Source organism: Cotesia typhae, unplaced genomic scaffold (genome assembly GCF_013202065.1).
Source record: "Cotesia typhae breed Kobodo isofemale line unplaced genomic scaffold, CoteBio_Ctyphae contig_4, whole genome shotgun sequence".
NCBI lineage: Eukaryota > Metazoa > Arthropoda > Insecta > Hymenoptera > Braconidae > Cotesia > Cotesia typhae.
Window position 1 is genome coordinate 1,664,745 of NW_027423748.1, and position 72,089 is coordinate 1,736,833.

General features: G+C 30.7%; 7 protein-coding genes and 1 long non-coding RNA gene across 8 annotated transcripts; 2 read left to right on the forward strand and 6 right to left on the reverse strand.

The window, feature by feature from the left end:
• Window positions 1–2,535: 2,535 nt before the first annotated feature.
• On the reverse strand, window positions 2,536–4,817 carry LOC141527587 (uncharacterized). The gene is made up of 5 exons (XM_074243156.1): window positions 4,248–4,817; window positions 3,935–4,132; window positions 3,169–3,517; window positions 2,937–3,044; window positions 2,536–2,831 (listed from the first exon to the last, which is right to left on the reverse strand). Exons 1-5 carry the CDS (start codon window positions 4,458–4,460, stop codon window positions 2,536–2,538), a joined length of 1,164 nt encoding a protein of 387 aa, XP_074099257.1. The 5' UTR covers window positions 4,461–4,817.
• Window positions 4,818–4,887: 70 nt separating this feature from the next.
• LOC141527337 (uncharacterized) lies at window positions 4,888–9,346 on the reverse strand. Its single transcript, XM_074242759.1, has 3 exons — window positions 7,643–9,346; window positions 7,412–7,508; window positions 4,888–7,076 (listed from the first exon to the last, which is right to left on the reverse strand). Exons 1-3 carry the CDS (start codon window positions 7,750–7,752, stop codon window positions 6,624–6,626), a joined length of 660 nt encoding a protein of 219 aa, XP_074098860.1. The 5' UTR covers window positions 7,753–9,346; the 3' UTR covers window positions 4,888–6,623.
• Window positions 9,347–10,045: 699 nt separating this feature from the next.
• Window positions 10,046–11,489, reverse strand: LOC141527336 (uncharacterized). Its single transcript, XM_074242758.1, has 4 exons — window positions 11,319–11,489; window positions 10,808–11,148; window positions 10,400–10,628; window positions 10,046–10,222 (listed from the first exon to the last, which is right to left on the reverse strand). Exons 1-4 carry the CDS (start codon window positions 11,365–11,367, stop codon window positions 10,065–10,067), a joined length of 777 nt encoding a protein of 258 aa, XP_074098859.1. The 5' UTR covers window positions 11,368–11,489; the 3' UTR covers window positions 10,046–10,064.
• Window positions 11,490–11,499: 10 nt separating this feature from the next.
• LOC141527338 (uncharacterized) lies at window positions 11,500–23,855 on the reverse strand. Its single transcript, XR_012479180.1, has 3 exons — window positions 23,723–23,855; window positions 12,165–12,387; window positions 11,500–11,721 (listed from the first exon to the last, which is right to left on the reverse strand). It is a non-coding gene; the product is annotated as an uncharacterized LOC141527338 (long non-coding RNA).
• On the forward strand, window positions 12,381–14,957 carry LOC141527321 (uncharacterized). The gene is made up of 2 exons (XM_074242742.1): window positions 12,381–13,453; window positions 13,593–14,957. Exons 1-2 carry the CDS (start codon window positions 13,361–13,363, stop codon window positions 14,955–14,957), a joined length of 1,458 nt encoding a protein of 485 aa, XP_074098843.1. The 5' UTR covers window positions 12,381–13,360.
• Window positions 23,856–44,835: 20,980 nt separating the features above from the next.
• Window positions 44,836–45,849, reverse strand: LOC141527588 (histone-lysine N-methyltransferase SETMAR-like). Its single transcript, XM_074243157.1, has 2 exons — window positions 45,723–45,849; window positions 44,836–45,680 (listed from the first exon to the last, which is right to left on the reverse strand). Exons 1-2 carry the CDS (start codon window positions 45,847–45,849, stop codon window positions 44,836–44,838), a joined length of 972 nt encoding a protein of 323 aa, XP_074099258.1.
• Window positions 45,850–50,602: 4,753 nt separating this feature from the next.
• LOC141527589 (uncharacterized) lies at window positions 50,603–59,213 on the reverse strand. The gene is made up of 7 exons (XM_074243158.1): window positions 58,954–59,213; window positions 58,775–58,883; window positions 58,265–58,499; window positions 51,871–52,247; window positions 51,631–51,733; window positions 51,019–51,147; window positions 50,603–50,826 (listed from the first exon to the last, which is right to left on the reverse strand). The coding sequence occupies exons 1-7, from the start codon at window positions 59,211–59,213 to the stop codon at window positions 50,603–50,605; spliced, it is 1,437 nt and encodes a 478-aa protein (XP_074099259.1).
• A 3,301-nt stretch (window positions 59,214–62,514) lies between these two features.
• On the forward strand, window positions 62,515–65,748 carry LOC141527590 (uncharacterized). The gene is made up of 3 exons (XM_074243159.1): window positions 62,515–62,572; window positions 63,605–63,785; window positions 64,125–65,748. Exons 1-3 carry the CDS (start codon window positions 62,515–62,517, stop codon window positions 65,746–65,748), a joined length of 1,863 nt encoding a protein of 620 aa, XP_074099260.1.
• The last annotated feature ends 6,341 nt before the right edge of the window (window positions 65,749–72,089 follow it).

A 72,089-nucleotide genomic window follows, 5' to 3' on the forward strand; every position in this document is an offset into this window, starting at 1 on the left:
TTTTTAACTATAAGGAAACATTTCCTAGGAGGAAAAAAACTTTTTTCAGTGCACAATTACGGACGAGCAACATTTTGAAATTGTTAATACTTTTTAATATTATAATTATTTCAATAACATTATTAATTTTTTTATACCCAGCGATCCCAATGAATACTTGGGATTGCAAGTTTCGATTTCTATAAAAAACCTTAGTCTTCATAATTATATTCTAGCACATCTAGTGCGCTAAAGAAAAATTTTATATACAGTAATTCATTAAAAATAATGACAAGTATGATTATTAACAAAAATAATAATCTAATTGAAAAATCTTGAACTTATTCTGGCACGGATTGCCCGGAAACGATTATAAATATTAGGTACTTTCCAGTTTCGTTACTTTCAAATGACTTCGGTCTTCAGAATTATATCCTGGGATTTCTATTGCACGAGAATAAAAAAATTCAACATACTTTAATGCCCCGTCAATAATGACGAGTATAATTATTAACACACAGAAGACCCTAAATTAAAAATTTAAAAATGATCTTGGCACGGATTGCCCGGCAATAATTATAAATATTAGGTACTTTCAAGTTTCATTATTTTCAAAGGACTTCGGTCTTGAGAATTGTATCCTGGGACATATAGTGGTGTTTTAAAACTATAAAAAAGAATTAGGATATTAAGTACTCTGCTTGCAATTTACAGAAGAGTGAGAGTGGTACATAGATCTTGGTAAACCCACTTTCATTGAAATTGCCACAAAATATTTTATCCAATAGATACCCGATGTTCTCAATTACTTTGTTTTCCTAAAAATTAATTAATTTTTTAATAAAAAAGATCATTTTCCGATCGATTATTCAATTAAAATTTAAGTGTTGTCAATTATCAACGTGGCCCAACTCTACATAGATGAACTATAATTATGAATTAAAAAATATTCTAGAATCAGTATCCGGCCAATTACAATAAAAATATAAAGGAGTTGTAAGTAATTTACGGGACATATCTTGGCTACAATGGCCCGGTATTGTTCATAAATAATAATTTTTGGCAGTACTCAGTTAGGTATGTCATAAAAATGAAACCTTGTTAATCATTTACGAAAAACCCCTTGGCACGGATGACCCGGTATTAGTAATATAAATAATATTTAATCAGCACCAGATCAATTATATTATAAAATTAAAGGGCTTGAAACATTCAATAGTACCTATCTCGGCACAAATGATTTCATGTTAATGTTTAAATACATTTTTAAATATGTAGGCTATGTTGGGGTAGCGTCTATCCTGGTTTGATGTATTTAGTTCTGAGAGTAACAGTATCCTTTAGAGGAAATGACAATCGGCCCGAGCTTGGCCACGGCTTCAACAAGTAAATAATTTTTATGAACTTCATCTCCTTGATTTAAGTAGAAAAAATTCAAATTTCCGATCCACGGTCAACTGTTAAGGGGATAATTTTAAATTATAGATTGTTTATAATTTACGGAAGGCACCTTGGCGATAATGGTCCTTAATTATTAAAAAATATATATATATATATATATATATATATATATATATATATATATATATATATATATATATATATATATATATATATATATCATCAGTACAAGGCCAATTATTTTAGAACAATAAATGATTTTTGAAAATTTATACAAAAATTTTTGGCACGGATGGCCCGGAGTGATCCATTAAATGCAGGATTGTTATGGGTTTCTGGCAAAATTATAAATTTAAAATTAGATTTTGCTAAAATTTTACGTCGCTTATCATGGCTCGTCTAAGCAGGAATAATTTATTAATGATTATATTTGATCAGTATCGCCCGGTAGTTCTGAAAAAATAAAGGGATAATAGAGTGGCGGCACTATTTGAATCTGGCAAACTCATCTTCACATAGACAATTTCACTTAATTTGTTTAATGATTATATTTAATTTAGTTAATAATAAAAATCTTAAAAAAAAATATGGTCCACAATAAGCAAGCCTTACCTTGGTATGTTTAGTTAATAATCATTTCTAAAAATGATATATTATCAGTTAGAGGTCTCAATTATTTTATAAGAATTAATAATTGTTGAAATTTCATCGAAAATGTCTCGGCACAGATGGCCTGGAATTAATTTTTAAATATTAAAAGTCATTGAACATTTATGGAAAATCCCTTGCCACAAATGACCTGGTAGTACAATGAAAAGAAATGGATAATAAATACCCTGCTCAGACTGTCAGAAAGAGTAAGGGTAAAACTCGTCTCTGACAAGCACACCTAGTCCGTAGATTAAACTATTTTTGATTTTTCTCAGGTAATATCAAATCTATTTAAACAATTTTATAATCATTAAAAAAATTGTCAATAATATAAAAGTTAGTCATTATCAGTACAATATTAGCTATAATATAAAAAATTATGATTTGTGAAAATTTGTAGAAAACATCATGGCACGGATGGCCCGGAATAAATTAATAAATACTACATAAAATGAAGGGTTGGTGAAATTTTGAAAAATCCACTTCGGCACGGATGACCCGGCATTATTCACTAAAAATGTAATATTTATAATATTTCGGAGCTGCTAATTCTGGAGAATCTTTTATAACTTCTTCGGAATTCGCAGGTGCTTTTGGTGCATCATACACAGTAAATAATATCGCGGGATCCGTTGAGGTGACAAGCTTACGCCTAATGTTCTTTACGTGTTGCATGATTGCCGACGTATTCTCAGGATCATTAATTGCTGCATACATTTCATAATTTTCAAATTGGTACTTTTCTTCATACGTCTCTTTTACATTTTGGATTAATATCTCGACAATCCTATTCTCGTTATCTTGTAATTTTTTATATGGCTGATTTTTTTAAATGCTCAATTAAATTCAATTTTTCATTGTCTTCTCCAAATTGGTTCTTTATATCTTGCCAGAATTGAACGTACTCCTCGTTATTTTGTTTTGATTTTTTGTTTGTGGTGGCTGTATATAATTTCCGGATAGTAAAGAATGTAAGTCGATGCGTTCCTCTCGTAGGATCAGTATAAGAGTACCTACAAAACATAAATATTTAATCTCAGCTACGGAACAGTTTACATTTAGATAGTGCGTTAGTGACAAGGTTACTTTCATTTTAACAATAAAAATTGAATCTAAATGACAATTTTTTAAATTTACCTAGAAATTTGTTGCAGTCTGGATGTTTCTCTACTAATCGGTTCAGTTGACTGTGGTACGATTCAATAATATTAGTTGTACGGTCCTCAAGTCTGTCAAAATTTGAAATTTGCACTGCCCCTTCTTTCTGTAACCATTGATCTTCAAAATACTTAAAGTAGTCGTCCAAAAAATCAGCAAAACTTTCTGTAGCTTCTTTTTTAATTGCTTCATATGTTTTTGTAATGCAATTTGCAGGAAGCAAAGATAAATATTTTAATAAATTTATTATATACAAAGTTTCGGGATTTGACAACGTACTTGAGGTTGTCTTCATTACTTTTTTGTCCAGTGCATTTTTTACTAGAGCCTGTAAGAGATATTTTTTCATATTAAGATCTTGTACAATCAGAATGAAGAAAGGCGGTATGGCATTAGAAGTAGAAATAGATTTCTTAAAGCTTAATTTTCTGAGTTTTTGTCCAGTCAATTTTCAACTATCGTTGAAGGGTAAAATGAATTGTTCAATATTTTTTTGTTTTATATGAAAAACCAGCGAAGTAGCTTTTTTTACGTTTTTTATAACTATTAACCTTTATCAAATTGCTAAAAACTTTTAGAAAGCATGAGTTTTATAGATCAAATTGAACGCTATGTATACGGTATTCGTGGGACGGATGGCACGGCCTCATCATTTTTCGGTAAATGAGATACTTTTTTAGCTTTTTTCAACAATTTCATTAGATTTTATTTTTATGTATGTTCCAAATAATAAACTTGTACTTACTTGACTGTAGTGGAAATAACAAGTTCTACTTATAATCGCAGGATAAACAATTTTCAACGCATTCCTCATGGCAATCTCATGGTCCGTTATACTTTCCCGTGGTTGGAAAGTTGGGAATTTACGAAGGAAAAATTGGAATGCTTTTAAGTAGCACTCCTGCATTTTGTTCGTCATCAACACCCAAAAAACAGGAAAAGCCTTGAAAAAAAATTATTGAGTTATTTAAAGCTGTCGTCTTTAATAATTACTTTAGCTGTGGTTACCGTGCGGTAACGATTATCATAGCAACGATTATGATGGTTATTGGTAACACCTTTGTACATCCATTCGATGTTATCTTAGCCAAAATACTTAAAAACTGCATGTTGTTATTATTTCGCACGTTTGGCACGGCATCGAACGTTCCGTCAACAAAAATGAGACCATCGAATGGGCAGAGTTGTTCTACAAATTCTTCGTCGAAGAAGTATAAGTTTGTCGCGGTGATCATTTCTTTTTTGTAGTTTCGAAAAACAAAACTGTCCATTCCCGTATTCAGGCTGTATTCCTGTTGATTGTGGTCATATTTTATGCATTTATTGTTGTTGTTCGCTGTAAGAAACTTCCCCAATCCTTCCAAGGTATGAACGTTCACGCCAATGTTAAGCCGTTGAGGGTTCTCTCGGTTTAGAATGCGTTGAATTCTGCGACGGATTGTTGGATTATATGCCACTATTGAACTAGCATTGCCAATTCTTGGTTATGGATCAAGGTTAAAACGTTAGTTGATATTGTAAAATCGCATTTCTAAGCTGGATGATTCAATCTTACAAATCGGTTTGTCAATGATTTTTACCAGCAACTGTTCTCATTCAACTCTAAGAAATAGCGCCAAAAGTTAATAATTTGTTACTATTCTTTCGCCTGATTGGTTGAGTATTTTTTTAACTGAAATTTTTATGAAACAAGTAGACTAGTTGTTTACTTCCAATAATCTTTGTAAGCAATTAATGTAGAAGAACTATACTTTTTCTTTAATAAAATAGAAACTAATTGCTCAAATGACAAAATGATAAACGTAGAAATATTGAAATTTAATATCTTCCTAGACTGAAAGAAAATTCCTTTAAGAATCACCGTTACATTCACGGTAATCATGGGACGGATGGCACGGCGTCATTATTTGTCGGTAATTGAGAATTTTTACGATTTCTTTCCTCTATTATTCCACTAATACATCAACTTTTATGCCATAAATGAGTAAACATTTTTCCTGAGCGATTTCTTAGTATTGCATGAGAACAGTTAAGCATAAAAAATTAAGCATAAAAAATGTTTTTACAAGTACCATGCAGCAAAATGTAGAAAGCAGAAATGTGCATCAGTACACTTTATTAATAAGCCACTTATCATTGTTTTTGACATCCTTCATGTTATCTCAAATTTTTAGCATTTATTAGAAGTATAGGTACTACATGCAAAAAGATTAATAAGCGTAAATTGGCGTAAAGCTTATGATTTTATTGTTACATTTTATGTAAATATCATATAATTTGCATTTTAAAAAGCGAAGCATCATAAACTATGACATTTTAAGACTACTTTAATTTAGCGGCGCGGTGTAAATTTCGCGGCTTTAGTCCTGGAACACAACTCAGTTCCTTGACGACTGAAAAGAACTCATCAACAACTTCTAAATTCGGATTTGGATCATGGTTGTGTATTTCATCGTTAGCTAGTGAAAATTTTATTTTCTCAAAATATCCGTGACCTAGACATTTGGGCTTTACACAAGATAGATGGCTGAAACAATTAAAATATTTAATAAAATTTCATAGAATAAAAATTTTCCAATTCTACACAAAGATAAATTTTCTAGCTTCAACATAAACAATAAGAAGTTTAAAGACATTGCCTTCTTTTTCTTCCCTTAAATGTTTCGGAAACATATTTAACATAATAGTGAAAATGTTTAAATAATTATCTCAGTTGTACATACATTTTAGTTCCACCCATTGTTCTTTTCGTAACACGGTAAGCGTAACCACCGAAATGCCACTTCACGCGTTTGCTTTTTTCTTTTTTCAAGTCCGTACTTTTATCATTATTGGCATTCATTTTTAATTTTTTGTCAATAAAAAAGCACAAAAATTGATAATTTTTAGGACCAAGACTCTCATTTACATTCAAACAACAATTACTACGTTTAACCTCTAATTTAAGCAATTGAAAACCGCGAATTTTCTATCTCTAATCATTGATTACTAACGACATTAACGTAGTATTTCTCTACCGAAAAACCGAAAATACGTAGCTTTTCAAATGTAACAATCGATTCTTAGTAATCGATTGCTTGAAGAGGGCAGTCGATTCTCAAGAAAGATAGGGATGAACTTTAAGAAATAATAGATCAATTGTTGACCATACAGTGTACATTATGTCGAGAAATAATATACATATTTAGTAAAATTTTTAATTAGGCGGATTATTAAAAATAATAGATAATAAAAAAAAAATTATGTTACTCGCCCGGCACGGATCAAACGGTATTACATCAAGAAATAATCAAAGTACTCGTTTTTATTATATTTTTTTATTTATAAAGTATAAAAATAATGTAATAGAAAAGTAACAAAATAATAATTTATGTTTATTATTAAATAATAGTAATATAAAAGAAAGAAAACATAAAGATCGATAACTAAGGTGTCTACAGCCTCTTTGAAGAGTTACTTTTCGCATTGAGCATCACTATCAACAAATCTAATGCAGATCGGCTGAAGTACTTTCTTCTTTTCATTAAGTCGAAGTTCACAATTTCAAGGATATTGACCCTATTAATGTTGGATAAATGATGCAATAAAATAACTTGCTTATTGTTTAGAATTGCATCAATATCCAATTTAGAACGCAAGCCATCCAGGAATACTAAAAATTTGATAAAATCAGCATCGTTTGGATCAACGATCCGTCTCAGGATTACGACTGCTGGTTTTATTTCTAACTTGCTGCGAGCTTCTTGGCCACTTTCGGTTGATTGCTTTTTAACTGGCAGTACGTTATTACAGCTACGTTTCTTCCTATTTTCCATCAAATTATTCAGCTCGATGGCTTTCTCCAAAAGGAGTTGCCGCCCTTTCACAGGTCCACATCTGCCTACAATCTATAAGAAAGAAATATCAAAATTATTATAAAGGAACACTGATATAGATCTTGAAAAATCTCAACAATAAAGATTTTCAAACATTTTCTTTTGCAATAATTTTTAAATCAGTGTATCAATAGATTCCACATTTTTATCAGCTTTTAATGTCAATAAACAACATTAATTGCCACAAACTGCATCAAAACCAGTGCAGCATTTCAAGAGATATCACTCAAAAATTATAAAAAGCAATTTTCTCATAACTTCGGAATTTTAAGTTGAATTATTTTGCAAGTAGGGAAGAAGTTATTCGTTTTATCAGCAGCATCTTGATATCGAATATAATTACTTACACATGGTGGATGGTTGTGGTTTAAATCGCATTCATCCACCTGCAAGGTTCGCTTGTGCGGTGAAGTGCTAACATATAATCTCGCCTGACAGGTATCTCTGTAAATAATAAATAATTTTATAAGTACCGAAATAATCTATGGGTGCGAATCAAGAATAAAGTTAATTTATTTTTATAAAAAATGATAAAACAGGTTAACAACAAAACCTAAAAAAAAAAATTATGTACTTACTTTAAATCGGCATCGTTCTTTTCTCGTGTTGAGCACTTGAGTTTAATTCTATCGTAGATCAATTTGGGATTAAATTTAACATAACGTCGGTTCTTGTATACTTTAAACATTGATTCACTGAAACTGCACAAGAAGTAAAATCTAGAGGAAGAATGCGATTGATAATTTATTTAAGCAATTCCTGGTGCAATTAACTCAGTAATTTTTTTACAATAGAGAAATTACATACTTCATAATTTTATTTTTTTTTAAGGTTAGTGTAAGTTATTCAGAAATTATTTTTGATTATTTTGCATTGATAAAAATAGAACAATTGTTACCGGTAGTGATGTCAATAAAAATAATACAAAAGTATGTCGTAATGTTAATTATAAATTATAAGTAATCAATAATAAGTTCAATTAATTGGAACGAAAACTAATTTCTCAATCGAAAAATTTTTTTCATTACATCGAAACAAGGAAAATCTCCATCAGATTTTCTACTCACAAGAATTTTTCTCCAATATACTTAGCCGAAAATTCCTAATAATGTTTATTATTAAATAAAAAAATTACGGGCCATCCGCGCCAAGATGGTTTTCTCGGTAATTTGTAAGGACACTTCAGTTTATGAAGTTATCAGCTGGGTACTGATCATATTTAATTTTTCATAAATAATGTCAACTCATGTGTGCCAAAGTGAGTCACATTAATTTTAATTTAATACTTATACGAATACCTATAATCCTTTTTTGAAAAATAATACTGGGTAATCTGTGGCAAGGTAGTTCCAGCGAATTATGAGCTATAATGATTTTTAGTAGTAAATATAAAATGTGTGTTCAAAAGTCCTCAGTAATAATAAAAAGGAAAATAAATAAAAATTATTTATCATGATAACAAAGTCAAAATGTTAAGAACAGTATAAAATTGTGATAATTTATAAATAAATGTTGATCTGCAAATTATTGCAAATTCCAAAAACTGCATTGATTTATTTTATTCCGGCAGTGCTTTAGAGGAGTTGTACTACTTGCATTTATAGTAAAACTGAGGCTTACCAGTAATAATTTTGAATGATTTACATTCGGTGGCCGATTAGTATTCTACCAATAGTAAAGAAAATGGATAATTAAAACAGATCATTGGAATTTCACAATTATAAAAATATTGATTCCATAAAAATTTTTTATAAATGTTCCATAAATGTTCAATGACTTTTAATATTTAAAAATTAATTCCAGGCCATCCGTGCCGAGACATTTTCGATAAAATTTCAACAATTATTAATTTTTATAAAATAATTGAAGCCTCGCACTGATAATATATCATCTTTACAAATGATTATTAACTACACGGAAAAAAGAAAACTCGAAAAATTACAGTATAAAATGTAAAATCGGTCCTGTCGTAATAAAAACTAGAAAAATTACAGTTTGAAATAAGATTTTACTAAATTCAATTTTTTAATTTAATATTCAGAGCTTTCCATGTAAATATTAGATTCTCCAATGTAATTCTTATAAAATCTGTAATAATTACAATCTAAAACTGTAATTTTTCCAGTTTCCATCACGAAACGCCACGTTGCATTATATACTGTAATTTTTCGAGTTTTCTTTTTTGCGTGTATCCATACCAAGATAAGGCTTACTTATCGTAGACCATATTTTTTTTTAAGAATTTCATTATTAACTAAATTAAATATAATCATTAAAAAAAAAATGAAGCCGCCCGATGAAAAAAGTTTTTGTCTAATTATATATAATTATGCATAATCATCTATACATGATTGGATCCAAAAATTGGCCAGGTCTAATTATATATAATCAGATCTGTTTATACATGATCATATATGATCAGATCTATTTATACATGATCATATATAATTATCCATATATAATTGGATCCAAAAATTGGCCAGGTCTAACCATGTATCATTAGATATAATCATGCATGAACAGATATGTTCATGTATAAGTATATATAACTGTTTATACATAAACAAATCCGAAAATTGATCAAGTCTAATTTTACTTTATTATATATATCACCAAATTTAATTATATATGGCCAGATATATGTATCAGAGTTGGTACATCGCATGATGAGAAATAAATTATTTTTAGTTAGCTCTTAATTTTCAGATTATTCAATAATTATTAACTTGTTTTCAACTATAGTAGTAAATATAAAATATAGTGGTTTTTATAACAGAAATCCAAAAAAATATTTTTAATTTTTCTAATATAGTTTAATTTTTATTTCTCTTGAAATAGTTATTACTATATTAAACTTGAACGATATTTAACATAATAAAAGATTAATCATAGAAAATAAAAATGCTCATTATAAAGTGCAACATATAGTGAAATAGTTTAACATAAGACATAAATGATTCAAAGTTTTTTTTTTTTTTTTAAAAAACATTTTTCTAAATGTTATCCAGTCGGGTTTTTAATATTTTTCTTCTCGAGTTCATGACTCCGCTTTAATTCACCAACTCTTTGAGACATGGCTCTTTCAATTTCGCTTCTAGTATGAGGAACTCCCTTTCTAGTTTTCCATCCCTTATTAGTAGCCAGTTGTAAAGCAAAATCTAAAACAGATCAGAAAAAGTTGTGATTATAGTAAAAAACATTTTATAAGTGTATATATAAAGTTATAAAAAGATATTTGAAATATAGAAAAAAATTATAAATTCAATAATTTATCAACATAAAAGCTGATATTAAATTTAGATCCAACAACAAAACTAAATATTTGATTTAATTACCAACTATTTCATTTCGCGCAATTTCATTGAGCGGTTTTATTTGCAATGCTGGTTTTTCTGATTTATGAGCGCGTGGAGCTTGACCAGTGTAAGTAGCGGTTAAATAACCGGAAGGTTTGAAAACACCAGTTATTAATCTCCGCGCAACATGAGTTGCTTGACTGGACAATGTTTTGGCTAAGTCATACTCAGATTTTTTACAGTAAATCTTGTCTATTAATTTTTCCATCTATATTATAAAAATTTTTATTAAATAACACTCAAAATAATGATAGTAATAATAATAATAACAATAATAATAATAATAATAATAATAATAATAATAATAATAACCAGTATAGTTACGGCAAAATAATTGTAATTTCAATCAAATTTAAAAAAATTACAAATCTTCAATTCAATGCGTACCTTTTCGTCTGCCCAATCTTTTCCATACAGATCATCGTCTTTAATGAGATCTTTCATAGCATCTGATTGAGTTTTATCAGCGTTGTTATTGTTACTGACTTTATGTGCTGCGGGTTTATCACTAGGAACAACACTCGTGAATTTGTTGTCTTTAACGCCGGTGAGATCATCTAGTTCGTATTCATCAAATAAATTTTTGCTTTTATCATCTGAATTACCTTTTTTGCTCATTTCTTCGTCTGTGTCTACTTCTGACTCAGTTCGAGAATCATCGCAATTCTGATTTGCTGTTTTGGATGATTTTTTAACAATCGAAGAGTTAAACTCTTTCATTGATGTAGCTATAGAAATGATAAAGATTTTCAATTAACCTTAATATTTACCTAAATGTGATTATTTATATTTTTATAATTTGAATATGATAACTTTAAAAAATACTTAAAAAAGAAAAGAAGAGTTGAAGAAAATTAAGAAATAACATTCTATAATAGAAAATGAAGACGATATTTACCATTAACCTTTTCGGCAAAGGCAAGTTTGTTTTGAATTTGTTCCAGCATCTTTTTCAATTCATCCTTCGATGGACTAGACGATTTTTTTCCAGGGACTTTGTCCGTCTTATCCAAAATACTCTGTTCAATTGATGATTGAATCAAATCATTAGCCTTCTTTTTATAACTTTTTTTTTTTTAAGTCCTGGGGGAATATATTTTATCATCAAGCAAGTACTTAAAAAATCCATAGTAAAATTTTTAATGAAAAATTTTCGCGGTAAAATATTAAATGATTATTAATAATACTATAAAAGAATATATTACATCTTTATCACTTTTACGGCTCTTTTTATGAGAATTATTTTTATTGGATGATTCAAATTCATCAAGGTCTGTCTTCTTCCGTTTTTTCAAAGAGTCCTAAAAATATCAATTTTTTTTAGAAAAATATTATCCACAATTTAGTACAAAATATTAACAATACAATTAATATAGAAAAAAACTTTCTAATTTTTATTTAAAACTATAATTAGCCTCAATGTAATTTGTAAAAAATTTTTAGATCATTCAATTTAAAGTTTTAATATTTTCTGTTAATAATTTTACTGTAAATAGTCAACTATTATTTTAAATTATTTATAAGTACATATACTCTACTCATTAATTATTAAAATTATTTAATTTAAAATGAAGAATTTGTCAAATTACATGAAACTTAATTAAATTTTACATAATAATAACAAAATTTTTCGTTATAAAAAAATATAAAACATCAAACGTCTTAATAAATAGTATTTGATATGAGTGTTTCATACAAATAAAATAAGATCTTAAAAATTTTCCTTGAAATACAATCAAATTACCTGTGACGAATCATTGTTCAGCTTTGTTAAATTAAACAAATCAAGATTTTCGTACGACTCTGATGAGTACTTGTGATTAACCTTTCTTGGTCGTTTTTTTGGAAGAGTCCTTGTTTTAACATCATCACAATCGTCATCATCACCAGAAGACGAAGACAAAACGTCAAGCTTTCTGGACTTTTCGTTAATTCATAGAAAGTTTTGTCAATAACACTCACATCATCTGAAAGATAATTTCATTGAAAGACAATGCTGATCAATTAAAAAGAGAATCATCGTACTAAATCAAAGATAGCAATGACACAAAAATAAATTTTATTAAGAAAATTAAAATGTATTTGAAAATTACTTACTAGATATCATGACAACTTCTCCTCGCTCTTTAATTTTATTATAAAAAAAATAGACTTCGTCACCTTCATTGGGTGGGTTAGCTTTGTCAAAGATGACATTTTTGTCATCAACTTTAGCGTGTGAATTATCACGTCCACATTTGACAATAAACATGATGTGGTTTTGTTTTTTAATCAAAATTTTTATTATATTGAAGCAAATAATATATTTTTTTATATAACACTATTATTCACATGAAATATTTAAATTCAACGAGTGGACACACACGCTAACTTAAAACAAGTTTTGATCTGCTGTAATGACGCCAAATTAAACCTTCGAGAACCTTCGATAGCCCGCGTTGCTCTAATATGCTTATTGCCGGCGTGCCCTACCTAAGTTTGTAACATGATCCTCATACAAAATGGCTACCGTTATTCTAATTCCGCGGTCAAAAATTATATTATCGATAGATAAGCTATTATTCATAACACTGAAGTTGACAGATATAAAAAATATTATTAAAATTTTATGGCAATTAAATTGTTATAAAAAAAATTTCATATGTGAAAATTAATAAAAATTACAAGTGAAAATTTTTAGATGTATTTTTTTATTGTAATTGATTTATTATAAACATTTTTAAAATTGACAGCTCACGGCTAACTTCAGTATTATTATTATTTAGTAGTTCAGTGGCGCTAGTGTCATACGACGTACGTTATTAATATATGCATATATATATATATTTTTTATCAATATATGATTTTTAGTAGTGCGACAAATCAAACATAATCGAGCTCAATTATTCAGAAAATCACTTATCCTGGAAAATAAAATTGATTTTAAAGTTAATTTGAACAATGTCAAAGCGTGGAAATAGTGACGATAATCCGCTATCTCCGATCCATGGTAAAAAAAAATACAAGCTTTACACATCTGACTCATCTATGCAGGTAAGCACAACAGTTTTTATAAAGAAATAAATGAATTATATCTAAATAATAAATAACTGTAAATTAGTTTCTTCAAGTGCATAAACATTTCTTTACAATTAGTAATTATATAATTGTAATTGATCTATTTATATTTCAGATTCCATTGAGGACACTATGTCGCTGGCGGTCAAGAGGTTATTTCGATGAAGACATTTCGACTCCAAATAATAACTTTAATAATTCTGATGATGATGATGATAATGATAATAATGATCAGAATAGTAATTATCAATTACAAGAGATTTTGAACCGTTGTGACACTGAAAATGTTGATGGCAATGATCCTAATAATTTATTATCTGATTGTGACAGTGTTTCCAGTGAAAATACAGATGATGAAAATCCTGCTCCATTAAATATAAGTGATGAAGAATCAATAAATAATGATATAAGTGACAATGATGATAATTATAATGAAAATAATTTTGATGAACAAGTTGATGAGAATAGTGATGACAATGATACTATTGGTAATGCGTATGAATACGAAATGTTGCATGAAAACAGCAATGTAACGACGGATGAATGTGTTTTACAGTTATTAGATTTTTATGTGAAACATAATATTACGAAAATTGCTTTGCAGCAGTTGTTACAAATGCAACTAAAAATTTTACCTGCAGACAATCAATTGCCAAAAACAGTGTATAAGTTATTTCAATATGCCCAAAATATTGTTCCTGTCTGCCGAGTTATTAAACATTATTATTGCAGAAAATGTTTATTTAATTTAAAAAGTCAGATGTTAAACAAGAAAATTACATTTAAGTGTTCTATATGTGCGACAACTAATTCAAAAGATTTTTCTTTTTTTCATGAATTCGATATTGGTGATCAAATTAGAATTTTATTTGAAAATTACAACTTAGCTGAAAAGTTAAAAAAACCTACATTGCAAAATGTTGAAAATATATCGGATATTGTTGATGGTAGTGAGTACATCAGAGTTAACTCTCGAAATCAAAGAACTAACTTTGATTTAACTCTGATTCTTAATACTGATGGCCTAGCATTAGTAAAAAGTGCTAAAAGCCATTGTTGGCCGGTTTTATTCATCATCGCAGAACTTCCCCAAGATATTAGAGATAAATATGTGATATTTGCTGGGCTGTGGTATGATAACCTTATTAAACCACCGATGAATGTTTTTCTTATGCCAATTTGTTTAAAACTAAGAAAATATTTTTGTAAAGGTATTGATTGGACAAATCCTAAAACTAAAGAAATAGTTAATACTAAAATAGTTGCTCCATTAGTTATTGCAGATGCACCAGCTCGGGCGCAATTGCAAAACATCTTAAACTTTAATGGTCGATATGGATGCAACATTTGTGAAATTAAAACGGTTAAATGCACAAAAATTGCTGGAAAAAAACTGTACGTTGTTATCCTTTTCGAATTGATTCTAAAATTAGAACTGGTAAAAGAATGGAAGCACAAGCTGAAAAATTACGTCAACTAGAGAATAAAGATCAAATAAGAGGTGTGAAAGGGTATTCTATTTTATCTTGTTTACCGTTAATTGACATTGGAACATGTGTCATACCAGAATACATGCATTCGGTTTTACTTGGTGTTGTTAAGCAACTCATGACTATTTGGTTTGATAAAAAGGTCCTTGGAATATTAAAAACAAAAGCGAAGATATTGATAAGTTTATGTGCAGTATTCGAGTTCCTCAATCTTTTCAAGACTACCAAGACAGTTATCTCATTTTAAATTGTATAAAGCCTCAGAAAATTATAATTTTCTGTTATTTTATTCTCTTCCTGCACTTGTTGATCACTTACCTCAGAAATATTTAGAGCATTGGCTATTGTTAGTAATATCAATTTTTAATTTAGTCAGAACGACAATAACTCAAGATTATCTTGAAGAATCAGATAACTTGCTGCAGTTATTTGTATCTCAAATCGAAAGTCTTTATGGTGATAGAGCTTTGTCATACAACTGCCATCAACTTATTCATTTACCACTTTGTGTTAAAAGATGGGGACCTTTACGATCAACTTCTGCCTTTGTATTTGAAAACTACAATGGTTTCATTGTAAAATGTGTCCACGGTAATAGGAATTTTGGCCAAGAAATTGTCAATTGTGTTCAAATTGCTCAAGGCATCCAGATGTTGAAAAATCGTATAGCTGAACGAGGAAACGTTACTGCTAGAACTAATCAGTCAAAAAATTATGAACTTTTAGGGCATAACGTTATAAAAAAAGAGCTTGATGTTGCGGAACGCAATATATTATTATCTAATGGTTGGGAATTTGAAAATTTATCTATTTACACACGTATTAAAGTTAATAAAGTTATTTATACATCTGAAATTTATAAAATTACAAAAACAAACAGTCATACAGTCCAAATAGATACTAATGTTTTTACTGTGTATGGTTCAATTAAATTTTTTGTTCAGAATCAAAATGATATTTTTATTGTGATTCGTCGTTTCAATGTAACTCATATCAAAATGTTTCATAATTCTTCTACTAAAAAAACCGTTGAGCATGTTATACCGATTGTGGAAACTAATAATTTGATGTTGTTGAATTTAAACGATATTAAATCAATGTTTCAACTTGTGCGAGTTAGTCATTATATTTGTAAACAACCTAATGATTTTAAAATGGTTTGGTAATGATAATGAATGTTTAAAATAAATTCAACATTTTATCTTTGATGTAAAATGGTTTATAAATTATATATGCTGCACTATTATGTCCAACGTTTCATAAAATAAACTTTTTTTTTTTTATTTCTACCACAGTATAATTATTTAAAACCACCAAAACAATAATTTAAAATTTTGAATTTGTAGAATAAAAAATGCAGTTTTTATTTTTTTATTGTTCACATAAAAATGTTTATGGTTTTGTTTCTTCTATCAAAAAGTTTATAAATTTATATAGTTTTTGTAAGTTTACAAAATATTTTGAATATGACACTGTAATACCATATATATATTTTAAACTTAGTAATTTGATTTATCAAAAGTTGTCTTAGATTAAAAAAAATTCATCTTATTTATAGAGAGCGTATAAAATAAATTTTTTAGAAATGCAATATAGAAATTGATTTTATGATATATTTAATCTCATTATAACATCACATTTATATAAACAATAAAGTAAATAATGATTTCATTTGTAGACAGTAAAAGAGCAAACCAAGACATCTCATAGAAAATGTAACAAATTTTTTATTTCAGAATTATATGAGCTTAATGTTAAACATTATAATGCACTTTATGTGATTTCTAAAAGAGATGTTTTTTTTTTAGTTTTCAAATTTATGGTCTTATGGCAAAAATATTGGTCGTTTAAAAAAGTCTTTTAATTAAAAGTTGTTCAAGATTTAATTTTATAAAAAAAAATGTCTCATAATTATTTCTCAGGACCATTAAGGAAACCGTAATTTTAAAATTAAGATTTTCATAATTAGCTAAAATTTAAACCATCAATTATAAATCTCAATTTTAGAATTACGGCGAAAAATATTATTGAGCATTTCAAAAAATCATAAGTGCCATTTTTTGCATAAAATTAAATCACCAGAAACTTGTGTTTAAAAAATTTTTCTATAAGACCAACATTTCCACCGGAATATTCAACATTTAAACCTCTTTCAATCGAAATTCAAGGAAAAATCTTGATCCTAATAAACACATACGATGAACTTATATATGTTTATAGCAACCAGGTCTAATCAAACCTAATTATATATGAACCCATACATAATCAGATCATAAATGGACGTATATATATGATTATGATTAAATTTTTTATTTCAGAATTATTTAAACGTAATGGTAAATATCACATTCTACTTATTGTGATTAGCAAAAAAAATTTTTTTTTCAAAGAAAAAATTTTCATAAACATCTGACCATGCAAACCTGATCAGATCTAATTATATATAGACTCATATCTAATTAGATCTAATTATATATAGACTCATATCTAATTAGATCTGACCATATATAGACTTATATATGATTATATATGGAGTTGTAACAGCCAGGTATGATCATATCTAAATATACATAGACTAATATATAATCAGGTCTGATCATATATAGGCTTATATATGGAGTTATAACAGCCGGGTATGATCAGATCTAATTATATATAGACTCATATATAATCAGGTCTGATCATATATAGACTTATACATGCTTATATATGGGGTTATAATACCCAGGTATGATCAGATCTAATTATGTATAGGCTTATATATAATTATATATGATCTCATGTATAATCATGTATAGTTATATATAATTTCATATATAATTATATATAATTATATATGATTATATATATGATCATTTATAATCATATATGATTAGACAAAATCTTTTTTCATCGGGCGTCTATGTGAAGATGAGTTTGCCAGAATCAAATAGCGCCCCACTCTTTAACCAAAGGCAAGCAGGATGTTAATTATCCCTTTTTTTCTTCAGCACCACCGAGCGATCCGTGCCAAAGTGTCTTTTACAATTAATATACGTTCTCTTATTTTTATTCGATGATTGGCCTAATACTGATCAAGTATAATCGTTCATTAATAATTCCCGCTCTTTAGACTTTTTAGACTTTTAACTTGGCCTGGTACCCATAGTAACACTGTATTTAATAAATAACTCCGGGTTATCCGTGCCAAAAATGTTTCTATTAATTTTCCGAAATCATTAATTTTTCTAAAAAAATTGACCTTCTACTGATTATATATATATATATATATATATATATATATATATATATATATATATATATTTTTTAAATAATTACGGTAATTACGGACCATCCTCGCCAAGGTGTCTTCCGTAAATTATAAACAATCTATAATTTAAAATTATCCCCTTAACGGTTGACCTTGGATCGGAAATTTGAATTTTTTTCGGATAGTTTTCTCTTAGAGTGAGAAAACTCTATCCTATTTTGTAAAGAGGGGTAGAAAAAGAGGCAGAAGAGGGGGGGCATACACATATATCTCCGATTATACTGTTACTCTCAGAACTGTATACAACAAACCGGGATTGACGTTACCCCCACTTGGCTCACATATCCAAAAAATTTATTTAAACATTGACATGAAGTCACTTGGGGGGCATCCATTAATTACGTGAGCTATTTTTTAATCAGTTTAGACTCCCCCCCCCCTAAAGTGCGATTTTGTGAGATTTGCCTTGACTCCCCCTCCGCTTACGTGAAATTGACGGTAAAAATATTTCAAACTAAATTCATTTTAATTATTCGGTAAAATAATAAACCGTTCAGGTATGCTATAGTCAATTTATTTGAATTAAATAAAATTCTAAGCAAAAACAGATAAAAACAAGACTTTTGAAAATTTTTACTCAATCCATGGAGACTTGTGTACTTTTTTGAAGTTGAGGTGAGATTTTCGATTATCTCTCCCTCGGTTTAAATGAGATTTGGTGAGATTTCATTGCACCTCTCCCCCCCAAATCTAAGTTCACATAATTAATGGATGTCCCCTTGTGCCGAGATTTATTTATTTATTTATTTACTTTACAACATCTCAACAGCCCGAAGGCCAATTACAGAGAATTCTGAGTTACAAAAATGTAATACAAGAGGCGCGTTAACGGTTAACAAAATACGTTACAATTATTGAGTTATTCCATAATAACAGAAACTTACATAGAAATTTATAGAAATTTTAATACACTAATACACTAATGCTGGATAAAATTATTCTGTAATATAAATTATTATTAATATAAAGATGTAATTTACAAACCTAAATGGTTTAGTGTTACTCTTTTCATCTAGTGTTAACTACCAGTGATGCAAGGGCACTGGGACTAATTGATGAAGAAGATTCAAGCAGGTCAAAATTATTACTTTGACGTACAATAAAGTTACATTTGTTACGTTCTCGTAAATTTTAAATTTATTTAAAGTTTTATAAATCTATTTTAAAAATCATTAAATAATTATTTAAATCATTTAATCCGAGGTATTTCGTAACGGAAATACCTCGAGATAACAGATTTATAGAACGTCAATGCAGCCTAGTAGACTAAACAGACTACGTTGTGGGTTTTGGACTGCGTTGATGTTCTCATAGGGTAACCTGAGATGCAACGTTGCTTAAATTCATTATAAAACTCTCTGTAATTATTATTGCATTTACATTCTGTCTCCAGACTTCCTCTGGAACTGTCAGCGCAAGGACTTAGCAGAGGAGCAATCTCTGCTGGTCCGAGGCTGAACCTGCCAATTCCTTATTAATAAATACTTCTTTTTTAATTGTCAATCGATTAAAATGGGTACTTATCAAAACCTTCAACCAGGGTTGAGAGCACTTATCAGCGTTTCACCCTGGTTCCTTTACCTAGAGCGCTAGCCAGCGTTCGGGTATTCTATTCAAAATATCCTAACTTTTACCCCCAGGGTGAGAGCGCTTATTAGCTGTTCTCACCCTGGTGAAATCGCCCAGAGCGCTAGCCAGCGTTCAGGCACTCTACCCATTACCTACCTGTAGGCAGGTACAACAACAGTAAAATATTAAAATATATTTTATTTATAAAATAAAAATCTGAATTATCAAAACTTATATGTAAACAGTACTTCGCGGATAAATCAGTGACATGACCCACCTGGAGTCTATCGACTTCCTAACGAGGTCAAAATCTGGACATTTAAATAAATTATTTAAATTTAAAAATATAATTACACCCAAAATTTGGGAACGTAACACATGCATGAATCATTCTATATAATGGCGATGATAGAGTGAAATTATTTTTAATTCTTGGTGGATAGAAAGGCTGATCAGAGCGTAGTAATCTTTTAAACGAGTTTTACCCTTACTCTTTCTGACAGTCTGAGCAGGGTATTTATTATCCATTTCTTTTCATTGTACTACCAGGTCATTTGTGGCAAGGGATTTTCCATAAATGTTCAATGACTTTTAATATTTAAAAATTAATTCCAGGCCATCTGTGCCGAGACATTTTCGATGAAATTTCAACAATTATTAATTCTTATAAAATAATTGAGACCTCTAACTGATAATATATCATTTTTAGAAATGATTATTAACTAAACATACCAAGGTAAGGCTTGCTTATTGTGGACCATATTTTTTTTTTAGATTTTTATTATTAACTAAATTAAATATAATCATTAAACAAATTAAGTGAAATTGTCTATGTGAAGATGAGTTTGCCAGATTCAAATAGTGCCGCCACTCTATTATCCCTTTATTTTTTCAGAACTACCGGGCGATACTGATCAAATATAATCATTAATAAATTATTCCTGCTTAGACGAGCCATGATAAGCGACGTAAAATTTTAGCAAAATCTAATTTTAAATTTATAATTTTGCCAGAAACCCATAACAATCCTGCATTTAATGGATCACTCCGGGCCATCCGTGCCAAAAATTTTTGTATAAATTTTCAAAAATCATTTATTGTTCTAAAATAATTGGCCTTGTACTGATGATATATATATATATATATATATATATATATATATATATATATATATATATATATATATATATATTTTTTAATAATTAAGGACCATTATCGCCAAGGTGCCTTCCGTAAATTATAAACAATCTATAATTTAAAATTATCCCCTTAACAGTTGACCGTGGATCGGAAATTTGAATTTTTTTCTACTTAAATCAAGGAGATGAAGTTCATAAAAATTATTTACTTGTTGAAGCCGTGGCCAAGCTCGGGCCGATTGTCATTTCCTCTAAAGGATACTGTTACTCTCAGAACTAAATACATCAAACCAGGATAGACGCTACCCCAACATAGCCTACATATTTAAAAATGTATTTAAACATTAACATGAAATCATTTGTGCCGAGATAGGTACTATTGAATGTTTCAAGCCCTTTAATTTTATAATATAATTGATCTGGTGCTGATTAAATATTATTTATATTACTAATACCGGGTCATCCGTGCCAAGGGGTTTTTCGTAAATGATTAACAAGGTTTCATTTTTATGACATACCTAACTGAGTACTGCCAAAAATTATTATTTATGAACAATACCGGGCCATTGTAGCCAAGATATGTCCCGTAAATTACTTACAACTCCTTTATATTTTTATTGTAATTGGCCGGATACTGATTCTAGAATATTTTTTAATTCATAATTATAGTTCATCTATGTAGAGTTGGGCCACGTTGATAATTGACAACACTTAAATTTTAATTGAATAATCGATCGGAAAATGATCTTTTTATTAAAAAATTAATTAATTTTTAGGAAAACAAAGTAATTGAGAACATCGGGTATCTATTGGATAAAATATTTTGTGGCAATTTCAATGAAAGTGGGTTTACCAAGATCTATGTACCACTCTCACTCTTCTGTAAATTGCAAGCAGAGTACTTAATATCCTAATTCTTTTTATAGTTTTAAAACACCACTATATGTCCCAGGATACAATTCTCAAGACCGAAGTCCTTTGAAAATAATGAAACTTGAAAGTACCTAATATTTATAATTATTGCCGGGCAATCCGTGCCAAGATCATTTTTAAATTTTTAATTTAGGGTCTTCTGTGTGTTAATAATTATACTCGTCATTATTGACGGGGCATTAAAGTATGTTGAATTTTTTTATTCTCGTGCAATAGAAATCCCAGGATATAATTCTGAAGACCGAAGTCATTTGAAAGTAACGAAACTGGAAAGTACCTAATATTTATAATCGTTTCCGGGCAATCCGTGCCAGAATAAGTTCAAGATTTTTCAATTAGATTATTATTTTTGTTAATAATCATACTTGTCATTATTTTTAATGAATTACTGTATATAAAATTTTTCTTTAGCGCACTAGATGTGCTAGAATATAATTATGAAGACTAAGGTTTTTATAGAAATCGAAACTTGCAATCCCAAGTATTCATTGGGATCGCTGGGTATAAAAAATTAATAATGTTATTGAAATAATTATAATATTAAAAAGTATTAACAAATTTCAAAATGTTGCTCGTCCGTAATTGTGCACTGAAAAAAAAGTTTTTTTCCTCCTAGGAAATGTTTCCTTATAGTTAAAAAAATGGTATTTTTATGATTAAAATACGAAAGTTTTTTAACTATAAGAATATAGTTTTCTGATAGTCAAAAAACTAGCCTTATAATAAAACGTGGTATTTTAACGTTAAGAAAACCAGTTTTTAAATCAAGAAAACTTGAGTAAAAATTTAGTATTCTAGGGGGAAAAACTTTTTTCAGTGTGGATAACTATTAAAAATGGATAAGAACAATTCTCAGAACATTTTTAAAACGGAGCACTGATGACATAGTTTTAATAAATAATTCCGGACCTTCTGGGCCGAGAAATTTTCTGTAAACTTTTAGCAATCATCAACTTTCATAATATTATTAACCTTGTATCGGTTTTACATTTTTTTATGTTATTCTACATCATCCTTGATAAGGTGTAACCCTAAAGTTATTGACAATTTCAAATTATCCCTTTACAGGTTGACCTTGGATTGCAACCTTGACTTTATTTGGGATGTCTTTGTTTGAGAGTGAGAAAACTGTATTCAATTTTGTAAAGAGGGGAGCAAAAAAATTAGTAGAAGAGAGCACATGCATACACGACGAAAACTAAACTGTTTCTCTCACAATCGTATAACGGACTACGATTGCCGCTATCCCCACTTAGCTCATATTTCTCTATACTCCAAATTGCTAAATGAAAAATACTTGGCTGAGTATATAAAAAATTTGTTTTAACATTAATATTGAGTCATCCGTCCCAAAGTGGGTCCTATGAAATGTTAAAAATCCTTTAACTTTTTAATATCAATTGGCCTGGTAATGATTATATATAATTTTTATCAATTATACCGGGCCATCCGTACTGAGGTGTATTTCGTGTATTATTTTTATGACATGCCTAGTCAAGTACTGATCATATTAGTTTGTTTATAATAATACTGGCCGATAAATGCGGAAATGGGTCTTATTAAAAATTTACAGCACCTTTATATTTTTATTCTAATTGGCCGGGCACTTTATTAATGAGAAACACGTGTTAATGATAAATTATAAATTTTGGAGTATTTTTATTAAAAATGTAAATTTTGAACACGAGAGTCCTCAAAAATAAAAGAAAAATAAAATATATAAATATAAATTATGATGAATACATTGTACAAACGTTAGTAACAATATAAAATTGTATAAATTAACAAATTAATTTGTACTCACAAATGTAATTTTCAATCGTGCATTGTTTTCTATTAATCCAGTAATATTTATAAGAGTTTTAACATTAATATTAAAAAAACGATGAATTATCACCAATAATTTATAATTATTCCCATTTGACTACCGATTATAGTACTCTACAAATAATAAATAAAAATTGTAATGAAAAAGGAATCATTTTACCGAAATAATTTTTATGATATTGATTGCATAAATATTTTTAATTGGTATCACTGAATGATTATTACAACTTAATAAACAATAAATTGTATATTGGAGTACGCATTATCTACTTGTTTACGAGCGAAAAATATATTTATGCTTTCGCATGGAGCTCACAACTATTATAAAAATTATATTAAAGTTAAAAATGCACATGTATCCGCCATCTATTGGATTTTCGTTACATTTATTTGGGAAATCTGTTTTATTCACAATTTCTGCAATGAGTCTTGTCGCAACCAGGTGGCACGATACGACAATGTTTAGTACAACCACTTGGCCAACCTTAACATACGAAATCTCATATCCAGTTCTGCAAAATGTCGCACACTCTAGCGTTGTGATCAATCCTTTCGGATTCACAACATTCAATACTCTTGGGCGTATGAACTCTCGTCGGTAATATTCTCAGCTAAATATCAACATCACCGGCCAGAGGCATGTTATGTCGCAATAACTATAATGCTTTGGGTTGCATCTGGCAGGTGACACTACCTGTCAGATAAAACAGAATTTGAATATGTTAATTAGTTCCATTTATAATTTAAATTTATATTTATATTTTATATAGATTTAGAATTTCTATTTGATTTAATTGCTGAGTTTGGTCGTTGAGTGCACACGTGTCTTCGAAAGAGAAACTTTAATCTCAAGAAAATAATACAAAGGAATATAGTATTAGGTTCTGAAAAACCATAAAATCTTCGAGTAAACACAGAACATGTCCTTGCCACATTGACAACTTCAAGTCCTTAAAAGAAAAGCCATAAAAGACACGTGTGGAAAGTCAACGGTCTCTTGTTCTCTAAAAAACAAGGCACTTCAACTGAATTTAACAACAAATAAATAAATAATAACTTATTTATCCACTTTATTTTAAATAACTAAATAACATAGATAAATAAGTATTTAGACGCTACAACATGTGTATATATGTATGGATTTAATGACACAATGGTTTTAGACAAATTTAATTACATATTAGAATAATTGAATAGTAAATGGTATTAAATTGAATTTAGAAATGATTAGCAAATATTTAAGTAAAATCCGCATCTGATATAATTTATTGAGCAGATAATACTTTAAAAGCCTTTTAAAATTATAACACGTTAATTGATTCTTATGAATATATGTTAATTAAATAATAAATAATAGATAAGGATAATCATTGTTAACAACGATCTGATATTATGTTATCATTACTGTCTGTACCTCGACCAGGTTTTCTGCGGTTTCCCTAGGTCGCTGTGCTGAATTTAAAGCCAGGTAAATACAGGTACATGAATATGTAAGCCGGCCGCAGCCGCAAATAATAAGGGTTATATAAAAGTAAGTTTATATAAGTACATGTAAGATAGTATATTACGCACTATGTACAAGGGTAGTTTTAGCAATAGTATAAGTGTATACGTGTAACCATAGTGGGGGAAAGTGAAGCTGAGGAGTCAGAGTTGAGACTTTGTGACTTCACTTCTCCCCGAAAGCTGTAACTATTCACTCCATGTCTCCGATTTCTAAATAAACATCAACATAAACTTCAATTGAACTCTTATCATTTAAAATCATACCTTGCCACACAATCTCAAATCAGTAATTTTTTAGTATATTTCAAATTAAATTATAAAATAAAATCCCGCGTGACAATAAACAACCCACTTGTCGACGAGGTGTCATCATCAGCGAATCTAGTAACCTCGCAGGACATAACATTTCCAATAAAAGAAATTTTCAAAAATAGAGATTTATTTTTCGGGTAGAGCTCTATAGCCATGAAAGTGATGACTTAAACAACTGATAACATAGGTTCCGATGACTTGAATTCCTATAGCCCAGATTCCGATTACCAAGATTCCGATAGCCAAGATTTTCGATTGGATATAATTCCGATGAAATAGAAACCGTTAGCCTAAATTCCGATTACCAAGATTTCGATAGCCAAGATTTTTGATAGGGTATAATCCCATTAACCCAGGATCCCGATGGAGTAAAATTCCCAATGCATCTGCGAAAAAATTTTTATTCAGATAGGTTGCGCTATTTGATTGCAGCTGTAATATCATCAGCGGAATCCGTAAGATGACGCTGCAATCAGGAGGCGTGAATTTAAATTGTCCGATAATATGTAAAACTATAATTGTTAATAACAAATACAACATCCGGTTAAATCAACGTCCAAAAAGAAATCTTTATGGCTCATAAATTTTGGGTAACACTCTTTTGGAGTAAACAATAAATAAATAAATCCTTGTAAACCTCTTCAAAACGAAAAAATATACACTCGAATATGACCCACACGTGTCGCCTAACAATTAGACCTTTGTGGAAACACGTAAAAAGAAAACACATGTTGAACCTTTCAAGTGGTTCCCTTAACCATTTAGATATCCTACAACAACATTTCCCAAAAGCAATAAAATATAAATACAAAATAAGAAAACTTAAAATTATAAAATTCAAATAACAATGGCACGGTTGTTACATGAATAATTAAGGAAATATTAAAATAACTTTTAAATATTCATCGTAAATTGGAAATTGTATTTCTATAATAAGTAATATATTTTTATAATCGATTCATTTTTATATATATATGTATCGACATGGGTTTTCTCTGTGGTTTCCCCGTGTCACTGTTCCAAGAGCCTGAGAGAAAGGGGTGAGGAGCAGGGCAAATGCGATACACCATGCACAAGTCGGACCACAGCCGCACAATAGAAATTAATTAATGAATAATTATGTTATTATAATAATATCACTGTTGATAAGTAAATGATAGTATTCAAAATTAACTTAACAATAATAATAATAATAATAATAATAAGTTAGTATAATAGTATTATAATGTTAACAATAATAGTAATTACAAAATACAAACATACGAATAATTGTACTAACAATAATAATAATTAGTGTTGATATTAACGATATTTAAAGTAGATATGATGATAGTAATCTAAGTTAATTAATAAAATAGAAATTTAAGGTATAAGAAACTTGGTGTAATAAGACAACCCCTACCGTAATATATATATATATATATATATATATATATATATATATATATATATATATATATATATATATATATATATGTATGTATGTATGTATATGTGTGTATGTATATATATATATATATATATATATATATATATATATATATATATATATATATATATATATATATATATATATATATATATTTTCAGTTTCTTATATTGTAGATATACATGTAAAAAGCAATAAGTATAAGTGTATTTCGAGATAAGTTTAGTTGTATGTATTAGTGTAAGCGTCAAGCGAAGTACGAATTGTAATAGTTTGAATATATATGTGTGACGTATGGAGTGGAGACGTGAGGTCGGAGGTTTCGAGCCGACTTTTTTGTAACTCACTTCTCCTTGAGAGCCCAGAACTGTATAATAGGGTGGGTCAAAAAAATCGAATAATTTATTTTTGACTTTATACTCTGAAAAATAGGTTTGTAGACACCTAAAAAGAATTCTCTCCAAGTATAAGCTCTTAATTATAACGGGAAGGTCCTCCGCTTTGCGGGTTTCTATTTTTTTCGAATAATCAGATAAAAAAATTTATATCTCGCTTCCAACTGCTTGGAAAAATATTCCATGGCATAGATTTTGTGAGAAATTGAATGCTTTACAAAAAAGGTCTCTTATGACTTTTTCAAAAACTCAACCGATTAAAAGATATTCATAGTTGAAGTTTGGCTATTTTAAGGAAAATATTCGTTTTTATTATGAATTTTATAAGTCGATGAAAAAAATTATTTCGGATTGCGGAACTCATGATTTTGTAGGAAATTTACTGCTCTACAAAAATGGTCTCTTATGATTTTTTGATTAAGTGAAGCCGTTACGAGATATTCATCGTCAAACATTAACGAATATCAATATTTCCAGTTTTTGATCAATAATTCGATAAATTTTAATTTAAACTATGAGTTTCAGGAAAATTTACATAAATTTGAGTTTCACGATCGATAAAGAAATGTTATAATAAGTTAGATAAAGAATTATTGGAATTATCATTGATTTTCCTTGGAGAAATGCCTCAAGAAAAGATTTCTTTCAAACGTCCTGGTGCTGTTCATCATGCTAGATGGATGGCTAAGGCCATTTATAGTTTGAAAATGTATCTATTCAGAGATGAATTCAAACTCTCTCAGAAAGAATTGCATGGTCTTCGTCATTTCTGTATTTTTATAGTCACATTGTATTTAAAAGCTTGGTTTTCATCAACTTCTGCAACAACTGCTGCTTATCATGACTTGCAGTTTATGAAAAATTTATTGGAGTACAAACATATCAATCCTTTGATTTCTTCAGCTACGTGTGAAAAAATGATTTCGCACTTATGGTATTTGAGCGATGAACTTGCCATTTTATCACTGTTTGACGATGGCGTTCCATTAGAAGTAAAAAAGTATTGTTGAAGCTGTTAATACTCGTGAAGGTACAGATTCTAAAGCTAAAAGATTTGTAATTGCTAAAAAGATTTGAATTCATTGGCGCAGAGAACTCTGAGTGACTTTGTGTCTAAAAAGTCATTAAATCTTTTCAAAATCTTCGATCTACCGTATGACTTTCTTGATGTCGATGTTGAATTATGGCCTACTAATGAGAGTTATCTCGAAAATAAAGAATACTTTCAACAACTAAAAGTTGTCAATGATTCAGCAGAGCGAGCTGTTGCATTAGTTAGTGAATATAATCAATGCTTGACAAAAATGAAGAACAATTCCAGTACTTATTGCAAGTTGTCAAAGAACATCAAAAACATTCCCAAATTGTAATAAAAGAAATTATTTATAGTAATAGCGTACTGTTATGTTAAAAATATAGACAATTATATTGCAATTGATAATTCAATAAAAAATTTATCTATAAAAAAGTTAAATACTGGTTGTTTCTCACTTGATTCAATACTTTTCATATTAAATTTGACAAAGAAATATGTCATTCACTTCAAATTAAACTAATCATTGGCTATATGTCGAAAAAATGCTCTAATTTCTTGTTTTAATGCAATCAAACAAGCTCAAGACTGAAAACAATATTAAAAAAATTGTTTATAACATTTCTTTATCGATCGAAACTCAAATTTATGTAAATTTTCCTGAAACTCATAGTTTAAATTAAAATTTATCGAATTATTGATCAAAAACTGGAAATATTGATATTCGTTAATGTTTGACGATGAATATCTCGTAACGGCTTCACTTAATCAAAAATCATAAGAGACCATTTTTGTAGAGCAGTAAATTTCCTACAAAATCATGAGTTCCGCAATCCGAAATAATTTTTTTCATCGACTTATAAAATTCATAATAAAAACGAATATTTTCCTTAAAATAGCCAAACTTCAACTATGAATATCTTTTAATCGGTTGAGTTTTTGAAAAAGTCATAAGAGACCTTTTTGTAAAGCATTCAATTTCTCACAAAATCTATGCCACGGAATATTTTTCCAAGCAGTTGGAAGCGAGATATAAATTTTTTTATCTGATTATTCGAAAAAAATAGAAACCCGCAAAGCGGAGGACCTTCCCGTTATAATTAAGAGCTTATACTTGGAGAGAATTCTTTTTAGGTGTCTACGAACCTATTTTTCAGAGTATAAAGTCAAAAATAAATTATTCGATTTTTTTGACCCACCCTACTGTATAATCTACCCTCTGTAATTTAAATCATAATCTTATATTTAAATGTTTAGTCAATAAATGAAATAAGTACATTTTACACGATTTAATAACCAAATAACAAGTCGTTCAGTATAATTAATTTAAATTCAAATTTTCTTTTCCCGCACTGGAACCGAGTATTTTAATACTCCCGGGCGAAAAAACGACGGTAGGTAACGCTCGAGTCAATAAAACAATTCGCAACTAGATGGAGGCATAACACAGCTCATAATTTCCATAATACTTTAAGACTGTTTACATCAAACGACAGCATATTATAAGGAGTAATTTAAAAAATTTTTAAAGTTGTAAAATTTTGATTCTAATTCCGTATAGAACTAATTATATTTGTAATTAATTAATTAATTAATTAATTAATTTTAAATAATTAAATTGAAAGGTATAACACCAAATTAATAATGAATTTTTTTTTCATTTTAAGATTTTTTAATTATTTTAATATAAAAACTAATCACTCAAAATTTATAAAATTTTATTTTTCAAATATACCATAGCTACTATTAACATTTTAATTTTTTAAATTAGTTCATAAAATAACTAATAATAAAATATTATTTTTTTAATTTCATCCAAAAGCACTTTGACCGATGACAGAAATGTAGATTTAACAAGTTGAGTCCGGCAGGCTGGAGATCGAGTTAGCTGAAGATGAAGAGGAAGCTTCCGATTCCCCAGAGAATATTGATGAAGAATGGAAGAAGCTATTGTTTTTTGTACTGACATGTCCGTGCTCGAAGAATTTGGATCTGTCATGCGGGCTGAAAAATGCGTGCCTCAGGGAGAATTTAACATTCTTTGAGCTACTATTTTCAAAATAAGGAAACTAGAAAATAGAATACTAGAAAATCGAGCTTGCTTTCACCAACATACTTATTATCGACATTTGAATTTATCTATATTATTACAAATTGCACTGTAAATCCAAGTGTTTTAAAAGTGACTACAATACTTCTAGATAGAAACAAAACACTTGGATTTACAGTGTGTATTTCTTAATTATTGACATTTTTAAAAATATAAGATCATCTTGAAGTTAAGCTCATCGGAACTGTTCATTTGAGTACACACACGATTTTTTTCATATATTTTATATATATGATATTTCTCATATTTGTGAAATTTATAAAATACATTTAAAGTTCGTGTGTGTATTTAAACGAAAGATTTCGATAAGTGTAACTCTATGATGAGCTTTTATCGTTAAAAATATCATCAATGCACAAAATACAACTTCATTACTTAATTATTGATATTTATGAAGATATAAGATCATCTTGATGTTTCGCTCATCAAGACCTATCATTTTAATACCCACATGAATTTTTTCAAATATTTTATAAACATTTTCCATATTTGTGAAATATATAAAATACATAAAAAATTTCTGTGGGTATCCAAATGAAAGCTGAATAAAAAGTTTTTCGCAGATGCATTGGGAATTTTACTCTATCGGGATCCTGGGTTAATGGGATTATACCCTATCGAAAATCTTGGCTATCGAAATCTTGGTAATCGGAATTTAGGCTAACGGTTTCTATTTCATCGGGATTCTTGGTTATCGGAATTATATCCAATCGAAAATCTTGGCTATCGGAATCTTGGTAATCGGAATCTGGGCTATAGGAATTCAAGTCATCGGAACCTATGTTATCAGTTGTTTAAGTCATCACTTTCATGGCTATAGAGTTCTACCCGAAAAATAAATCTCTATTTTTGAAAATTTCTTTTATTGGAAATGTTATGTCCTGCGAGGTTACTAGATTCTCTGATGATGACACCTCGTGGACAAGTGGGTTGTTTATTGTCACGAGGGATTTTATTTTATAATTTAATTTGAAATATACTAAAAAATTACTGATTTGAGATTGTGTGGCAAGGTATGATTTTAAATGATAAGAGTTCAATTGAACTTTATGTTGATGTTTATTTAGAAATCAGAGAGATGGAGTGAATAGTTACAGCTCTCGGGGAGAAGTGAAGTCACAAAGTCTCAACTCTGTGTTACGTCCCCACCTGCATTCGCAGATGTCTCTGATAGCAAATACGCGCACTAATTTAAACTCTAACAATTGTACAATAATTTCATAAACATTCATTTTTATAAATATAATGTTAAATGATAACTAAAGAATTCCAAATGTTAAACATTAAATACTAAATATAGAAATAGAAAATGATAAGAAAAATGAAACTCACCCAACACCTGAGTAAACAAAATATTTTTAAGTTTACATTAACATTTTCTCACGAAGAATGTTAATGGTAAATGATTCATTTTGTAAGACAACTAGCGTGGAGTACATAAGTATATTCGAGAACGTTCGAGGAATGTCCTAAATAAATAATGATAACGAACGCCTGTGTGTCCTGGACTCCGGAGTTGAGTCAGCGCGGATCATCCGAGTCGGACTCGGAAATGCCACGAATATCAACTCAAGAGAATAGGACATTCGGGGCCTGATACGCAGCCCTACTCCCCTCAGGGCGCGGCCCTTCAACGGGGATATAAGCTGGGTGCACGGGTAGTTCGCGGCTTGTCTTTTTGCTACGGCTTCTTAATCTTAACGTCTCACACTTAAGGCTCTTCATAATTTATACTTGTCGAGAGACTATTAATTACGGTTACGAAACACTATTACATACTTCACGGCAGTTGTCAAATCATATTCATTAAACGTGTATTTTAAACAGTTAAATAAAGTTATTTATTAATTAAATTCACCGAAGCTAGTTATTTCGGAGTTAATTCGAGAACCTTCTACTTACGACTCTGGAGGTCGTAACATCTTTATCTACAGCTCTAGTTGTTCAACCGTCTACCTACAAACCTGCGAGGAAACCGGGACGTAACAACTAGTAATATAAATAAATTGGTGGCAGCGAACGGATTCGAACACGCTCCGAAGAAACTGGCGAAAAATTTTTTTTCCTTTGCGGAAAAATTAACTCAACATCATCCAGATGAAACTACAAAAGTGAAAACAAGTGCTTACAAAACAACTCTAAAATTAACAAAATTTTTTTTTAATACACTTAATTCAAAAATTAACTAAACAGTGATTTTATTCTAAAAACGCAAAATTTTTTTTCCGGAATTAAAAAGAAGAGAAATTCAAAATTAAATATCAAAAAGATTAACGAAAAATTAATCAACAAAATTTTTAATAAATTAACAAAATTTTTATCGTATACACATAAAAACGATAAAATTAAATTAAATTAAAAGTGCGACAAAATTCATCGAACATCAAGAAGAAGCCATTAACATCGAAGTACAGCCTTGACCTACGACAACACTTACCAGCCAACGCTCAAGAACCAAAGAAAATTGTCATGCTATTCAAAGTACTCCTAATACAGACGTGACACACAAAAACGACGACAAAATTCAACTTAAAGATAACATTATTAATACAAACAAATATTGTTCAAATTGCAAAAGAAACAATCATAATACAGCGGATTGCAGATTTTTAAAGTTTAGAAATTACGGAAACTATGATAGCAATAACAGAAATAATCGTAATATGACAAGTAACAATTACAATAATAATAATAATAACAATAAAAACTACAATCGTTATAATAACAATTACACCAATAGTACAAACAATATTTACACTAGGAATAATAATAATCCGATCAGTGGTAATACGAATAATAATAATAACGGACCCCAAATACAATGTGCGTACTGCAGAAAGATATGACACGTAGAAAAATTTGTAGAAAGAAAATTTACGATTATGGTAGACAAGCAGGTTTAAATGTCGCACAAACAGTTCAGGGAAACGGACAAATGTTTCCCCTTCCAGGCTCTTCAAGGGGAAACACCTCAACGCAACAGAGCCAAACCCAAAATTAAATACCAGAATACCCACAAAAACATACTTTGTAGGCGCAATGTCACCAGATTATAAGCCTACCTCAATAATGATAAAATCTAAAAATATAATTTCTAATTACGGGAAAATTCTATTAGACACGGGATGTAATTTAAACCTAATAAAATACGGGGAGGCCAAACATAAAGATCTAATTGATGAATCATATTGCTATAATTTAAATGGTGTATCAGAAGCAATTACTCTAGGTAAAATAAAAATACAACTTTTTAATACAGAAACAGACTTTCACGTAATACCCGACGACTTCCCCCTAGATTATTCAGGTATATTAGGAATGGAATTCTTACGCGAATACGGCGGAATAATAAACCTAGTAGAAAATACGGTTACGTTTACGAAGTTAAATAATTTAGAAATTTCATTGACAGAAGGAGAATATTTTGTTTTAAAAGCTCGTACTAAAACAGCAATGTTCGTTCGGATAGATAGTAATCTCAAAGAGGGATACGTGCCTCGTCTAGATATGGGAAACGGTATATTTGCCGGAGAAGCATTAGTGAGTAATAGAAATGGGATAGCTTATTTGTATGCAATAAATACTCTTAGTGAAGATGTCAAAGTAAAGGTGCCAACAATCTCCTTGTACCCATTTGGAACAAGCGAAGATAGCACTTACTTATCGCAAGATGAAACGGTTCAACAAAGCGATAGCACCATGGTCAGGGAAAATCGCGTTGATAAAGTTATTAGTCTCTTGCGTTTAGAACATCTGAATGGAGAAGAGCGCGAAGAAATAGTTTCAATTGTTGAAAAATACGCAGACCTCTTCAACATTCCGGGAGAAAATTTGCAGGCAACCACAGTGGCTGATCACATAATACCCACGAAAGATGACATCCCAGTAAATACTAGACAATATAGACACCCACCCGCGCATAGAGATGAAACCGAAAGACAAATAACAGAACTTCTTTCAATGGATATTATAGAACCATCAACTTCACCGTATAATTCACCTCTTTTCATAGTTCCAAAAAAAGGATTCAAAAGGAAACGTAAAATATCGTCTAGTTATAGATTATCGAAAAGTAAATGATAAGACGATTGGGGATGCATACCCATTACCGCTCATAAACGATATACTCGACCAACTAGGAGGAGCTATGTACTTTTCTACTTTTGACCTGAAATCGAGTTTTTATCAAATAAAAATTAACAATAGGGACAAGCATAAAACGGCATTTACGACCCCGCGAGGACACTATCAATTCAATAGGATGCCTTTCGGACTCAAAAATGCACCTGCTACCTTTCAAAGACTAATGGATTTAGTACTTAGAGGTTTACAAGGTGTAGATCTATACGTCTACCTGGATGATATAGTAATCTATGCGCGTTCGCTCGAAGAACATAGCAGTAAATTCTAAAAGTTAGCCGAACGTTTACGTAAAGCGAATCTAAGTTTCCAGCCCGATAAATGCGAATTTTTAAGAAAAGAAGTGTTATATCTAGGACATCTTATTTCTGCCGATGGAGTGAAACCAGACCCAGAAAAGATAAGAGCAATCAAAGATTACAAAACTCCTACAAATACCATTCAAGTAAGAGAATTTCTCGGACTTGCGGGTTACTATCGACGTTTCATAAAAGATTTTGCAAAAATAGCGAAACCATTATCAGACCTAACAAGTAAAAACGCGAAATTTGTCTGGACACAAGAACATCAAGAAATCTTTGAAAATTTACGTGATAAACTATGCACGGCTCCAATATTACAGTATCCGGATTTTTCAAAACCTTTTATTTTAACGACCGACGCATCAAACTACGCAGTAGGAGCAATTCTTTTCCAGGGTAAAATAGGTGAAGATAAAATAATAGCAGCAGCCTCTCGCGTCCTAAATAAACATGAGAAAAATTACTCAACTACAGAAAAAGAAATGGTTGCAGCATTATTCGGGATGAAAACCTTTAGACCTTATCTTTACGGTAGAGAATTCACACTCATTACGGATCATAGACCATTAGTATGGGTAAATTCAATGAACGACCCAACCTCACGCGTAATGAGATGGAGAGAACGTCTAAAAGAATTCGACTATACAGTACAATACAAGGCAGGAAAAATAAACACAAACGCCGATGCTTTATCTAGAAATCCAGTAGAAAACAAATGGGAAGCATACCCAATAAAATTTAAATGGCGTCCCACAGGGAAACCAGGAATCGCAAGACTCAGAACGTCTGACCCATCTGGCTTCGAACCAGTACTAACAAAAAAATTACAAATAATAAATTCGGAAGAAAACGAACCCGAGAACTTACAAATAAACAAAAATAAAAATAATAATTCGAAAAACATAGAAAAATTGATATATTCGGAAGAAAACGAACCTGAATATACAAATAAAAAAATAAATAAAAATATTACCACCCCAGTGCACAAGGGTAATAACAAAAACATAAAAATATTACGCGATGAAATTATTCATGCGGTAAAATTAGATAATTCAGTAGAAAAACAATCAATGAATAAATCATCTCAATTACCTGAAGGATATACTCAGGTAATGTCAAAACCTACAAGGGGACAACGAATATACAAAATAATTAGCAGTTCCACAGACGAGCAGCTAGACCAAGTGAATGACCCTTGGAAGATCGAAGATAAGAATAGGACTAACTACCCTATGAAACTACGGTCAGCAACAAGGCGAGAAAAGGAAGGAAGAAGCAACAAAGAAGATAGGCAATATATCCCTTATAAGAAAAATAAAAATAATAATAAAAACAAATATAAAAATAAAAATAACAAATTAAAAATAACCGATAAAAATAAAATAAGTATAATTCAAGAAACCGATGAAAATATCGCGGATCAAAATAAATCCAGCTTAGATAATAGCGGAAAAATTATAGAACAAAACTTAAACAAGAGCAAAGATAGTATAAGAAATTTAGAAATATCTCAAGAAGAACTAGAAATAACAAACTCAAGTAATAAAACACGGTCAGAAATCATAAATAGTAATAAATTAGAAGATGATAGGAGCGATAAATTTAGCATGTTAGTTAACGCGAGCAAATTATCCGATTATTCTGATAAATCATATTCATCATCAAACAGTGATCCTAGAGGAGAAAAATTAAGAAAGAAACTAATCAAAAATAATACAAATAACTTATCATATGATTCTAACACAACAGACTTCGGTTTATCCTACCTCAAAGAACCAACAGAGACTGTCCCATCGGATCAAAATCCACTACCCCAAACCTCTCCTAATAAAATTAATGAAGAAATCCCAGACCCACAAAACCCGACCCAAAATAATACAGAAACACAGACTCCTCAAATAAAATTTAAAAATACAAGATCTAAAAACAGATTTTTACCCTTACAATACAAAAGAACACGACAATACGCAGACTTTACACCATCACCCATCTCGCGTACTCATAAAAAAATAAATAAAAGCATTAATAAAAAAATTTTCAAAATAATTGACAGTTCGGACGACGAATCAAATACGGATGAATCAGAAATTATTAATTCCAAAATATATTCAAATTATTCACATAATATTAGCACAGATTCCCCTATACAAACAATCCCAATTACTCGAAGATCGCCAAATAAAATAAACAGACAAAAAGTAGAAGATATGGGAGGTGCTGTATCGTGGTCTTCAGACGAAGGCGACAATCACCCTCAACACATAACATTCGAAGCTCTTATTCATAATGATAATAATAATAACATGTCTATAGAAAATATAAACGAAATTTCTAATGCCATGCAATCAATGACAGTAGATTCATCCGAAGAAAAAATACCTTCAACACTCATTACACAGACTAAAAATAAAATAACAGACAAACAAATAAACATTAACAAAGACGATAGAAAAGAGATAGTTCAAACGGCAAAGACTAATGACCCTCCACCATTACGCAGATCTACGAGACAACGAAAACTCAAAACATGTACGTGTGGATCAGATAATACAAGCACACATACACACACATAAACATACACCAAAAATAAAACAGACTCTTTCAAAGAAAATTCAAAATAAACAATTTAACAATAAAATTGCAAAAAGACAAAAAAACATTAAATTACCAGACATAATGGTAACGTTAAAAGCACTCAAAAATAATAATAATAATAAAAATTCAAATACAAATAAGATTACAAAAACAAAAAGAAAATTGTCAACAATAGCCGAAAATAATATTACTGAAAATAAAAATATGAATTCTATAACTCCACAAAATTCACAGAAAGATTCAAACTCACATAGATCGAGTCAAACACAAAAACAAAAAGAGATCGATAATATCGACACACAAACTGAACGAGAAAATCCTAATTTACCCATCCCAGATACAGAAAATCCCGAAAAAGAAAATAAAACGTCCCTGATAGCCACCTTACCTATAACTTACTGTCAATCTACGTCCGCACTTTGAAGCAAACTTGACGGAAAGAGTTGGCAAAGCGAGCGATTACCTATTAGTTACCTATAACTTACTCTGCAAATAGACGTCAAAACTTGTTGTACAAGTATTTCCTTCAAATTGTAGTAAAGTTGAAAGGAAATTTAACTACAAGTTTGATTGTTAACTTGTATTCAAGTTGCGGCCGTAGATTTCTGTCAATTTGCTTACAACTGTTGTTGAGTGAAGAATTACCGCCAACTTGATGTATAACTTAACCGTAACTGCTGGGAGTCAACACTTACTGAGAAAGCGCTGGCTATCAGGGGTTAAACGAAACTCAAATCAACTCAAACCAAACTATAAACTCAGGTTTTTCGAATATTTCAGACGATTTTAGTAACGAAAATATATTAGAAACAAAAGATAATTTAGAAATGCAGAAGAATAGTTATTTATGTTTTGTAAATGCAGACGGTACAGTACATAGCGATATCGGAAAGAAACTTATAGAATTAGGATACTTAAATAAGTTAAAGCCAAATAGTACATATAAATTGGGTGATATAATTAAAATGGGTACTTCTAGAAAGAAGATAATCGCTTTACTAACACAAAGTAATAGCAAAGATAATCCGACAGAGATAAACTATTTAAAATCTTTCAAAAATTTAAAAACTTATCTATTAAATAGTAATATTAAAACAATTAGCGTTTCACAAGGTCGAAGTAACTTAAATGAAACCGTTTGGTCTAAAATAAAAAGTATTATCACTAAAATCTTTGCAGGAACAGAAATTAAATTCACAATTTGTAAAGACTTAATTATAATTCCTCCGGTGGAAGACAGGTATAAAATCATGTTAGAAAATCATGAAACTCCAATGGCAGGTCATAAAGGAGTGACAAAGACATACAATAGGATTAGACAGAGATATTTTTGGGATAATATAAAAATCCAGGTAGAAGACTTTGTACGCAAATGCATAAGTTGTCAGAAAAGGAAATTAGTAAGAATAAAAACAAAACAGCCGATGGTAATTACAGATACATCAGCGCAAATTTGGGATAAATTAGCATTAGATATAGTAGTTCCAAATAAAACGTCAGCAAATGGTTATTCTTATATTCTTACTATGCAAGACGATCTTTCAAAATTTTGTTTTGCGATACCATTAATAACAATGACTGCTAAAGATATTGCAGAAGCGTTAGTAGAACACTTTATCTGTAAATTTGGATGTCGAAAAGTTATTTTAACTGACCAAGGTCAAGCTTTTATAGGAAAAGTTATGACTTGTTTAGCAAAAACATTTAAAATTAAACAAATAAAAACAACCGCGTTTAGACCACAAGCAAACGGTGGGCTAGAACGAAGTCATCAAGTCCTAACAGACTATATCAAACATTATACAACTAAAAATGATTGGGACCGATGGTTACCTCAAGCGACATTAGCATACAATACTAGTGTGCATGAAGGTACAAAATTTACGCCTTATAAATTAGTATTCGGAAAAGAAGCTCGTTTACCGTCAGAATTCTCTTACCTAGACGACATACCTACGTACGCTGACTACCCTTGTGGAAATAATTCTCTGAAAAAATTCTTGAAAAGACTTTATAACTCTGACTAAGACTTTTCGAAAGTCTTCACAGTCCTAACTAAGTAAAGGAAAGACTAAATAAGTCGTCAAAATTCAGCAAAACTCTTCAAAAGTCAAATTTTCCCTGTAATTTCGGACTTTCTCAAAGAGTTATTAAGACTTGATAAGACTTATTCAGTTTGACAGTAAAAGAAGAGAATATTTCTTTTCAAAAAAATTACTTGCCAGAATTAAAGAAAATTGAAAATAAAACTACACTACTGGAAAAAATTAAGGGATCAAAAAAAAATTCCAAATTTTTCGGTAGTTTTCAACAGGCCGTAACTTTGAGAGAAATGGTCGTACAGGAAATAAAAAAAAAGGAAATTGTAGCTCCAAGTGTCTAGTTTTTGGATTATAACTTCAAAATTTTGTAGCCTCCGCGGTTTCTGAGTAATCGTAGAAAAACCAGCAACAAAAAAATTCTCAAAATTTTTTTAGTTTTTTTTTTGGTCTACGGGCGTGGAAAAAATTTTTTTAGCTTAACCACCATAAGGATCGGATACTTTGTTCATTTAGCTTTAATTTCTTTTTTTAAACACCCTGATACGTCCACTCCTCGCTGAGATATCGGTCTTCAAATAGAAAAGGATCTTTTTGTCTTTGATTATCGATATCTCAGCAACCAATGATCGCACAGAAAGTTAAAGGTGGGTTTCAAGAACTTGAATGAATTCCCCTTAACGACTGTCCATTGTTTTTTCGAAAAAAATTTTTTCTTTCCGTCACATGAATTTGAAAATGCAACAAAAAAGGGCTTTTAGTGGTTTTTGGAAAATCAAGCGCTGGATCGAAAATATTGAGGAAACCACTAATGTTAAGTGTGCCTTTTACAGTTCAATATGTCCACAAAAACCCTACAAAGAATCAAATTAATCCAGCCAGCCGTTTTTTTGTTTCACTTGATCGAATTTTTGAAAAAATTAAAGGATCACGTTTTTTGCTCTGAAAAGCTTATAATTTTTAAAAATGAGAAAAAAAATTGTTTTTTCGAGCTTTTTCCACATTTTTGTTCCAGAAAGTGCTTACATTGAAAAAAAAAAAAAATTAAAAAAAAAAATTTTTTTTGAAATTTTTTCTCTTGAAAAGTTTAAGAAAACAATTACCGCCGGCATTAGCGTTATCCAAAGCGTACCACGTGGAGGTCGCGCGGTTGGATTTTCGCTTCTGTGTGTGTGTGTGTGTGTGTGTGTGTGTGTGTGTGTGTGTGTGTGTGTGTGTGTGTGTGTGTGTGTGTGTGTGTGTGTGTGTGTGTGTGTGTGTGTGTGTGTGTGTGTGTGTGTGTGTGTGTGTGTGTGTGTGTGTGTGTGTGTGTGTGTGTGTGTGTGTGTGTGTGTGTGTGTGTGTGTGTGTGTGTGTGTGTGTGTGTGTGTGTGTGTGTGTGTGTGTGTGTGTGTGTGTGTGTGTGTGTGTGTGTGTGTGTGTGTGTGTGTGTGTGTGTGTGTGTGTGTGTGTGTGTGTGTGTGTGTGTGTGTGTGTGTGTGTGTGTGTGTGTGTGTGTGTGTGTGTGTGTGTGTGTGTGTGTGAGGTATTGCAGGAGAATTGAGACCCGGTGGCTCGTCAGTTCCACCGTATTTAATGACTCCAAACTCATTCTCTGAAGGTTTTTGTTGGTTCAATACCGGGTATTACCACCCCTGTTTTCAATAACGGCTCTCAAACGTTCAGCCATGTTTATGCAGACGGTAATTTGAGGCTGCGGAACGGTATTCCAAATGTGCTGAAGCGCGCGCTCCAAAGCAGCTAAGTTCTGCAAATTTGGATACTCTCTGCGCAACCGACGGCCCATTATGTCCCAAACGTGCTCTATGGGGTTGAGATCTGGACTCATTGCTGGGTGTCGCAACAATGTGATGTCATGCCGCTCAAAGAAGCGCCGGGTAATGTTGGCTGTGAGATGTAACGTCTAGCTGTCAAATTTTCGCGTACAATTACCAAAGGTGTTCTCCAATTTCGTGAAACGCCGCCCCACACCATAACTGATCCACCGCCGTAGGCAACGACTGGACAGACAAAGTTCTGGTGAAAACGTTCTCCACGACGGCGCCAAACGAGAGGACGTCGATCGTTGCCATACAGATTAAAACGAGACTCATCAGTGAATAAAACATTTGTCCATTCCCTCAAGTTCCAATTTCGATGATCGTAAGCATACGCTAAACGAGCTCGACGATGTCTTGCTGTCAACAGGGGTACACGATTAGGATTTCGTGCGTGTAACCCAGTTTCACGAAGACGGTTGATGATTGTTCGAGAGCAAATGTTTCGCACTTGATGCCGTCGTCGCTGTTGCTGTTGTTGTTGCTGTTGTCTGCGATTGGGGAAGTTTCGATCGACAATATTCGCATTGACGAAAGGTTGTCGTCGAACTTCTCTTGTTCAATTGTTCGATCATCGCGGGCATTAGTGACTCGATGGAGACCTTGTCCGGGGCGACGATGATATTGATTCGTCTCTTGGTATCTGGTATAAGCTCGAGATACGACAGATTGACTTACACCCATCCGGATAGCAACTGCATGTTGAGTGTAACCTTCGTCGATAAGAGTCACTAACCGAGCGACTTCCACCTCCGATAAATGTCTAACCATGATTAAGAATCAAAAGTCAGAAATTTTCAATTTTGACCAAAAAATTAAAAAAAATTTTTTTTAGCGCAGAGGGATTAGTTTTGAAAAAAACTGTTGAATGAAGCGATTTGCTAAGGATTCACAAAAAGAAAAGAAAAAAAAACTCCGAAAAGCGTATGAAAAAATCGAAATTCGATTGGGGTATTAACTTTTTTATTAATTTAATTAAAAGGAGATCAGTAGAATCAAGGAATGCAGCGGTGGAAAGGTGATAAAAATCATTGGGCGATGGTTTTTTGAGTTTCCTTAACTTGTTAAAAAAATTTTTCCAAAAAATTTTTTTTTTTGAATTTTTTTTTTTCAATTTAAGCACTTTTGGAACGAAAATGTGGAAAAAGCTCGAAAAAACAGTTTTTTTCTCATTTTTAAAAATTATGAGCTTTTCAGAGCAAAAACGTGATCCTTTAATTTTTCAAAAATTCGATCAAGTGAAACAAAAAAACGGCTGGCTGGATTAATTTGATTCTTTGTAGGGTTTTTGTGGACATATTGAACTGTAAAAGACACACTTAACATTAGTGGTTTCCTCAATATTTTCGATCCAGCGCTTGATTTTCCAAAAAACCACTAAAAGCCCTTTTTTTGTTGCATTTTCAAATTCATGTGACGGAAAGAAAAAATTTTTTTTCGAAAAAACAATGGACAGTCGTTAAGGGGAATTCATTCAAGTTCTTGAAACCCACCTTTAACTTTCTGTGCGATCATTGGTTGCTGAGATATCGATAATCAAAGACAAAAAGATCCTTTTCCATTTGAAGACCGATATCTCAGCGAGGAGTGGACGTATCAGGGTGTTTAAAAAAGAAATTAAAGTTAAATGAACAAAATATCCGATCCTTATGGTGGTTAAGCTAAAAATTTTTTCCACGCCCGTAGACAAAAAAAAAAACTAAAAAAATTTTGAGAATTTTTTTGTTGCTGGTTTTTCTACGATTACTCAGAAACAGCGGAGGCTACAAAATTTTGAAGTTCTAATCTAAAAACTAGACACTTGGAGCTACAATTTCCTTTTTTTTTATTTCCTGTACGACCATTTCTCTCAAAGTTACGGCCTGTTGAAAACTACCGAAAAATTTGGAATTTTTTTTTGATCCCTTAATTTTTTCCAGTAGTGTATATAGATAGATAGATAGGAGATTTCCACGTATATACTCACTCATCACGATATTTCTGGAACCATAAGACCTAGAGACTTGAAATTTGGTAGGATTATTCTTTTCACCGAGTAGAGGTCAGCTAAGAACGGATTTTACGAAATTCCACCCACAAGGGGTTTTGCGGGGGTGTCAACAATGAAAAATTCACATTTTCAAACTATAGCTCTTTTAGGTATAAAACTTAGCCAGGATATTCTTTTTAGCATGTTTGAATTTACTAAAAACTAATTTTATGATCTTTCACCCCCAGAGGGCTTTGCGGGGGCGTTAAAAATTAAAAAAAAATTTCTTTTTTCCAACCTATAGCTTTTGAAACTCTGAAACTTTGCCAGAATATTTCTTCCTCCTATCTCCATACTCCTTAATCGGTAGAAACTGGACAGTAAATAATCCCTCTTCGTAAAAAATTACCCTCCCAAATTTGGGAAATCGCACATTTTTTTTTTTTTATTAAAAAATTAATTTATATTTTTTTTGGTGTTCATAAACGATTGTTATAGTAGTAATAATTGTTAGTAACAAATTTTTATATTAATGACAATTATTATTAATTACTACTATTTATTTTTTATAGCAATATTAATTATTATTCATAGTAATGATTATTATTGCAGTGATTAATACAAAAATAAATAAATAAATAAATGGGATTTCAGTTGGATTTGAACCCGGATCCCTAAGAATTTAAAAATTTAATGAATTATTTATTATTATTAATATGTTTAATATTATTATTATTTCAAGCCTGGTTTGACCGTAATCGTGGTAGAATGGGACTAAACTCCACTAGTTACGGTGAAACCAGGCCTCAGTTTAAATGAACTATCAATACAGCGCCAAGTCTGTTTTGACCGTAAAATTGAGATGGGAAAAAGCTACGGTTAAAACAGGACTTGAATTTCAACTCGGGTAAGCATTTTTAAAATTAAATAATGCTGTGAAGCGGGAAAGAAGAGGAGTTACGGATAATTATTACGTGAAGCGTTCCAACATTCACGTAACAGGATAATTGGGGTAGGAAGAGATTGAGAAAGGAATTAGGAAGGACCTTAATTTTTTTATTTTTTTTCCTGTGGCAGAACTTCGTTATATGATAAAAGAAAACTTCTGACCAAAATTTGTTCAAATCGAAAAGGGTCGATTCCAACTATTGGTCGATTTGACATGGAATGACCCATTTGAAATTAAATTTGGTTCATATCTATCCTTGCGTAATACTTCTCATATGTGATATTTGCTCTATCAGATTCTTCTCGACGCAATCATTTCTTCGGATGATATTTATTAGAATCTATGAATAAAGAAACGAAGACATAAAAGAAATAAAATAATAAGGAATAGACAGGTAAATAAATAAAAATAGTAATAATATTGGGTTGGCAAGAAAGTAATGAAACACTTGAAACAATTTTAATTTTCTTTTTTTATTTTATTATTAATCATGTTTAATCTACAATGTAATCCCCTTGTGCATCAATGACTTGTGACCACCTTAAGGGCAGAGACTGAATGCCATCGGACCAAAACTTTTGAGACTGTGAGTTGAAAAACAGATCGAGGTTACATTTAATATCAGTAAAATCGCGGAACTTTTTTTTACGTATAAAGTACTTTAGAGCTCGGAAAAGATGGTAGTCCGACGGAGCTAGGTCTGGAGAATATGCTGGGTGTGGTACCACTTCCCAGCCCAGTTGTTCCAGTTGACAACGAGAAACAGAAGCAACATGCGGTCGGGCGTTGTCGTGTAGTAAATGAACCTCGACGCGTCTTGGCTGCTTCTCTTGAATAGCAGTGGCAAGGCGACGCAGTTGTTCGGCATAGAGCTCGGCGGTAACAGTTTGCTTGTCGTGGAGAAGCTTCCAGAAGAGCATGCCTTGCGCATCCCAGAAACAGCTAAGAAGAATTTTACGGTGATGGGTGTTCGGCTTTGACTGAACTGGCGGGTCATCCCCACGAGGAATCCAAAAAGCGTGCCGCGTATCGTTCTCATAAAGAATGTAACTCTCATCGCCGGTCACCAAATGTGCTAAAAAATCTTTGCGATGAGAACGCAGGAGGAGAGATTGACATATTGATACCCGGGCCGTTCGGGTAGCCTCAGTCAGAACATGGGGGATCCATCGCGCTAAAACTTTTCTATAGCCAAGCGCATGCAAATGATTTTCAATAGTTGTGTGGCTGCAATTTAGTCGCTCAGCCAATTCTCGTGTGGTTGCATCTGGATACAATTGCAGTTCGTTACGCAGGGTGTCATCGTCGAGCTCACACGGTCGGCCACTGCGAGCTCGATCTTTAAGGCTGATATCTCCGTCAGCAAAACGTTTGTACTAACGGCTTACAGTCACGTGGCTAGTGGTGCTCTGGCCAAATGCAGCGTTGATGTTTTCAGCTGCCTGGCGTGGGCTGTTGTTTTTTTTAAACTCGTATAGCATTATCAGACGAAGTTGTTTTTCCTCCATTTTGATCACTACTGCCTTAGTGCGGAACCGTGCGCGTTTATATACCTCTCAGCCGATACGTTCCAGAACGTTCTACAATTTACTAGTATTTTCTTGTAGTTAAATATTTTAAAACTTTCAAAACATTAAAGTGTTTCAGTATTTATTTGCCAACCTAATAATAATAAGAAGAAGAAGAAGAAGAAAAAGAAAAAAATTAGTGTTGGAGGAATCTCGTTTTTGTTTAACGTTGCTCTAGACCTGATCTATTTTGGTTGACTGCATTATTCATACTACTCCACTTCGTCCATAGTTATTTTTGGTAGCTCTTATTATATTGATTTGTGTTCGTTGTAATAAATTTTTCATACTACTCGTAATTCTACTTATTACGATTCAAGTCAGTACTACCATCAAAACTTTTTAATTGCTCCTATGGTAATAAACATGCATTATTGTACCATTTGTGAAGTATCCATTATTTTTGGATGTAATCAAAACGTGTGCGCTCGAAACCTATCTTACCTGTCATCGGTACAACTCTCACGACATTTATATTTTCTGTTGTAAAATGTCGTCTGGTCTAGTTATTCACTTTTAGTATCAAACTTCCGGCTGTAACGTTCATATCGCGATATCAAGAAATTTCCACCATTTAACCAGACAAAGAATTCTAGCCTTTATACGAATATAAATTAAAATAAATATTTATATTTTATTATAATGGCGGAGGATCAACCAATTTTTAAAGTCGGTGATTTATTCGACGATTATGCAAAAATTCAAGAAAAAATTGATTTAATTAAAAATATAATCATAAACATGTATTCTCTACTTTGAACAGTACAACGTTGGAAAAATTAAGAAAAACAAACAAAATTGGTGAAGGTTATAATAAACGTTTAATTTATGACGATAAGTATTTTAAATGTTGTAAAAATCCTAAGCCAGCTGATTTAACAAAATTTTTAAAAAATAATCCTGGGTATGTTGCAATGTTAATTTATGGTCAATGAGTTCATTTAAACTAATTATTATATTAATCAAAACTTAAACGTTTAATTTTCAGCGTGAACGTGAAACTTTGCCCTGCTTTTATAAATTTCCGAACGACTAAAGACAAACAATGCTTGAAAGTTACGGATGTCAATCTTCATCACGATCATGAACCATCTGATGTAAGTTATACAAATCTCTCTGCCAAAAGCCATCATTTTTTTTTTTTTTCTAATTAAATAATTAGATAAATATCATTTTCATTATCATAGTCTTTACATTATTAAATAAAATTTTTTTACAGCAACCACGTGATTTAATAATTTTATTAATATTTTTATAGTCTCTACGACTTGAAGTATATAAAAAGCGTCTTGCCGAGCAAAGCATCATTCAAGAGAATACTGCAGTAGTAAGTACAAGGTGTTTACAATTTAGCTAGTTAACTTGATTAAAAATTTTAATGGTTGATTAGATTCACTTATTCATAAATACTTTTACTCAGCTGATGCAACTAATTCGCCAAAGTATCTTGGTTAATCATTTAACAACTAAACCAGGGGATTTATTTTATGTTGATGAGAATTTATAACAAGTGAACATGGTAAATCAATAATATTCAATAAGTATTTATGTTAAAAAGTAATTCATTTTTTATATTGATCCGTTTTAAATATAAAAATTTTCAGTCTACTTGATTTTTTCACGAAGAAAACTTAACAAACCAAAAATTTTATTCGCAATATTTTTTTAGCAATGATATTTTCAGGTTTTTACCTTCATATACTTGCAAAAATTTTTTTAAAATAGAATGAACAATTTATCATATCATAGTATCAATCGATTTTTATATAGAGTTAAAATATAAGTTATAGCTTCATCGAAGTTACTAATAATTTTAAAACTGCTTTAATATAAATGACTTATAATAACTGAATAAACATTATGTATTAGTATTATTTTTTTATTTCACTTGTTATATATATTTTATGATAAGAAATAAAATCAGATTTTGATTTAGCTTCAAGATATTGAACCAAATTGATTTAGTTAATCAGTTGAATTATTAATTAATTAATAAACGTCATTTAATTTATCTGCTAAATCAGGAAAATTGATCGGTTACTTTTTCTATTTCTAATTAAAAATCTTTTGAATCCTCGTAACCCACAAAATTGTGTAGCTCTGTAGTTGTTAAGTATTATTTTGAATCATAAATTATATAATATTTGTATTAATGTTTGAATTATTTTTTAAGACTAATGCAAACAATAATGAAGCATCAACAAGCTCTTGTGAGACAGTTCCATTACAATGCCAACAACTTGAATCTACAAATCTCGATTTACCAATCGTAAGTGTAACAAATCTATTTTAAATGCATATATAGTTTTGTGAAAATATTATATTCGAAAAAACAAATTAGTCATAAAATACTAAGCGGTATAATTTTTGTTATCATTATTATTTTTCAAATAGGTTGCAGCATCTTCTTCACAAAATATCGATGGACCAACAGAAAACGTTGAATTAATCACCGATACTCCTAGGGTCCTTGGTGAAGATGATTTCGAGACATTATTGTCTAAATTAGAAGTTGTAATTTCGTCAACAGTCAATAAAGACGAACAACGAAATAAAATAATACAAGTTACCAAAATGTTGGCTTCTTTGGATACTAGTACTGATGATCTAGGATTGGAAAGGATTAATTCCAATAGTTCACAATTGGAAGTTGGATCATTGTCACTATATTCAAGTCAGGCTCGTGGACGTGCTAAAGGCCGAAAATATCGTGTTATTGGGCTACCTGCAGATGAAAAAGATACAACAGAATCCAATACATTTAACCAATTACAAGATAGTAAAAAGAAAATGTTCATTTTCGGATTATTATTTACTAATAAAATTGTGGTTAATAATGTTGTTTTACGTCGCATGAAAATAAAAAAAGATAACTTAAACCATATTAAATTGGAAAGTCTCCCTGATGCTTTGGCTAGTGAAACAATAAAAATGGATATTGTCCAAGATTACTTTGAGATTAATGCATTTAATCATTTGATTAAATTGATAAAACGTAAAAGAGAAAGTACTTACTGGAATTGTAAGGTATGTAAAAATAAGTTAGGTACTGCTAATAGTATCGAGTGTGATAAGTGTTTATTTTGGTGCCACTGGATATGCGTTAACTTAACTGAAGAACCTATGAATGACTGGTTTTGTCCAGACTGTAATAAAGAAAAAAACAAAATGACTTAAGTCATTAAAAAGTTTTTCTCTTTTTTTAAGTATACTGTGGAATACTTTCCAATTTCAATATGTATTATCTAATAATATGGTCATTGTATAGTGAAAAATATAATATATATATAAATAATCGAAGGGATGATAACAGTAGTCATATAATGACACAAAATATTTAATTTGATTTCAACACAATTTATCCCTTTATTTTTATTTGTTTATATTAGACTCAAAATAACTAATTTTTTAAATTAGAGTCACAAGTTATTAAGGATAGTACTACATGATTAATATATTGATAAGTATGGTATTTATATTTTTTATTTCAATTTTTCTATAACACATAAATTATTATTTAAAAAGTTCATTGTTCACTTATAAATTAAGAAATCAATTTGAAATAAAAAAACTAACTTTTTTAAATATTAAATAAATTATTTATTCATCAATTGATTATTAATACTTTTAGGATTCACTTTTTATTGTTGTCAAGTCACTTTCATCAAAAAATATAATAAGCTCACCTTATGATAAATTATCCTGTGATATTTCGAACTAAAGTGTTGTGTAATAACTTATTAGGAAAAAGTGAAAAAAAAATTGTGAATATTATTTGTAATGTAAATTCGTAAAGCACTCAAAGTAAGGATACATATTGACATTAATTTTTCGCGCTTTCTATATTTAAATGACATGAATTCATCATTGTTCTTAAAATATCATTAACAACAGTATATAATAGTGTATACTATCACAGTATATAGAAGACATTAAGTAAATTTTGTTAGATTTTAGGGCCAGTTTTTCAATCCGGAATAAAATGATCATTCCCAGTATATCTATTTACATGAAATACATAGATATATTTAATATTGGATAAAATTTTATCCCGGATTGAGAAAGTGGCCTTGAATATTTTTTATACATATAAAAATGGCTTATAAAGCACTAATTAATCAAGAAGATGAGATTATGCGTTCAGAGAAAATATTAAACTCTTATAATGACCTGAAATCGTGTATGGAGGGTTATGAGAAGAAAACAAAAACTGTTTTTGTTACAAAAATATCATTTATTGCTGTAAATTTTCTAATCGTAATAAACGATCAACAGCTATATAGAACGTAATACTAGGTAAATTTAAAATTGCAGATTTTTAATATATTCAATCTCTTTTAATTGATGAATACTTTCATACTTATAAATATGCTATTTTCCAAAATATAAATTCAGTCTTATTATTTTAAACATTGTAAATGATATTTGGCATAAAATTTCTTATAATTATAATAATAGATACCTACAAACACCAAGTTTTGAGTAGATCAGCAGTGAGATTATTATTGTAATAATTTAATGAATTTAAACGAAACTATTGCACGGTAATTAAATCAAACAAAGTTAAAAAAAAAATTGAAGTTTCTTTTAAATTAATATAAATCTAGCTATACGAAACATTTACTGTCAACTATCGCTATGATAGTGTTGATTATAGATTATAAGGAAGACAGCAATCTTTAAAAAGTGAAGATCATTTTTTTTTCTTTCTATAATAATTTGTTGTCTTCAGATATCCACTAGGACGACCAGTAATTTTTAATTTAGACGGTAAAGTGACGTTATACAATTGTGATGATTCCATTACATTTGAAACATCATTCAACAGCTGATCACATTGACTATTATCAATAGATAAATTTTTAAAATCATCTTCTAAATCATTTTTGCCCTCATCGGCGATAACTTTAAATTCAACTCCTCGAGAACAATAGTTAATTTTTTTTTTTAAATTTTGTATATTTTTTTGAAATTTCTCACCACATGATAAGATCAGTAAATTTACTAATTCCGGGCATAGTCTTTGTACTAGTTTTCTTTTTTCAAAAACGGTCAATTTCTTCTTTTTTACAGTCTTTCGTATTTTAATATTATCATTATTATTGCAACAATCATCATTATCATCTTCAGTAATATACTGATCATCATCTTCGATTCTTTCATTAACCTTCAAATCATCATTATTGCAGCCATCATCATTATTATCTTCAACACTCTTTGGAATATTAGTTGATTTTACTGTATTAATTAAATAATTTTTAGTCCACATTTCTTCGAATAGGCATCGATCATACAATGGCAATTGAAAATGCTTCCTTACGGCGAGAACATGTTTACATGGTAAACGTTTGAACATCCATAGTTCACATATGCAAGACAGGTGAGTCACCTCGAAGAAATCATCTTCACATACTGTACATTCTAAGGTTTCTTCATTGCAATAAAAAAATTCAACAGTTTCGATCTTTTTTATTTCTTGTAAAACTGTCTCCGATGCAAACTCAGTTAAAGTGTCTACGTATTTTTGCTCACAACTATCTGCCGCAAAAGTAGTATTTTTTTTCTTGCATAATTCCTTTGCCGTTCTAAAATTGTTTTCTTTCTTATGAGAAAAATACCATTGAAACAAATCGTCGATCATAACCAAAACAGATGAATTTTTTTTAACAACTTGTTTTATTTTGGCGTTTAAAGACTCTACTCTATTATTGCTCGTATTACCAATGTTGTGTTTAGCCATATGATGTGCTGTCCACTCTTCCTTAATGTTATGCCAATTTACATTATAATAATCCAATAATTGATACGAAGAAGTTTCCTTCAACTGTTCATACAATTTGTAATATTGGATATCAGATTTAGTATAACATAGTTTCTCTAATATTGTTAAAGTCTTTTTTGTTTATTTTTTCTCAGATTCATTTCAGTACTTTTAACAACTTTTTTAAATGTCTTCAATACGTGAAATCTGCAAATATAAATTGGCGTATTCGGAAAGAGCTCTTGCAACACATATCGCTCGGTAAGACCTTTATCACTCATGAAACTTTCTATTTTGCTGCAATGAGGTTCATTCTCTGTTTTAAAAGATTGAATCATCCATTTAAGTGTATCTTTATCTTCAGAGCCTAAGAGTCCAAAACCAACAACTTGGCCACGACCTTTCGAGTCTTGAACGACTAGAAGCATCAATGTCAAATTCCGATCGTTTAATTTATAAGTTCCGTCGATCATAACAATTGATGGCCAGCTTGCAAAGTCTCTGTGCATTTCTTCTGTAGAAAAGTAGATACCTTTACATTTCCCGTCTTGAGTATGGTAAACACTAACGTTGGCCTCTAAAAAAAAATTCCAGACTTAGTATTATCAAATTTATTTAAACACGGAAAAAAAAATATTGTTAAAATAACTATCCAACATATCCTCAAATGACGTATCCTTAAAATAACGATCCGGTTTTCTGATTTAAGGATTCATTTGTTTCACTTAAGCATACAGAGAATAGCTCTTGTAAATATATGTAGTTTCGTCAAAACAGACAACTGTTTCGTTAACGTGAGGATCTGTATAGTTGAATCAAGTAAATGTAACGCCTAAAATAATGATACGGATCGTCATTTTGGTGATCCACTGTATAGCTGAATTGGCTATACAGCGTATCTCTAAAAAAAATGACTATACGGCGTATAGTCAGAATAACTATACGTATCCTCATTCTAACGATATTTTTTTCTCCGTGAATTATTATAAATTTAAGTGCTTATTAGTAAATTGAATATAACAAAATTATACAATATTAACAATTGAATAAAAACACAAATATCATAACGAGAGCAAAAATTTGCCCGACAAATTAATTCATAGCTTTGTCATAGTTTACAGTTAAATTTAGTAAAAATATCTGCGAAGTTCAGCTTTAATAGAATCAAAATTATCAAAATTATATCATAATTTTCAGTAAGTCATATTTCAGTGAAAGATATTAAAAAAAAAAAAAAAAAACGAACAAGGATTGACAATGAATAAAATTCTTATTTTAAAATCTTCAAATTCAAAATTTTTAAATAACTTACTGCTTAATTATGTAAACAATATTACTTTCGATTTTTCACCATCATGGTATAAGACAATATCAATTCTAAAATATACTGAAAATCAGTTTAACTAATTCAAATTATTTCTGTGTTATTTCACAGTTTTTAAAAATCAAACAAATTATAATGGAAACTTCGTAAAGAGATAGCTTAATTTCATTCAAACAACTGTTAAAATTTATTTTGTAGTAAAATCGAAAAGTATCGGGATCTACTGAGTTCAACAGACTAGATATTGCAGAAAATAATTATTACATCATACGATCAAAATAATACTTATAAATGTTAACAGTCTTACAATAAATAAAATTATAGAAAAAATATTATTTTGCAGCTCTGAAACATTAATACTTTAATAAATTAATATTTTATTTTTACATTTTTACGGTAGTAGCTTTCGTTGGCTAGTTTTAATTATTTATTAGTTATTTGTATGATATTCTTTGTATTATCTTACAAATTTTAAATTGTAATTAGTAGTTGCAGAATATTTATTTTTCATTATTCACTTTAACTCTACCTAGAGTTCAATTTTTAACCTGTAAGGTAAGAGCCCCAGTAGCTGCTCATGTACCAGTACCTGCTCACTTTATGTATTTGTATATCCATTAGGGTGATTCAAAAAAAAAGAATATTTTTTTTTTCGTTTGGTACTCTGAAAAATAGGTTCCTAGACACCTCTAAGAAAGCCTCTCCAAGCATGAGTTCTTAATTGTAACGGGAAAGTCCTCCTTCTTACAGTTTTCTATTTTTTCTTATTATCAGATAGAAAAATTTATATCTCGCTTCCAACTACTTGAAAAAATATCTTGTTCCTTAGATTTTGTAGGAAATTGAATGCTCTACAAAAAAGGTCTCTTACGATTTTTTCGTAAACCCAACCGTTTAAAAGATATTAACGGTTAAAGTTTGATTATTTTTGGGAAAATTTTTTATTTCTTATGAATTTTATAACTCAATGAAAAAAATCATTATGAATGATGAAACTCATAGTTTTGTAGGAAATTTACTGCTCTATAAAAATGGTCTCTTATGATTTTTCGATCAAGTTGAGCGTTTACGAGATATTCATCGTCAAATATCAATGCATATCAATTTTTCTAGTTTTTGATCAATAATTCGAAAAATTTCAATTTATTCTGTGAGTTTCAAGGAAATTTAGACAAATTTGAGTTTTTATTATAAAAGCAACTCCTATAGATATTTTCTGTTCAAAAATTCATTTGAAAGTTTTTATTCTAATAATATTTTTTTAATTTTATCTTTAATAATTTAAAATCTTAATCGCGTTGTCATTTATTATTATGAAATTTGTTCAGTGCGTATTTTTAAATTGTTTTTCACAAAATATACATAAAATTTTCGTTCGAGGGGATTTTTTTTTTTGAATTCCATTTCTTCTTCTGTTTGTCTTCTGAAACTAACGCCATCTATGTTTTTACTCTCAACTATCTTCAGTATCTACCCATTTAATACCGTATTTTCAGTGTTCCTAAAACTGATCATCTTGAATACGTAATAAAATAATTCATTTTAAATAAGTCTTATAATCATCACATAAATTTATTTATCATCAATTAACCTACAATGAATAAAGAAATACGTTTTATCGGAATACCTCTACAAAGAATTTCGGAACGTAAGTTACCAAAAGTGAAAGAGGTTATGCGTGTGTTTTTCTACCAACTTAAAATTTTAAAGTATTCAATCAAACAAAGTGCTAAAAATTCAGTTGACCAAGTTATTGAACTGTGGAGAAAAAATCAGATTCCAACTAGTGGAGCTCCTAATGCAGTCAAAAATTTCTTCGCTATCACAGTCAATGGTTAAAATTACAAAAAAATTTCGATAAAAAGAATTCAGCGCAAAACCAAAAGGAAATGAAATTTCAGACTGATCTTGAACAATTATTCGACATTGTGAGCGAAAAATCCTTAAAAGTGCTTGATGATAATATTAGAAAGTTGTATTTGGATCAAAAATTCGGTACCCATAAAGAGATTCTTTCTAATAATGTACCTGTATCAAACTTAACCACAACTATGATGGGAATAGATGAGAGTAGTAAGTATCTGAGATATTTAATTATTATAAAGTCAGGTAGTAGTGTAACTTTTCATAGATGACTAGATGACATTTGACTAGACAATTTTTGGAGTCCTTTCTTAATTATTTGTCATCAAAATGAATAAATTCTATACATTTTCTTCGTTTAATTTATAAAACAGATCTTATTCCAGACTTAGATCAACCGTCTACCAGTCGTGCGATTGTTCCAAGTGAAAAATCAGAGTCGTTCTCTACGTATACATTAAGTGGAGTTACAAATTTTGGATCTGATTCAGAGTATGAACCTCCAATTCCGACAAAACGAGCAAAACTTGATGTCTTAACTCCTGAAGTCATTTTTGGACTCGACCGAGCTAATGTCAGCAGTAGAAATGCGATGTTTATTATTGCTCCGGTTTTACTAGCAGTAGGTATTAAAATTGAAGATACAACGCTCAGTTATAGTTCAATTCAACGAGCTCGTATCCTTCAAAGAGAAGACATTGCTAAAGGACTTAATGACAACTTTAAGACACACGATAAATACGTTGTTCATTGGGACGGAAAAATGCTGAATGACCTTGTTGGATCAAAATCTGTGGAACGGCTACCAGTTATTTTAACTGCATTTGGTACCGAACAATTACTTGGGGTTCCAAAAATGAATTCTGGGACGGCAGACAATCAAACATCAGCCATTTTATCGACATTGAGTGAATGGGGTATTACTAATTATGTTAAGGCGATGTGTTTTTGACACGACGGCAGTTAATACAGGTAACTTATCAATGATAATTTAATCTAAAAAATATTTAATTATTAACGTTCTAGTTTAATTTTTATTGCTTACTGAATTTCACTTTTGAAATTATTGAGAATTATTTACTCATTTGGATTTTAAATATAATCTACAATTTGTTGAAAATATTAAATTTAACGATAGTTATCTATTTTCTTTATACAGGAATTCATAACGGTACATGTAAGGCAATTGAAAAGACTTTGGGAAGAGAGTTAATCTGGTTACCATGTCGTCACCACATTTTTGAGATCATATTGAGAAGTGCATTTGAAGTATATTGGCCTGTGTCATCTGGGCCAAACGTACCAATGTTCGGAAGATTTAAAAAATCATGGGATGAAATAAATAAAACTAATTATAAATCTGGAATTGAAGATACTGTTGTTGCTGATATCATTTTGGATAAAAAAATGAAATATCTAGTTTAATTGCACAATCCTTACAGGTATGATTTAACTGCGATTTTAAGAAAAAAATTTCTTGTTTCTGACAAATTTTTAATTGTTTTTGATAGTTACTGCAACCCCGAGATGACTATAAAGAATTGTTGGAATTGTCGTTGATTTTCCTTGGAGAAATGCCTCAAGAAGAAATTTTTTCAAACGTCCTGGTGCAATTCATCATGCTAGGTGGATGGCGAAGGCAATTTACAGTTTAAAAATGTTTCTATTCAGAAATGAATTTAAACTTTCTAATAAAGAATTGGACGGTCTTCGGCAAATTTGTATATTTATAGTTACACTGTATTTAAAAGCTTGGTTTTCATCAACTTCTGCAACAACTGCTGCTAATCATGACTTGCAGTTTTTGAAAAATTTATTCGAGTACAAAAATATCAATTCATTGATTTCTTCAGCAACTTGTGAAAAAATGATTTTGCATTTATGGTATTTAAGTGATGAACTTGCCATTTTATCATTATTTGACGATACCGTTTCATTGGAAGTAAAAAAATATTGTTGGAGCTGTTAATACTCGTAACGGTACAGATTCTAAAGCTAAAAAATTTATAATTGATAAAAACGATTTGAATTCATTAACGCAAAAAGTCTGAGTGACTTTGTTTCTAAAAAGTCTTTAAATCTCTTTAAAATCTTTGATTTACCATATGACTTCCTTGATAAAGATATTGAATCGTGGCCTACTAATGACAGTTACATTGAAAATAAAGAATACTTTAACCAATTGAAAGTTGTTAATGATTCAGCAGAACGAGCTGTTGCATTAGTTAGTGAGTATAATCAATGCTTGACAAAAATGAAGAGCAATTCCAATACTTATTGCAAATTATCAAAGAACATCGAAAAACTACCCAAACTGCAATAGAGGAAATTATTTACAGTAAAAGTGTACCGTTATGTTGAAAATATTGAAAATTATATGGCAGTAGATAATTAAATAAATAAATTCTTCGATAAAAAGTGAAACACATGTGAAACACACTAAATTGAATTATATATTTAAAAAATGCACTAATTTTTTGTTTTAATGTAATCAAACATGTCCAAGATTAAAAAAACTAATTAAAAAAATAGTTCATAACATATTTCTATTCATAGAAACTCAAATTTGTCTAAATTTCCTTGAAACTCACAGAATAAATTGAAATTTTTCGAATTATTGATCAAAAACTAGAAAAATTGATATGCATTGATGTTTGACGATGAATATCTCGTAAACGCTCAACTTGATCGAAAAATCATAAGAGACCATTTTTATAGAGCAGTAAATTTCCTACAAAACTGTGAGTTTCATCATTCATAATGATTTTTTTCATTGAGTTATAAAATTCATAAGAAATAAAAAAATTTTCCCAAAAATAATCAAACTTTAACCGTTAATATCTTTTAAACGGTTGGGTTTACGAAAAAATCGTAAGAGACCTTTTTTGTAGAGCATTCAATTTCCTACAAAATCTAAGGAACAAGATATTTTTTCAAGTAGTTGGAAGCGAGATATAAATTTTTCTATCTGATAATAAGAAAAAATAGAAAACTGTAAGAAGGAGGACCTTCCCGTTACAATTAAGAACTCATGCTTGGATAGGCTTTCTTAGAGGTGTCTAGGAACCTATTTTTCAGAGTACCAAACGAAAAAAAAAATATTCTTTTTTTTTGAATCACCCTAATATCCATCTTCACAAATATAGATATACAAATACATGGAGTGAGCAGGTACTGGTACATGAGCAGCTACTGGGGCTTTTACCTTATAGGAAGTTTTTGATAGCACTTTTTTTATTAGCAAATAAATGAAATTCATAGAGATGCACATACCTATCCATGAAAGAATCGCAAGTATTGAACTGTAAATACTATATTTGACAGTATGCTATGATCGATAACTAGTATATTATTTTTTAAAATATATAGAAATTTTAGTTAAAATTAATCAAATTTTTTTCTCTTACTATACTCAGTGCGGAGTTTTTCAATAATTGGTAATAATACTCCAGAATTGTCAATATTTGCCTTCCTCATTGTGTTAATGTTATGTAGTTGTTTTAAAGTGACATGTTTCCCGTATTCTCGTTCAATCATATGTTGAATTTTTTTTTTATTTGCATCTAATTCAAGGTACTTGATTACTTCTTTCATCTCAGTAGAGTTTAGTCTTCTGATCTCAGGTATAAAATTGAAAAATTCCTATAAAATAATAATTTACTGTTACAAATAATAATATATTACACACCTAGAGAAAGTAAAGTAAGAAATGTCTCAGATCACATGTAATTGTTGTGATCTGAGGCACAACATGTGATCTGAGGCTTTCTTATTTACTTCCCGAGGAGTGTATACTATTTATTTGCTCGACGAAGGCAGAAAGCGGCAACTTCGTTTAGCGCAGCGGGCCGAAAGTTGACGCTTTCTGCCCGTCGAGCAAAAAAAAATCTTACATACTTAAGGAAAAGAATACTTACTTCTGATTCAGAATGATTTTCATGCTCTAAGTTACAGCTAATAACTTCTAAGTATTGATAATTTATCAATTTGATATGAATTCTAAATAGGCAATGAAGTTGAACAGTGCTGTAAAATAATGGTTATTATCAGTTAGAATAATATATTTAGGATTAAAAATCTACTATTTTAAATATACCTAGTAGTACGTTCAGTTGCTTTTGATGGTTTGTTGCGATTAGCGAATTTGCAGTAAAATTTAATTTTGTGGTATACAAACTTTTCTACAATTTCTTGACTAATTTCTTCGTTAGTGTGCAATAAACCACTGTCTCTTGTGACCAATACGGTTTTCATTTGTTGTTGATAATCAACTATAAATGACTGTAGATCCTTATAACTATCAAATTTTTTGCCTGAATACATTTCATCCTTTTTACTTGCTTGGTCATCAGCCATCTTTACAGGATATAAAATACTCTAATGCACAATTAACTATCTCCTTTATAATGAATTAGTCGTCACAACTTTAGAACACGAAAAAAATAAGCTGTACTTACAATTGATGATGTAGATTTCATTGAACTAAATTTTCGCTTAAAGCGTAAGCGAATGTATACTCAAAAGGTACATTAACGTCGATTTATTACCATCAGATGTTTATTAGAATAACATTAGGTTGGTAACACAATGTTGTTATAAATGAAAATCTTGAGAAATAGTTTTTCGGCAAATTTTTACGTTAACAAACGAAAATCCGATGCTAACAAAGAAAAAATTTAGTCATAGTAAAAATTTTAGTTTGAAAAACTGGACATCAATTTTAATAAAAATTTCTATTTTATATTTATAAAATCAAAAAATTGGTGTAAATAGACAAAATACAGTCATGTTAAAAATAAACGGGAATTTGATAATTATGAGGATTTTTAAACAGATAAATGATAGTAAGGAAAAAAATTATTATTGATCGTAAGTATCATAGTATGAATTATATAAAAAATAAAAAAAAATTTTAGAAAATCCAAAAGAGCACGAATCAATGCTCATTTTATTTTTTGTAAAAAAATATAATCAATTTTTGGCCTTATAGGGCACTCTCTATGTAATGAAATTTTGAAATTTGACACGCTCAAGAGTATATCTGTAAGAATAAGACAAAAAAATAGTTCTTGGTACACTTGTCATTATAATTAAAATACTTAATCCGTACAGCATATAATAGTTGCTTATAATAATCTAAAAAAAAAACATTATGAGTCGTCCAAACCCTGTTTAAAAATATTCATTGAAAAAAATTCACTATCATAAGATTTGAATTTTTTTCAATAATTCCAATTGATTTCAATTTCTCAGTATATATTCATAGATATATAATTTGCATAGGGCGAATTTTTTTAATTTTTTATGTTTTATATGATTTAAATCAAATATTTATAATATTATAAAAAATAAAGAAGTAAATTATATTTTTACAAAATAAATAACTTTTCACTTCAAATTATGTGTATTTGTTGCAATAATTACCAACAAAATCATGAAATTATTGTATTTATATTGTTTATATCGGTAAAAAGTAATTTAACCACATTGTTTACTATTACACTACTACTCTGTAGACTATGTTCAACTACTGCTACAATTATAAAAAACATAAGAACCAAAGCTTGAACATGCGACGTCAACTTGTTCAAGTTCTGGGTACAACTTTGAAAATTGGGAGGTGTAGTTAGACGATAAAATTTCATATTAAAATCATATTTTTTAGCTTTGCAAAAAATTTGTAATGTTTAAGAAAAGGCTATTTTATTTATTGGTACCATTTTTAGTAAATTTCATAAAAATCTAACTATTGCAGTCATCCTCATGGCACAACTTTTAAAAAATTTAGCCATTTTCTGACTCAGCTCGACAAACTGAGTCAGAAAATATCGTTCGTTTAAAAGTTTATATATGCATATATTAGAGTGGTCCAAAAAAAAATTTTTTTTTTTTTTTCAAGTGCTGTTGTCTCAAAAGCTTTTCTTAGGTATAAAAAAAATTCCCTTCAAAGCGCAGCTTGATATCTCAGTTCTTCATGAAGCTCAATGAATTTCTATTTTTCCATTTAAATAACACGTAAAAAATTTTTTTTTAAGTTTTCATCCGGTAAAACTACGGAAAAAATATCTTTCTGTATTTTTCATTGATTATTTTTGTAGAAAATTCAATTCTCTACAAAAAAGTATTGAAGTAGTTTCTTCGTATTCCTAACAAGTAAAAAGTTATCGAGCTTTAAATACTCGCAATAAAAGAAAATTTAATCAGATATGATTTTAGAATTAATGTTGTATCACATTTTCTGTTCTAAAGTATTTGATTATGTAATTTATATTTTTTTCTTAAGAACATGTTGTAAAGTCTGATGCCGGTAATTCAGTTTAGACAAGTGACAACAAATGACAAAATATATCGGTTTGTTTATTTGAACCACATGTAAAATGCACTCAAGGAGGTTATCAGATTGACTGTAAATACTTTAAACACTGCTTAAAAAAATTAAACTAGATAATTTACTTTTAACACTCTCTTGCGGCCTACATGAAGATAAATAGTAAATGAGATTTTTTGTTGATAATTAGTTTCTTACCCTAACCTAGCTGCATTTTAATAACTCTGTCTTAAAAGTAATCTAAATTAAAATAAGGAATAACCAAAAAATTAAATCAATCTTAAAGATTATATTTGTTGTATTTTTAGTAGTAATTTCTTTATAGTAAAGTTTATGTGATGGGTCCTGAGATAAGGCAGTTTTACGCGCGAACACTACCTGTTTATTTATCATTTTGTTATTTTTTTTCAATGATTAAATTCAAAAATAAAAGAATCAATTTACGAGGGACTATTATTTATTACGTACTTCTGGCAAGTTTCATGGTTTTTTATTCGGTCAAAAAGTGTCCCATCATCTTGTTCAAAATTTAAATGTTCACCTGTCCTACATGTTCTTAAGTAAAAAAATTAAATTCAGTATACATCTGTAAGTACTAGCTTGCTCTTGATTTAAATTTCGTAATAAAATTCAAATTTAATTGTAAACAATCACTGCTCATAGAAAATAATATCCAAATTGTGATAAAAAAGATTATTCATAATTCACAGTTAATACTTCATCATAAGACATGTGTTAATTATATTATAAACAGTCTAGTTTGATAAATTTTAAAATAAATACATGCAGTTACAAAAAAAGTTTTCAAAAAGTAGTTTTGAAACTATCTTCCTTCAAATTTTCTTTTATTGCGAGTATTTAAAGCTCAATAACTTTTTACTTGTTAGGATTACGAAGAAACTACCTCAGTACTTGTTTGTAAAGAATTCAATTTCCTACAAGGATGATTAATGAAAAATTAAAAAAAAAATTTTTTTCGTAGTTTTACCGGATAAAAACGTAAAATGAATTTTTTACGTGCTATTTAAATGGGAAAATAGAAATTCATTGAGCTTCGTGGGGAATTGAGATATCAAGCTGCGCTTTGGAAGGAATTTTTTTATACCTTAGAGGAGCTTTTGAGATGATAGGTAAAAGACTTTTTTTTGGACCACGATATAACGCGACTTGTCAGCACGATAGTGTTTTACAATTTCTAACCGATTCTTCTCAAACCCAACATGCTTTATCTATATCAATAACGACCAAGGTTAAGTTCGAAGATGAACTTAATCGGGCGAGTAGTTTGAAAATAACAGGATTTTGAAATTTTGAAAATCGTAAAAATTGATGTTTTTACCACTTCAACTTGGTGTAATTACTGAACTAGACAAGATATTCAAATTCGGTAAGTTGCATCGTCAAGCTCTTTTATTAAGCTTCAACTAGAATTTAATTTGCGCCTGAATATAGAGTTTGCACATATTTTCATGCTTATGATATATTCGACCAATCACATTACGAATAAATTGGCTTCACATATATTTCATCTCAATTTTATGTTAGGACTAGTTTACGTATCATCGCTTGCAAGCGCGCGCGTTAATGTGGAATTATATATATTTTCATGTTTATGATATATTCGACCAATCATGTTATGAATAGTTTGGCTTCAATGTATATTTTCATATTTTTTATCTAAATTATAAGAGTAGATAAGAGTAGATTTTCACTCCTTAGAAGTAGTAATAGCCTCAATATTACTCATTTTATTTTAGAGTTCATTCAAAGAAACAGTTTTACTGTTGCAGCCGTTTTAGAATTATTGGCTGTAATATTATTTTATAAGAAATTAATTTTTTTTATTTGAGAAATCTACTTCCATTTCGGCTGCCGAATGGCATTTTTTTAATATTTTTGAATTTTTCTACAAAATTAAAAATTATTTGAAGCGATTTAAAAAAAAAAATTTTACTCCTTTGAAATTTACCGAATGAATTGAAAAAGATTTGAAAGTCTTTCAATTTGAAAATTTTCAATACTTTTGAACACCTTTAAATTCATTTACACTATGCAAAAGTATGTGCACGTATTCATGAATACGTTATAATCACGCCCTGATTAGATAAATAAAAATATTTGGAAAGATTAAAAATAAAAAATTTTAAATTTGTTTTAATTTTCCTCGACGATTTAAATCCTTCCAATTTTCGCGCATTAAATTCTTTTAAATATTTTCAAATCTGTGTTCTTTTGAAGATTTAAGATGATTTAGAATCATTTAATTTTTCAAATATTTTAAAATACTTTTGAATCACTATATACTATTTGAATTTTTGATTTGACGTAAGACTTAAAAAGATTAGGAATTATTTATGTATTAATTTTGAATGGTTTTGAATGTTTTCGAATATCTAAATCTAATATCTAATATCTTCAGGAATTCCTGATCAAGTTATGTCCTCCTCAACTCCAGTACAAATCGTTCATCAGATTTTCGACAAGTTGGATATCACAAATCTTGAAAATGATATTCTAAACATTAGAACGATTCAAAACCGCAGAAAATCAAGTGGATCACATCAATCAATAGCCTCACATTCATTTATCCTGAAACTAAAGTCAGTACAAGTTCGAGATCACATCATCGAGGTCAAACGCCGTTCACCACAATTAATAATTAAAAATATCTTTGATATAACAACAGAAGGCAAATTATTTATAAATGAATTCCTTCATCCAGAGACTTACAAACTATTAACTCTTACGAAAGTGAAAGCAAAAGAATTAAAATATAAATATGCGTGGGTACATCAGAACACAATCTATGTAAAGAAAGATGATGATGCATCTAAAATATTAATCAGATCAGAATATGATCTGAATAAACTTGAATAGCCATTAATTGATCATCACACACCCATCACCTCTCTTAAGCTACTCACTTTAAATATAAATAGTTATCTAGCTCATGCAGCAAAATTTGAACTTCTGGTTGCTGAAATCAAACCTCATATTATTGCTGTAGTTGAGACGTGGCTAAATCCTGACATTGCTATAACACTTGATAACTATACCATCTTTCGTCGTGACCGAGGACTTATTGATAAAACTGGTCGCTATATTAGAGGTGGAGGTGTTGCCTGCTTTATTCACAACTCGATCAAATCTAAAGTTTTATACATCTCTAAGGTGAATCAACTAAATAATCCAGAATTTATATTGCTTGATGTTACGTTGCCTTCCGGTAGTCATGTATTTGTATCTTCGATCTATAGAAGACCGCAAGGTGATCTTTTAAATGAATTTTTCACTGAATTTGGTAAACTCTATCCTCACTTCAACAACATTATTATCTTGGGTGATTTAAACTGCAACCTGTTAAAAACTGATAGAGCTCCGGCGCATCTAAACTCATTTATCACTGATTCTGATCTTTTCAATGTGCCATTTGGTTCAACTTATCATACGTCAGGCACGGATTCTTGGTTAGATGTAATTATCATTGACAGTCAAGATAAGCTGGGAGCTTTCTCCAAATCTCAATCACCATTCATAGGTGGCCATGATTACCTTTCATGTGAATACAGATTATCACTACCAAGTAAATTTACAAAAACAGTATGTTTCCGAGACTTCAGACACTGTGATCATCAAGCCTTAGCTGAAGTTTTGACCACTAATTTAATTCAGACAAGTCTAATTCATCAAACTTCTGATCCAAATGAACTATTAAATTACTTTATGCACTCAGTGACTGATTCTTTAGACAATATTGCTCCACATAGAGAAAGAATATTAAAACGCCAAGTAAGCCCCTGGATTACAAAGGAATTAAAAGCTGAACTTCATGCCCGTGATGCTCTATATAAACAAGCTCGTCGATCGCGAGATCTACATTTACTTACTATTTATAGAATCAAACGAAGAGAATTAAAAAGCAAATTAAATAATGCACGAGAAAATTACTTTAAAAATATTTTGGAAGATGATTCTCAAGGTGTCAACATCTGGACTAAATTGAGACAGCTAGGTATCATAAAAAGCAAACAGTCATCTCCATTAGATTATTTTGATGCTGAACGTTTAAACTCATTTTATGCAAAAACTTTAACAAGACATCCATCCTGTACTCGTGAGTTTATTATTGATCTACCAATTCATTATGTAGTGAATGTAGATTGCCGTTTCAATTGGTCACATATAGATTTTCTTGATGTCATCAAAAGTCTAAAGCAAACATTACAAAAATCTAAGGGAAAAAGCCCAGATGGATTAGATTTAAAATGGCTTCGGGATCATCTGTCACAAATAACATTATTTTTAACGACTATCTTTAATTCTTCACTAAACACGAGCCTGTTTCCTGATTCTTGGAAATCAGTTTTCATTATTCCTCTAAATAAAGTAAAGTCACCAAAATCAATGTCTGACACCAGACCTATAGCAAATCTACCACATTTGGCTAAAGCATTTGAACGTATAGTTGCAAAACAAGTGGTCAACTATCTTGAAGAAAATAACCTTCTTGATCAATATCAGTCTGGTTTTCGTAAAACCATAGCACTCAAGCTGCTCTATTGAAACTGACTGAGGACATACGTCAAGCTATTGATAGAGATGACCTGACATTTCTCATTTTATTTGACTTCACTAAGGCCTTTGATTACATAAATCCAAAGATATTATTCATAACATTATATGAGATGGGTTTTTCTATTGATGTGATATTATGGTTTCATTCATATCTAACTGGAAGATCACAATCCGTCATTGATCCCACAAACTGTGCATCAAGATCATTAAAGACCACATCAGGAGTGCCTCAAGGTTCTACTTTAGGACCAATATTGTTTCTACTCGTTATAAATGGAATATCGAAATGTCTTCATCATTGCAAGTATGGATTATTTGCCGACGATAAATGTGCCTATTTGCATTTCAAACTCTTTAAATTAGAAGAAGCAGCGTTCTGTCTACAATCTGATTCTCAAGCTGTTGCTGATTGGGCCCGTGAAACTGGCCTTGAAATTAATTACTCTAAAACCAAAGTTATGATCTTGGGCAGCAATCGTAAATTAAAAACTACTTGAAAGCTGTGTACTCCCACATATCGTCATCGATGGATATGAGATCCCATACGTCTCTACGACTAAACATCTAGGCATTCATCTGTCAAATAACCTCTCATGGGATACTCATGTAGCTCAGCTTTCACGTAAGGTTTATGCTACGCTAAACAGCTTGAAGTGCAGGAAAAATATATTATCACTACACCTACGAAAGGTGTTAGTTAATGCTACGATTCTACCTATCATTGATTATTGCGCTATTGTCCTATCAGACTCTTCAAAAAGACTTGATAATAAACTACAACGTCTAATGAATACAGCTATTAGATTTATCTATAATGTGAAACGTGATGAGCATATTACTCCCTATCGACTTTCATTAAACTGGCTGCATATAAAGTCGCGAAGATCTTATTTTATGGCTTGCTATTTCTACAAATTGTTGGAATCAGGAGAGCCGAAATATCTGAGAGACATGTTTACAGAAGAAGATCCAGACATTCGACGTTCTAGTAGACTAGCTCAAAAACATAATAACATCACTTTCAAGATCCCAAATTTTGCTACCACTAGTTATGAACATTCATTTGTCGTCTCAGCAATTAGGCTCTGGAAAGATTTACCACCTAACGTACTAAATTCACCAAGTCTTGAAATTTTCAAAAATAAAATGTTTGAATATCTCTTAGAAATTGAAAATATCGGAAGAGTTCATTAACTTTAAAATTAAAACTACTTCTCTGAACAGATTGGTGTGTGCTGGTCAAATTACAAATATCAAATGAATCATATTTAAATTAGTTTAAATCTCAAATATAATCTTTTACATTACCTAAACTTTAATATGTAAACTTTAGATTTAAATTGACTTAAATTACCTATATTTTATAAATCGTTTAAATTCTTTCATAAATTATGTATTCATCGGGATTATTCAAACTGATCTAAATCCATTTTGAACTTACCTAAAAATTTACTGTAAAATAATTACAACTCTAAACATTGTATTCTACGTGATACTGTACAAATCTTCTTTTTTTTTTTTTATTTTATATAAATTACTGTATTTTTACTTTTGCCATTCGGCATACTTTGCCTTGGCATAAATTTATAATAAATAAAAAAAAAAAAAAAATAAATAATATTAACTTTTCATCGAGTGGATTCATCAAAAATTGATACTGAACCTTTTTTTCTAAAGCGTTTTTTTTTAAAGTTCTATTTTCTACAAAAAATGTGAAAAAGGCGCTTTTCGGTATGTTTATTGCTAGGAGAGGGAAAAAATCCCAAAATTTAAGAAACATTTTTTCTATTTTGTTTAAATGGAAAATAGAATAATAGATTCAGGTCAACCTTAATATTAATACTAAGTGCTCGTTTTGGGCTTAAAATTTTTGTTTTGTAATTAAAGAGTATTTAAAAGTATTCAAAAAGTTAAGTATTCCAAAATCATTCGAAATCTCTACATGAAGTGAAGTTCGCATATTATTTCATGATTACAAAATATAGGAAAGTATTTGGAAAATTGAATATTTTTGAATCCTTCTTATAAAATAGAATTCGCATAAAATAGAATTCAGCTATTCAATACTGCCATTCTAATACGTCGTATCCCACATGATGATAATTAGTGAAAGATAATAGATAGTAGCCAGATAGATTAGAGGAATCAGTGAGGTAAAGGAGCTATAAATAAGTACGATATATTCGTGGTTATAATATTAAGTATATTATAAAGTATGTACAGATTACACGTCCGTATAGGGCGGTGTATAAGTAGGAACTAACTCACGCAGAGTGGACAGCAGTATATATAGTCGAGCTAATACAGTCTAGAATATTCGGGAATATACTAGCACTATGAGCCTTGTCCCTCAACACCCTCTCTCAAGGTACATAGTGCGTGCGTACTAATCCAAGCTCTCACACACACTATTTACAATGTTTATTATTCTCACACATTTCCTGTGCTTACTACCACACAGACCTTTTGTAAACATATCTGCTGGCATTTTTTCAGTACACAAGTACTTTACATTTATCACTCCACACGCATACTCATTCCTTACAAAATGATGTCTAACATCTATATGTTTCGTACGCTGGTGATATACATCGTTCTTTATCATACTGATTGTACTCTGATTATCATTCAGTATAGTGACAGTTTCTGAGTCTTCCTGTATACCCAAACTAACTAACAAGCCTTTCAAATATAATGCTTCTTTTGTAGCCTCCGCTACGGCCATGTACTCAGCCTCTGTACTTGAGAGCGCCACTGTTTTCTGTTTTCGCGCCTCCCAGCTGATAACAGATCCCGCCAGAATAAATCCATACCCCGTATACGATTTACGATCCTTTGAGTCACCTCCCCAGTTAGCATCTACAACTCCAAATAAAGCTAATCCGGTTTGCTCAAATTTTAATCCGTAATCGATTGTACCTTTCAAATACCTCAAAACCCTTTTCGCGGCTTTCCAATGATTTACATTGAAATTGGTATTGAATTGACTTAAGAAATTTACCGCGTATGCTATATCCGGTCTAGTAGTTATCGCAAGATACAACAACGCTCCAATCAAACTCTGGTAAGGATATTTATTCATTTCTGGCTCACTCACACATTCTGGTTTTACTAAATTACATTTAGCTTCAATGGGTGTGTCTATCGGTTTACACTCATCCATCCCAAAACGTTTAAGCACGGCCCTGGTATACTCTCTCTGTCGCAAGAACACACGTGACTTTTCGTCCCGCTCAAACTCGATACCTATACAACTTTTAGCTACACCGAGATCTTTTATCTCGAAAGTCTTTGACAACGCTTTCTTTATGCTACCTATCCAGGCCTCGTCGTCACTAGCTAACAAGATATCATCTACGTATATCGCTATATACATCACACTTTCACCTTTTCGGTTTACAAACAAACATTTGTCTTGTGGCACTGCATTAAAACCTAATACATTTAATCTATCTACCAATTTTCTATGCCACTCAGCCCCGGCTTGGCGCAACCCATACAACGATTTTTTCAGAGCACAAATACTGTCACTCCCCGCTTTCAAGCCCTCTCTCCAGCGCTTCGCGGTTTCTATAATTTTTACATCGCGTACAATCTTCCCGCCTAAACCGATGGGCTCACCCGCACTTATCTTTTCGATAATTTCGCGCATACACTCGGGCACTTCCATGTATACACTTTCCCGCAGTTCACCATTCAAATACGCGGTCACTATATCCATTTGGTGTATCTTCATGTCGTATTCCGCTGCAATCGCTGCTATGACCCTTATTGAAGTTGATCTCACCACTGGTGAGAATGTCTCTGTGAAATCTTCTCCTGGTCTCTGAGAACATCCTTTTGCGACTAATCTGACCTTTCTTTTGCCGTCAGACTTAGTGCAAAATACATAGCGACTTCCGATGATTTTCCGGCCCCTGGGTCTCTTTTCGATTTCCCATGTTGTGTTCTTTATTTGGGCTAGCATCTCTTCTTCCAATGCTGCCTTCCACGAGTCCGCATTTTCTGTCTTGCTCGCTTGTTGCCACGTTGTCGGATTCTCTGTCACTGTCAGATATGCGAATACGTCTTCGTCCATCGCATTATCTTCTATTTCTTCATTCTCTTCTTCGTTAGCAGCTCCGTGGTTTTCCCCACTCTGTTCGTCTGGGATTGTCACGTATACTTTCTTCGGTCTGCCTACCGATCCTGTCCGAACGTACGTCGGACGTCCCCGACCTCGCTTGCTGGGTAACTCTACGCCTTCCCAAGACTCCATTGCCCCTCTCTTTCTTCTGGGTCTCTCTGGTAACTGCGCTGATTCGGGCATCTCCGGCTCTTCGCTCGGCACCTCGAGTTCTTCACACTGCTTCTCTATTATTCCCGTGTTTCTCTCGATTTCGAATATTTCCTTGTATTCGCCCTTGAATCCAATCTGATCAACAAATTTCACATCCCGTGTATTTACTATTGATCTGTCCCGCGGAAAATAGATACGATATGCCTTGGAATCAAATGAATATCCAACAAAAATTCCTGGTGCTGATCTGGAATCTAATTTCCCGCGCTTCTGCGTCTTATTCAAGACGAAAACCTTTGTCCCAAAGACTTGCATGTGTTTCACTGTGAGAGGTTTTCCTTCCACACACAATACGGAATTTCTCCGCTTATCGCACTGGTCGGACATCTATTTCTGGTATAATTTGCGTTACATAACGCCTCAGCCCATAGGTGAGGGGGTGCCTCTGCCTGCCGCATCATACATCGTACCATTTCTATCAGTGTTCGATTTTTCCTTTCTGCTATGCCGTTCTGTTGGGGTGTGTGCGGTGCTGTCAAGCGTCTTCGAATCCCATTTTTCTACAAAAATTCGTTAAACGCTCCGTTACAATATTCCTTTCCGTTGTCCGATTGTAACGCCTTTATCCTTTCCCCAGTCTGGTTCTCGACCTCGTTTTTATATTTTTGAATTTTTCCAGAACTTCCGACTTGTTTTTCATCAGGTATGTACTTGACACCATCTCGATTTGTCGTCGATGAAGGTGACAAAATATCTTTTTCCTGATGCCGATGCATTCCGCATTGGTCCACACACGTCTGAATGGATTATTTCGAGTAATTTCACCGTTCGTTGTTCACTGGTTTTTGGAAAAGGTAATCTAGTCTGTTTTTCCTGAATGCACACCTCACACTCTGACAATTTTTCACTGTCATGGATATCTAATCCGTACACCAATTCACTTTTGGCCATGAGCTTCAGGTCTCGCTCATTTACATGCCCCAACTTTTCATGCCATTTATCTATCTCTAGCTTTTCACTAGACACGGCACTGTTTACACTGTCTTTACTATCACTTATAAAGTATAAGTTCCCGCGTCGTTTTGCGCGCATGATCACATCATTGTGTTTATTCACCACTACCGCATCAGTTTTCCTGAAGGTCACTGTATGTCCAAAGTCTGTGGCGCGTGCCACCGAGAATAAATTCGTTCTCAAATCCGGTACGTATGACACGTTCTTAAAATCAATGTCCCATTGTCTATTACCTGTTGACACTTGCACTGAAACATTTCCTGTTCCCAATATTTTCGTATTCTTGTCCGTTGCCAGGCTCAACTCTGCCTGCTTAGGCTTAAAATCACTGAACTTTTTTCTGTTATTACACAAATGACTGGTCGCACCACTGTCTATACACCAACACGTATTACCACTACGGCTGTACATTGCCTGCTCACAGGTGCTCAACGATGACTCATTAGCATTTTTCGCACTGTTGTACTCCCTTCTATTTCTATCCGGGCAGTTCTTTGCGATGTGTCCCTTCTTGTGACACTTGAAACATTCGACTTCCCGCCGAAAATTCTCATCCCGAGAACTCGACGCCTTTGGCTTTCCGCCTTGTTGTCCACGCTGTTTCCTCTGGTTATGCTTTGAATACATTGCACCTTGTACTGGCTCGACATGTTTTTCCGCATGTCCCTCATGATACTCCATGATTTTGACTTTCAGCCCATCCAGTGTTGGCAGTTCATCTTGTGTCTCTATCGACGTTCTGAACATTTCATAACTTTCCGATAAACTGTTTAATAACAAAATCACCAGCATCTCATTGGTTACTTCCAGGTTTACCTCTCGCAGTTTTTTCACTGCTTCATAGAACTCAGCAATGTGCTTCCTGACGTCATCTCCCTCTGCCATCTTCGACAAAGCCAATTTCTTCAGTAAATGCGCTTTCCGCGCTGGTCCAGTTGATTCATACGTCGCCTGAATTTTTTCCCACATCTCCTTCGATGTTTTCAGGTCATCGTAGTTGGCTGCCTCGTCCATTCCCAGCGCTATCAGAAGATTT

Bases quoted from the DNA above. Each gene is read 5' to 3' on its own strand.
- LOC141527337 (XM_074242759.1), bottom strand. From the start codon at position 7,752: ATGTTTAAAGTATACAAGAACCGACGTTATGTTAAATTTAATCCCAAA. The intron at 7,509-7,642 runs GTAAGTACATAA...TATTATTTACAG, and splicing joins AAGAACGATGCCGATTTAAA to AGATACCTGTCAGGCGAGAT. The intron at 7,077-7,411 runs GTAAGTAATTAT...TCTTTCTTATAG, and splicing joins ACCACAACCATCCACCATGT to ATTGTAGGCAGATGTGGACC.
- LOC141527590 (XM_074243159.1), top strand. From the start codon at position 62,515: ATGTTTTTACCACTTCAACTTGGTGTAATTACTGAACTAGACAAGATA. The intron at 62,573-63,604 runs GTAAGTTGCATC...TAATATCTTCAG, and splicing joins AGACAAGATATTCAAATTCG to GAATTCCTGATCAAGTTATG. The intron at 63,786-64,124 runs GTCAGTACAAGT...AAATATAAATAG, and splicing joins TCATTTATCCTGAAACTAAA to TTATCTAGCTCATGCAGCAA.
- LOC141527321 (XM_074242742.1), top strand. From the start codon at position 13,361: ATGTCAAAGCGTGGAAATAGTGACGATAATCCGCTATCTCCGATCCAT. The intron at 13,454-13,592 runs GTAAGCACAACA...TTTATATTTCAG, and splicing joins CATCTGACTCATCTATGCAG to ATTCCATTGAGGACACTATG.
- LOC141527336 (XM_074242758.1), bottom strand. From the start codon at position 11,367: ATGCTGGAACAAATTCAAAACAAACTTGCCTTTGCCGAAAAGGTTAAT. The intron at 10,629-10,807 runs GTACGCATTGAA...TTTATAATATAG, and splicing joins AAGATTGGGCAGACGAAAAG to ATGGAAAAATTAATAGACAA. The intron at 10,223-10,399 runs GTAATTAAATCA...GATCTGTTTTAG, and splicing joins TGCGCGAAATGAAATAGTTG to ATTTTGCTTTACAACTGGCT.
- LOC141527587 (XM_074243156.1), bottom strand. From the start codon at position 4,460: ATGGACAGTTTTGTTTTTCGAAACTACAAAAAAGAAATGATCACCGCG. The intron at 4,133-4,247 runs GTGTTACCAATA...TTTTTTTTCAAG, and splicing joins CATCGAATGGATGTACAAAG to GCTTTTCCTGTTTTTTGGGT. The intron at 3,045-3,168 runs GTAAATTTAAAA...TATGTTTTGTAG, and splicing joins AGACTGCAACAAATTTCTAG to GTACTCTTATACTGATCCTA.
- LOC141527589 (XM_074243158.1), bottom strand. From the start codon at position 59,213: ATGGCTGATGACCAAGCAAGTAAAAAGGATGAAATGTATTCAGGCAAA. The intron at 58,500-58,774 runs GTAAGTATTCTT...ATTATTTTATAG, and splicing joins AAAATCATTCTGAATCAGAA to GAATTTTTCAATTTTATACC. The intron at 50,827-51,018 runs GTTGCAATAATA...GTTCTCGAGGAG, and splicing joins TGAAGATGATAATGATGATT to TTGAATTTAAAGTTATCGCC.
- LOC141527588 (XM_074243157.1), bottom strand. From the start codon at position 45,849: ATGGAGGAAAAACAACTTCGTCTGATAATGCTATACGAGTTTAAAAAA. The intron at 45,681-45,722 runs GTTAGTACAAAC...TCAGCCTTAAAG, and splicing joins TAGCCACGTGACTGTAAGCC to ATCGAGCTCGCAGTGGCCGA.